The 72,089-nt window shown below is 39.9% G+C and overlaps 2 protein-coding genes and 1 long non-coding RNA gene across 3 annotated transcripts; all 3 read left to right on the top strand.

Moving 5' to 3' along the window:
* The first annotated feature begins 30,606 nt into the window (after positions 1-30,606).
* On the top strand, positions 30,607-32,127 carry LOC134619959 (uncharacterized). Its single transcript, XR_010573576.1, has 3 exons — positions 30,607-31,748; positions 31,841-31,949; positions 32,070-32,127. It is a non-coding gene; the product is annotated as an uncharacterized LOC134619959 (long non-coding RNA).
* An 8,996-nt stretch (positions 32,128-41,123) lies between these two features.
* Positions 41,124-54,146, top strand: LOC134624097 (NXPE family member 3-like). The gene is made up of 6 exons (XM_063469079.1): positions 41,124-41,138; positions 50,733-51,179; positions 51,410-51,702; positions 52,313-52,383; positions 53,306-53,512; positions 53,590-54,146. The coding sequence occupies exons 1-6, from the start codon at positions 41,124-41,126 to the stop codon at positions 54,144-54,146; spliced, it is 1,590 nt and encodes a 529-aa protein (XP_063325149.1).
* A 992-nt stretch (positions 54,147-55,138) lies between these two features.
* LOC134624096 (uncharacterized) lies at positions 55,139-66,923 on the top strand. The gene is made up of 6 exons (XM_063469078.1): positions 55,139-55,187; positions 57,544-57,690; positions 65,825-66,157; positions 66,243-66,353; positions 66,435-66,469; positions 66,804-66,923. The coding sequence occupies exons 1-6, from the start codon at positions 55,139-55,141 to the stop codon at positions 66,921-66,923; spliced, it is 795 nt and encodes a 264-aa protein (XP_063325148.1).
* The last annotated feature ends 5,166 nt before the right edge of the window (positions 66,924-72,089 follow it).

The following is a 72,089-nucleotide window of genomic DNA, read 5'->3' as shown; positions in this document are numbered from 1 at the left end:
GGATTTTGTAGTTATTGGGCTACATGTTTATTTATTATACAGGCTATACAGTACACTGTAAAATGTAATTCTAGATGTTTGTTATTTCAACATATTATTCTATATCAGTTTGACGATAGATGACTGAAGTTGTTGTTATAACATAGAATTACAAGTTAAAAATGTCCCAATTACACCAAAAAAAGCTAACTTGAAAACTCATGTCCAGCTAAATCAGCAACTTATGTGAACTTGACAATGTGGGTAAGTTGAGCACAGCAGGATTCAAAACTGCCTCACGTGACTGCTACCGAGGTGCATCATGGGGAATTGGCGGTTAAGGACATGCTTACTTTACTTGGACGTTTTCTAATCGTCTTCTTTGGAATATGCTTTCAAGGTGAGTAACATTGGTTATAACTATAAGGAAAGAGAGCTACAAAAGTTGGAACATGTTTTGAATTTATGGCATGACGTGTGTTTTTCTCTTTTACCGAAATGTTTGCTTTAGCTAATGTAACTTTAGCCGACAAGGTCCAGCTTGTGTGTCATGACCAAACTTGACCTAATAAACTGACATATGGCCTTTTTTATGGGTTTAATGTGGCGCTGAGCAAATCACAAGTATTGTGCCGCTAGCTTTAAGGTTGTGCACTCAACCACTGTTGCGATATTAGCAAGCTAACTCAGCTAATTAATAAAGCTTATTTCATATTGTCTCTGTACTTGTAAATTCCTTTCAAGTTCACAGGCTGTTGAATTTTGGTGGAAGTTCATTTTGGCAATATTTCCAATAACTGGCTGGGTTCAAAAAGACCTTTTTGGCAGGACTCGGATGCTTGTTGTCATCTGTTTATCCCTATGTAATCACTTAAGGTGTTATTAACTGCTGCATGCTAAGCTGCAAGAGTGCACTGAGGACAGAGACAAAATATGGTCTACAAACCAGCATTATATTAGTTTTTATCAGATAGTCCTCCAGTGTGCTTATTTTTTGCTTTAATTATATTGTGCAGTTATTTGTTACCCTGAAATGCTTTATGCTTAACAACAGCTCACCATTTTAACTTATTTTTGAACTCTTGTGATCAGTATGACTAGATTGTGTGAGTTTCCATACTAAACGAGCTGTAGTGATAAAATAATTGGCATAAGAGACACTGATTTTTGGCATGGTATACTGCAGAAGTTTTTTTTTTTGTTGCATAATTTACCTTTTAATTAAACTGCATTCTCTGTATTGTAACAAAACTAACATTGTTTATATGTCAGAAAATTAGCAAACATGAATAAATGGCGAAAACAATATAATTATAACATATATTTTTATTTTACTTATTTTAGGTCTGTGAAGCCAAACTTGATGCTGGGGATTTATTTTTGTCAGTGGAGTCAAATGGTAAGTTACAATTTGTGCATTTTGTCATACTGGAAACACCTCAGATTATATTGTAATTTAATAGCTCTGTAGAACAAATGATATAAAGATTGTAGTGTCAGGGTACTTCTTAAGAAGTAATATGGCACTATTGATGATCACATGCAGGTGGCATAAACTAAATATTCAGACGTGTTACCAACAAATGATTCATTAACAAAAGCAATGGAGCAGACTGTTTAGGTTCTTGTGGTTGTAATAACATCCATAACTGCAAGTTTGTCATTAATTTATTTTCACAGGTCTAGATGATCACATTTGACTTTGTCATTTAAATGAGGTGGACTTGCAAACTTTGCACTCTTTGGGGTAAATTGCTGTCCACTACATATACACAGAATCTGCACAGTATTTCAGATCTAAAAAGGGAGTATGTAATGGACTTGCTGGCTTTAATGTAAAAAGCCTGTTGTGTAACTTTAATGAGGCAGTTGGACTAAAACAGTATTGCTCATCAAGGTAAACATCTGAGGAATAAGGAAACTGTTACTTGTCCTTTTACTCAGTGTTCTTTTAATCGCACGTTTACTAAAGTTTTACATCACATAAGTCATTTTCACAATCATTCTACTTTAAAAGATTTCAAGACTGAGCTTATTGTTCTCTGAACTTCCTTGTTTGCTGAACGGCAGGTAAAGTGCATCTTTTTGTTTGTTTGCTTTTGTGTGTTTGTGTTTTCTCTAATGGGCCTCAGATGACTGTTTGCTTAAATTTGGGTCTCAAAGAATCTTTTTTTAATTCTGCCTGTACTCTCCACCCCTCTTCTTCTATTGCTCAGGTTGAAGCAGAATTTGCCCGTCTTACATCTGTTGACCTGAAAGGGTTCCTTTTTGCTGTGCTTGACCATTATGGAGAGGTTCGTGGAGCTGTACAAAATCAAGAGCGGCATAGAAAGGCTAACTAGGCTCATAAGATGCTTCGGAGATGATGTAAGTGTTCAACTGCGAAATCTAATCCTTTGTTTAAGTTTTAGGTTATCCAGTTCAACTGATGAACTCATTGAAAGAAAGCTGATAAGTAAAGTCTGTCATCATATTTCACAACTGGACATTTAGTGTGGTAACTTTTACAGAATCTATGTATATTGGTGGTAGGTTGGATATCATATTCTACTTGAATGTCCTGATAAGCCTGATTCAAAATCTCCAATGATAATCATATATTGATGGAATTATGCATCAAAAAGCTGTGAATTTGGAGCTGTCTACATGCTTCATAAACACTGTTTAAAAAGTGTTTTTGTTTTCTTTTTGACTTCTTTGACCAGAGCCCTACACAAAGGAAGAGGACAGAGGACCTCATTTTCTAAAGGAAGATCCCTCACACACTTTCAAGACTGTGAAGGTTAGCATTGTTTCTTTTAGTAAATTTAATAATGACAGCACCACAGTGGATTTTAAATTAAAAAGTACATGTGTACTTTTTCCTCACCAAATGTATTATTACAAGATCTTTGACACTGGATTTGGTCTGGGTTTCAGAGAAACTAACTGGCAAGCTAGCATTGATATTATTAGTGTCTTGTGTTTATTCATGTCTTCACCAGGGTCTTTGACATTTCGCTGCTGTACTGTTCACTTCAGCTTTACGTTTGATTTCTCACATTGTATATTGTAATGGCAGAGATATTAGGATATTTAAGGGGCTGCAGTGGCTGCTACAGCTGTGGGGGGCAATACTTTGGTGAAATGTCCTGGACCCTGGAAAAGAGACTGTGTAGACTGGGTAAGCAATTAAAGGTTACTGGCCGAGAGTCATTGGGCAGCTGGGTAAAGGTGGATGTTGATATTCAGTGCCAATTATGCAACCTGTTCAGCCATGTCTATATGCTCTTTTTTCATGCTGTTAATATAGGGGGAAAAAATAAACTTTAATCAATAAACTGATTAAAGAAGCATTGTCTATGGAGCCATAATCTGATCCTGTAGTGTAGCTGCAGTTTGCACATTTCATGTATTCTCAGCCAGATTTGGTTTAGAGCACAGCCAATATTTAGCATAAGTAGATTTAAATTCACACACTGGTGATGGCAAGCTACATTGTAGCCACAGCCACCCTGGGGCGCACTGACAGAGGCGAGGCTGCCGGACACTGGCACCACCGGGCCCTCTGACCACCACCAGTAGGCAACGGGTGAAGTGTCTTGCCCAAGGACACAACGACTGAAACTGTCGGAGCCAGGGCTCGAACCGGCAACCTTCCAATTATAAGACGAACTGTCAACTCTTGAGTCACGATTCAGTCATCCACCCATGTGTGTGAATAACTGAATGTGTAAAGCACTTTGGAGTCCTTAGGGGACTAGTAAAGCACTATACAAATACAGGCCATTTACCATTTAAATTGAAAATTTTGTTTGAATTCTGCAATTGAAGACATGCTCAGTTATTTATGAACATGGTCTTTGTTTAAAGCAAGAAATGGATTTGTAACATGGGGGTGCATATCTCATTCTGAAAAAACTTTAACAACTAATAAGTGTTACCCAAAGCCAATCACCATCATCCAAAGCATCAGTATGGCTCTTCTTTGGAAAGACATGAATTGTTAAGCACACGGGATATTGTGTAATTGTAATTGTGTAATTTTTTTTTTGTCTTTGAACCCTTTTATAGCCGACAGGTATTGAAGACACGTTTTCTAAGAGGATGAAAGTTGGCATTGCGATGGTGAAAGAAGAAGACATCGATGTGTTGGTTGTCCTTGAGGCAGCAGTAATCCTGTCTAATCTGAGGGATGTCTCAAGTGCCATTTCCATGCTGATGGGCCTTCTTTTTGCCCTCAACATACACTATCCAAAGGAACTTAAGGACATCTTTGAAGTCATTCAGAACATCCTAATGAACATTGGTGGAAGGCAGTGCATCTCACTAGTGCATGGTCTAAGAAACAGACTCTTGTAGAAAGCCATGCAGAACTGTAATTGTATGCTCACAGCATACAATTGCCTTAGTGTTAAAGACAGTTTTTATTTTACTTTTTTTTTTTTTTTTCTTGCAAGTTCTCATTCTCACTTTTGTATGTCACTAAATGACTACACTTTACATTCCAGATTAGACAATTACTCATTTGTTCATGGTTTAAGAAACTTATGTGAACAACAATATAATGGTGGACTCTGCAGATGCTTATCTCATGCAAGTCAGTAGTTTTTCCTTTGTTTTGCAATTGAGCAGACTCAAACTAATGTTTCTGAAATATCCATATTATCAAATGTTTCAGAAGCATGCAGTCATTTTCAGAGATATTGGTTCTGTGGAATTTGTTGCAATTGTAAACGAAGACAAATACAAGAGTTTGATGTCTTAGTTGTTATAAACTGATCTTTACTGTCACTTATCAAAGGTTTTGTACTATTTTAATATTTCACGTTTTATGCTAACAGGTGTGACTGAGCACAATGAAGTTTAAAAATTTTGCAAATGTAAAGAATAACTTTTCTAAAATAGCAAGTGTCCCGTTGATACATTACATTAATGCAGACTTTATGTTGTTACTTCACAAGAATCACTACTGCTCCTAGAGTATTGGTCAGAATTTAATCTTCACCCAAACTGAGCTCAAGACCAAGTTCAAATTTATTGTTTCACAGGGAGCAGCCTTTGAGTTTTGATGGATTGTGAGCCTGATGAGCTACGTCACTGATTTTTCTGTTTCTCAGATGACTAAGATGGCACAATAAATGGTGAATGTTGGGTGCTCATTAGTAATTGTCTTGTCATGTTCTTAAAACAAACTTTCTGTATGAAATGATCAGGGACTTTAATGGAATCTGTGGGGTTTTATTTTTTTTCTGTAAACAACAGAAAATTTATTTAAAGGAATGTAGATATTTAAACCTGAGATCTAAGATAAACCTAACAGGTAGTTTTGCTGAAATGGATGTTAGAAAGCTAAAAAACAAAAAACAAAACTTAAGATGTTTAATACACATTTTTCTTTACATCCAATCAACTCTGATAATTAAAATGAAACTGATTTACAAGTTCACTCAGCTACCTTAAGGAGCTCAGTTAATTAATAAACTTAAATCAACTTAGCTAACAGATTATGTTAGTTAAGCTAAAATAGATTCCTAAGTTAAAAGAACTACTAAAGTATTTGAATTAACTAAAAAACCCAAGTCAACTGAACTAGGACAAGAGTTTAAACAATAGATTATTTTAATTTAGCTGAAAGGGTTTTCCCAAGTAAAAATGACAATTAAAGGAGTTGAACTGACTAACAAATCTCAGTCAACTAAACTAAGACAAAAGTTTAGACAACATGTGATTTTTCATTAAGATAACAATTGGTTGTGTTATAAGAACAAACTCTATTTCTTGACTTAACTTAAAATTTTAAGGCAGCCCTGTACCTGATATTTTTAAGTTGAAACAACAAGTTGTATTTTACAGTGTACATAGAATCAAAACTCACATGTTTTATGTAACTAAAGTGTTTAATTATGTGGGCTACAGAGAACAATTAAGTTATAGAAAATATTTATATGAAAAACGTGTATACTTACTGCATTTGAATCATTTTAACCATATGTAACCACCTGCATATGTGTTTGGGGGGGAAAAAAAGGCTTTGATTTTGCCACCCCATTTGATTTCTTTGCCACCCTCATGCCACCCTAAGAAAATTTCTCTAGATCCACCCCTGTTGACTGGTCAAGCATGTCTCCAGACTTAACCCTGTAAAGCATCTGTGGGGCATCCTCAAATGGAAGGTGGAGGAGCCCAAGGTCTCTAACATCCACCAGCTCCATGATGTCATCACGGAGGAGTGGAAGAAGATCCCCAACAGAGTTAAGCCAGTGTTGGAAAATAATGTTTGCCACATAAAATATTGACACTTTGGCCACAGTTTGGACAATTTCACTTAGGGGTGTACTCACTTTTGTTGCCAGCAGTTTAGATATAATAATGGTAATAATGGCTGTATGTTGAATTATTTTGAGGCAAATTTACACTGTTATACAAGCTGTACACTGGCTACTTTACATTGTATCAAAGTGTCATATCTTTAATGTTGTCCAATGAAAATATACAATAAAATATTTACAAAAATGTGAGGGGTGTACTCACTTTTCTGAGATACTGTATATCCTGTTATTTGGGTAGGAGTACCTGTCTCCTGTTAGGCTTAGCAAGTTTCTCCAAGAGTTTCTCCATGAGTAGATCGTCTAGCTCTTCTAGCTTCTAGCACATCTGTGGCTGTTCAGGATGCCAGTGTTTTTGGTTGTTTTTTTACCCCACACTGGTTGTTAGTGTGTAAATACCCCCACTAGTTATCTTAGGCTGCAGTTAACTTCGGAGGAAGGGGTGGATCTCCCATGACAAGATGAAAAACAACTATTGAGGATACATAAATTTCATAATGCATGCATATATCTCTACCAATTAAATCTGGCCTGAGGTCTGGCATTTTTTAATTCAGTTATTTCTCTCAGGAATTCTCTCAGAAAATGATGAACGTGTTACCAGTGGCGGTCCTAGCCTGTTTGGCGCCCTGGGCGAACACTCCCTCTGGCGCCCCCCCCCCCCCCCCCCCCCCACACACACACACACACACACAAAAAAAACATATTAAGGATTGTACATTAACAAAAAACTGTTGTAGGAACCATACTGAATTTCGCTAGAGAAAAACACACACACACACACACGAAGAGAGAGAGAGAGAGTATGCATCGTATGCAAACGACTACCAAACAGCCATCATAATTCGTCATACAATGAGAACAGGACAAATCAACAATTGACAATGACTAATTAATATTAAAATCTGTAACATAATGTATTGTTTGGAGTTTAGTCTGTTACTGTTACTATTTTTACCATTTCTTCTTGGAGCAACTGTAACCCACATTATTTCCTTAGGGATTAATAAAGTATTCTGATTCTGATTGTTTCAGGATGATCTGCCATTATCCAATGACACATCTGCTTACCTGTATCTTTTGCTCGTTTCCCCTCCTCTTCTTTTCTAATTTTTCTAAACTGAGCACCTGATGGCTTTGAACTTTTCTTGTCCATCTTCCATTGGTTTTAATTTTGCATTCCAGTATGAACACACATCCCCCAACTTGAGGATCACCACAACATAACCTAATAGACCTACACCTTAGTTCACAGATTCAGTTTGTCAAGGGTTTATTTCTGGGATTTCGCACAACCCAGGATTCAAATCATGGACACATAATGGGCTTGGATTTACAACATTATGAATGAAATGTGCTCTATTTGGAAGCAGCCGGCCCCCCTCCCCTTTCGACGGGTTGTGTGTGAGACTTTAAATCATCAAACTGTAAATTATAAATTTTAAATTGTTATTGATCCCTTTACTCCTGGTCCCAAAGTGGGTATTTATTTTCTTACTCTTCTTATATTTATTGTTTGTTTACTTGCACTGCTGTAACTGGAGCCTCGTCGTCTCGTCTCTCTATATACTGGACTGTATGTAGCGGAGATGACAATAAAGTTTACTTTGACTTCAGCAGCAAGCAGGCGCACCGAGGGCTCTCGCGCTCACTTTTCGCGTATAGAATTTCAAAAAATCATCGGTGCAAATTATAAGTCTGTATCATGATGTCTGGTGTTTTCGTGTTTGTTGGTTTGTTTTTATTTTGTTTTATTTTGCGACTTGGTTATTAGACGCTGCTCCAGCCAGCCAGAGACTTCCCCGCCGCCCCGCCCTCTCCTCCCTGTGCCGCAAGCAGCAGGCGCACCTCGCAAACGGAGGGCGCCCTTACTCCCAGCAAATGGGCGATAGAAAACCGATCGGTGCCTATGCCATCCCTAATATGCGCTGGCATGATGTCGGGGCAGCATGAGTACGAGCAATTTTTTTTTTTTTTGCCGATGCCCGTGATGCCGCCCCCCACCACGATGCCGCCCCGGGCTACCGCCCGTATCTGAAACCTCTACTGCGTGTTACACTTAAACTGTCACTAGTCAATGCAAATGGCTCATTGGGACACAGGAACCTTTAAATTAAACCCCATAACCTGATATCTAGAGTCAAATAATGTCAAAGCTGTAAAAGCTGTTTACAGTCAGAATTTTAAATAACTGGAATTCTAAATAAATTGTTGTGTTTTCTCCTTTGCTCCTCACCGTCAGGGTGGAGTCTGGCCCTGGTCCCCGCCTCAATATTCACCTGTGCAGCCTTCTTACCTGTCACCTGTCACCTGTCATGGATAATTACTCACCTGCCATACATCATCGTTGAAATGTATACTTAAGTATGCTTAAGGCCGCTGAGGCCTTAAGTATACTTGGAAGGCGGCTTAGAAGACGCTTTCAACATCCACGTGGGGCATTTTGAATACCTTGTTATGCCGTTTGGCCTAACTAATGCCCCAGCTGTCTTCCAGGCGCTCATAAACGATGTCTGCCAAGACTTCGTAAATCATTTTGTGTTCGTCTACTTAGATGACATGCTAATCTTTTCCAGGTCAGTGGCCGACCATGGACCATGGAGGTTACTTGAAAAATGTGAGTTCCAGGTTAACCCTGCTCTGTTCTAGGGTTCATCATTGAGCGGGGGAACCTCAAATCCAGATCCTGTTAAGGTCCAGGCCATCCTGGAATGGCGACACCATCCGAAGCAGCCCCTGCGGTTTTTGGGCTTTGCGAACTTTTATCGACGCTTCATCCCAGATTGTAGAAGGCAGTATGCCAAAGCCTGTCCCGTCTGCACCCAAAACAAACCACTAACCTTTCCTCCTGCAGATATGCTCTGTTCCCTACTGGTTCCAGGATGGCCATGGTTGCATGTCGCACTGGACTTCGTAAAGGGCCTCCCTCCCTTGGCTGGAAACACGATAATCCTTTCAATAGTTGATCGTTTCTCTAAAGCTGCACACTTTGTGGCTCTTCCAAAATTGTCTCTTAACACAGTCTCTGCAGCCTGTGTACATGCTGACTTATTTTATATATTTAACCTAGTTTTAATTAAGACCTAATGTAATTAATTAATTAATTTCAATTGTATGGCATTTTCTTGTTTAAGAACACATTTGATTTGTTTCACCCTAGATCTCCATCAGTGGGCCTCAGACTGTGGAGGTCCACCCAGAAGAATTCATGCTGCAGCGCTCCAGCATCCAGTTCTATAACATTCTGGTTCACTGGTCCAGCTGGATCAGAGTCATGTTTACAGCTGATAAAAGTGTTGCATGCTGCAAAGGATATCAAAGTGGACCACCTGAAATGACTTACATGTATCTCAACCGTCTTTTGCCTAATCAAACATGTGGATGTATCTGACTCTGGAATGTATTTCTATGGATTTTATGCAGATGTCCAGGATGTCCGGCATCAACGTGTTAGCGTGGTAAGCTCATTAACGTGTTAGCACCGTCCAACCCAACGGACGGCTAACTCGCTAATGGAGATTTGCCACATTAATGCGGTTATGCTGACAGCACTAATGAAAAGGACTAATAAATAATGAAGCCGTAACATTAATGTTTCTGATAAAGTTATGTGATCTGGTTGTAATTTAAAGCAAATCATCAGAATATATATCTCTTAATTTCACCAGATACTGTGAGATATAATTTTTTAAATTGTCTCTATTGTATCCTGACACATTTGTTGTTTATATGAAAAATACAAAAGATGCAGCTTTCTTCTCTGTCCATGTTCTTATACACATTTCAGCCAGCACCTAGGGAGGGATTTTAATTTATTTCGATTCAATTCAATTTTATTTATATGCGCCAAATTACCAAAAAGTCACCTCAAGGTAATTTATATTGTAAGATAGATCCTGAAATAATACAGAGAAAAAAACAACAATCATATGACCTCCGATGAGCAAGCACTTTGGCGATAGTGGGAAGGAAAAACTCCCTTTTAACTGGAAGAAACCTCTGGCAGAAACAGGCTCAGGGCAGGGCAGCAATCTGAACCATTTGGATGCAGGAATTACAGTCGAGGATGCGTTGCCTCATCACAAAAAGTGTGGCTGATTGGTAGGCCAGATCTCTGCTAACACATTGTGTGAATACTGAAAGTGATTATCGTAATCCTTGATCACACTTGATACAGCATAATTAACTGCTTTGTAACCCCCCCCCCCCCCCCCGCGCATGACTAAAGTCAGAAATGTGCATAGCTAAAATGAAAGAGAAAGTAGTTCATAAAATGTGTCTATATCTGTGCAAATGATCTGGGGAAGAAAAAGAAGTGCACAAACTAAGAAGGCAACAAATAGTAATGGAATAGTCCAAACCACAGGAAGACTGGTTTGTACCTGTAACCACACACATCAAGGGCCTGGCAGATGATGCTTAAAAAGTTACTTTACCTTTAACACTCTCTGTAACAGTCAACCACTGTGTTTAACTTAATTTATACCACCTGACTGGTCTTCACATTGGAATCTGCTCTGCTGAAACAAGAGGCCCATTACCAAACACTTGCACACGTACTTAGTATGAGGCTCACATATCATAGGTGAGTGTGAAGAATAGCCATTAATCATTATTGTGTCTGTCTGAGAAATTACTGGTGTGCTTTGCTGTAACTTGCTGCATGTCTATACAAATGATCCCATCCACACATTCAGGAAACACTAAAAATCACAAGACCACACATGAGAAAGACTTGAGGTCTGTTTCATGCATCAAAAAGAATAATCCATTTTATATTTGTGATATGTTTCAGAGTTTAAATGTACTGGTTTCCAGGTTGTATAATTATGCCACCTCAGTTGTATAATATGTGGGCTTCAAAGGTGGAGGCCTGTAGGTGGAGCAAAAGTTTAGACATTTTTTGAACGATGGCAACTGATCCACCTCATCTGCTGTTGTGCTTTTTCTTAATGATGTTCTGTTCTTATTTTTGCATTTTACATGATGAGCAAGGAAGTCATAAAAGCAAGTTGTAAGTCAAAAGTAAGAGTTTGATGTGAGTTTGCAGCAGTGGTGAAGTGAGTGTCTAACAGGAAGAAACCCTGTGTGGTTTGAACACAAATGGAGTGAAGAGAATGAGGCCTGTAAGAGCAAAAGCCAAACCTACAAGGAAGCAGTAAAAACCAGCTGAAAAAACATAGCAACAAAGTGCTTTAGCTAGCCATGGCTACCCAGTTAATGGAACAAACCAAAGTAAATATGAGCCAGTGTTTGATAAAAGTGAGAGCACAATAATATTCATCAGACCCTCCCTCTCTAAAGTCTAACTGAATAGTTTTTAAACTTTAAAAAGCTAAAATTTAAATCAGTCAACTTTCAATTAATTAATTAATTACACCTGCTGATTCCTAAAACTGCAGTGTTAAGTGAAAAGGCTCCATACATGTGCTTTTTACAGATGACAGCAGGTTCACCCTGACAACATGTGACAGACATGAAAGGGTCTGGAGAACCCCTGGAGAACATTACCCTGGTTTGGTGGTGGGTCAGTGACAGTCTGGAAAGGCATATTCATGGATACACACATACACAGATGTCTACAGGCCAGGCAGCAGCATCCTGAGTGCCATTAGGTATCAGGATGAAATGCTTGGATCCTCTGACTCTACGCTGGTGCAGTGGGTCCTGGGTTCCGCTTGGTGCACGACAATGTGAGTATGCAGGCAGTTCATGGAGGATAAAAGACTTCATACAATTACCCAGTCCATATCAGTATAGAAATCCAACACGATTTTTTTTCCTGCACTTTCTCTGTCAAACTATACCATCTAAAAATAATTTACAGAATCTGTGCTTTGATGACATGAACTATGCCACAGTGACTTTTTTTTTTTTTTTTAAAACAATGATTTATTGATTTTTTGGAACAACACAAACAGCAACAAATCAGCACAGCCAAATACAAATAAGAAAAAGAGAAGAAAAAAAACAAAACAAATACAGGTACATGAGTTACAGATATACATGTCTGGGTCAAAATATGTACAGCGTTTCACATTTGAAGTCAAGGGAAATAAAAAAGAAAAAAAAGGGGAGAGAAAAAAAAAGGGATTACAGACATTAATTGTTGTGTTTAAAAACAAAATGTGATCCCCCTTTATGTAACAGCACAGCAAGGTCACGAGGTAGGTGATCAAGCAAAGGCTGCCATATCCTACAGAATGCATTACAATTGCCCTTTATGACGGCACTGAGGCGCTCCATTGGCAGCACCTTGAACATTTCTCTGTACCATTGTGTAACAGTGGGGGGCTGTCTCTGAATCCATTGAAACAGTACACATCGCCTCGCTAAATGTAAAAGTTTACCTAACAAAAGCATCTCTACAGAAGACAGAGAGAGCCCTTCTATAGATAGACCCAGAACAAACAGCACAGGGTTCAGTGGGATCGTTTGGTGAAAGATGGAGCGAAGCTCTATAGCAATATTTTTCCAAAATCTAGTAATTAAAGGACATTGCCATATGCAATGGTAGTAGGTCCCCACATCCGTATTGCACTTTACACAAAGAGGAGAAATCTGAGGATGAATTTTATTTAGAAACTCTGGCGTACGCTGGAGTCTATGTAAAATTCTGTAATGGCTTTCCTGGAGTCTGTTACAGGAAAACAATTTCTTGGCAGATCTAAAAGTTTTGGACCATGCTTCTGCACTAAGCTGAACTTCGAGGTCGGTTTCCCACCGAACCCTGGCCTTATCAGTGGTTACAAAATTCAAAGACAATAATTTCCCATAACAAAGAGAGATAAATTTCTTTTTTGTGATTATTTCCTCATTAAATTTAAGAAGAAAGCTTTGAATGGGATTCAAAACTGGTTGATTGGCTGGAAATTTAAGGGAATTTACAAAATGTCTTACTTGTAGGAACCCAAAGAAGTGTTTCTGTGGTAAATTATATTTAATTTGAACTTGATTAAAGGCCATAAAACTACCCCTTTCAAACAGATCGCAAATAAATCTTATATTTTTAGAATGCCAATCATCAAATATACTAATGCCAATACCTGGGGGGAAAGCTTTATTCCTAATTAGAGGCTGCAGTGCACTAGAAAAACCTCTTCTTCCAACGTGGGCAGCAATATTATGCCAAACCTTAAGTGTAGGCATCAAAATAAAATTATTTCTGACACCAAGAGGAAGGTCAGCCAGATCAATAGATAAAAGACTAAGAGGCGAAAGAGGGGCACAGCACCAAGTATCTACAGATGGCTCGCCTTGGTATAGAAAGGAATGTAACCACCCTGATATAATTTGTGCATGGCAAGCCCAGTAATAATATAAAAGGTTAGGAAGTGCCTGCCCCCCCTCATCTGTAGGTAGTTGTAAAATCTGTATCTTTAGTCTAGATTTCTTCCCATGCCATATAAATTTAGAAAGATATCCCTCAATCTCTGAGAATGTTTTTCTGTTGATCCTGAGAGGCAACATTTGTATGGGATATAATATTCTGGGTAAAACATTCATTTTGATTAAACTCATTCTACCCATCCAAGACAGGGGGCGGTCAAACCACCTATTGAGGTCATTCTTGATTGAGGCCACAATTGGTTTAAAGTTCAACTTGTACAACTCTGTTGTGTCTGCGGACACCCTAATACCTAAATATGTAAAACCAGTGGTCGACCACCTGAAAGGAAAATTAGGAGGAGTGTCCCACCTCCCCCCATCACCCAGTGGCAAAGCTTCAGATTTATCATAATTTATTTTATACCCTGAAAAAAGGCCAAATTGATTAATGATATGTGTCAGTGCAGGAATAGATGTTTCTGGCTTAGTGAGAAAGAGCAACACGTCATCCGCGTAAAGGGAAATTCTGTATTCAGTATTCAACAAGGTTACCCCACAGATCTCAGGGTCAGTTCTTACAGCCTCTGCCAGTGGCTCCAATGCAAGTGCAAACAGTAGGGGAGAAAGGGGGCATCCCTGACGCATTCCTCTACCCAGTGGGAAAACATCTGAGACCGAGCCGTTAACCAATACCCTTGCAGCTGGGGCCCCATACAACAGTTTGACCCACTTGACAAATTCAGATCCCAAACCAAATCTTTCCAAAACATCAAATAGATACTCCCACTCCACCCGATCAAATGCTTTCTCAGCATCCAATGAAATTGCAAGAGCCCCATAATTGGTGTTCTGAGAGAACTGCACAACATTTATGAGTCGGCGTACATTGGAGTGGGAGTATCTATTCTTGACAAAACCCGTTTGGTCAGGCTTTATCAGAACTAGCAGAACCTTCTCCAATCGTCTAGATAAAATTTTGGACAGAATCTTGCAATCTACACCGAGTAAACTTATAGGTCTGTAAGATGTACACAGATCTGCAGGTTTATCCTTCTTTAAGATCAGGGATATATGGGCAAGGTTTAAGGTGGGTGGAAGTGTGCCCCTCTCAAGAGATTCTATATACATTTTTAATAAAGGACCCACCATGTGTTTGGCCATTTTTTTTATAAAACTCTGGCCCAAACCCATCGGGGCCTGGAGCTTTTCCACTCTGTAAGGATTTGATTGCATCTAAGACCTCCTGCGCCCTAATAGGACTGCAAAGATCTAATCGACTTTCCTCTGATAGTATAGGGAGATTAACATTATCAAGAAACAATTTCCTAGCGTCTACAGTATTTTGACACTCAGGATTATATATATATAAGCCCTGATAGAACTCTTTCATTATTTTGCTGATAAGTTTAGCCTCAAATTGTACAACACCTTTCTTATCTTTTAGAGAGGGTATTGCATAAGAGCCCTTTTTCCCCTGGGCAAGTCGGGCAAGTAAGCGTCCAGGTTTGTTGCCCGATTCAAATAATCTATGCTTTGCATAGAATATTGCAGTTTCCGCTTTCTGAGTTAGTAGTTGGTCCAGGGCTGATCTGGCTGCATCCAGTTTCTTAAGCACAGAAACAGACGAGGATTTCTTAAACTCCCTCTCCAAGTTAGTAATGTCGCGTTCAAGTACTAATTGTTTGGCTAAGTTGCTCTTCTTTTTCGCTGAGGTGAAAGAGATAATAGAGCCCCTGAGAAATGCCTTACCCGCCTCCCATAGAGTAGAAGCACTAACCCCCGGTAAGTCATTTGTAGAAAGAAAAAGTTCCCACTGATCTTCTAAATATTTTACAAATTCAGGGTCACTAAGGAGAGCTGGGTTTAGCCGCCAGTGTCTAGACAAGGGGTCATAATAAGGTGGCAATAACTCCATTGAGACTGATGAGTGGTCTGAGAGAGCGCATGTGTTGATCAAACAACCCCGAGTTCTGTCAAGGACAGATCTAGAAACAAACATGTAATCAATTCTGGAAAAAGAAAAATGGGGGCGTGAGAAAAATGTAAAGTCTTTCACATGTGGATTACAAACTCTCCAGGCATCAAAAAGACCAAGATCTGAGCAGAAGTCCATTGTAGCCTTTGCCATTTTTGAAGGTGGTTGAGATTTTGGTGGATTATAATCAGTTTCAGGACTCAAACCACAGTTAAAATCCCCATCAATTATTACGTGATTCGGACATACAGAGGAGGTTTTTGCCAGAAGGTTTGAATAAAACGATCTATCAAAAGTATTTGGTGCATAAACACTTCCCAATAGAATTTGTTCCCCATATAAAAGCCCAGTAATCAGAATAAATCGTCCATCCGTATCCCTTACAATAGTATTTAGAGTGAATGGTAGATTTTTATGGATCAATATTGCAACGCCTCTACTTTTAGAGTTAAAAGAGGAATAGTAAATTTGTCCCACCCAATCACGCTTGAGTTTTAAGTGTTCAGAATCTGTGAGGTGAGTCTCTTGCAGTAATGGAATCTGCACTCTATCTTTTTTGAGTGAGGAAACTATTTTGCGTTTCTTAATAACGTGATTAATTCCCTTGACATTGAGAGTTATAATTTTAATGTTACTCATTGTAAAAGTTGTCAGTCATTGGACAAAAATCGTCAACCCAAAGCAAACAAAAAGAGCCATCATAATAAACACACTGTAAAAGATTTAACCCATGGCCTGGACTGGCCGTGCTGACATGAACAAAACCATCGTAAACGAATGGCAAAGGAACCTTTACACACACAACAAACTGCATAAGAATATAAGAATTAGGATAAACGTCAAAATATCACAAACTAGAAACAAACACAACAAAACAAAAACAAACAAAAAAAAAGAAAACAAAAACGAAAAATCCACCCACTGGGTGGTATTACAAGACCAGTGTAGCCAAAAGAAGTTTCACTCCACGGGAGAAAAGAAGAAAAAAACAAAACAAAACCCCACCCCGCTTCCCAAACCTGAATAAAATCCGGTTACTGTCAGTTGTGAAACAAAATTAAAGACTGAGTAAACAATTAGTACTGTATACTAGATATTGGCCCCAAAGCCACTTTAGGTACAAAAAATGAACAAATCTCTATTTTCCCTTTAAACTGTCTCTTTTCCCTCAAGCTGCATTAAACACAGTGGACTTACGCGTCCTATGGCGTGCTGAACCAATGTCATGTTCTGAGTTAAATCCAACAGTGCCACAGTTTGTACGGGACAAGTATCAGTTGTCATTTAATCCAGCGCATTGATGAAACTTTGTGCATCTTTAGGCGAATCAAACTTGTGCTCAGTGCCATTGTGATTCAACACGAGCGTCGCTGGGTAGCGCATTCTGAAGCGGATGCCCTTGTCAATTAAGGCACGACAAGAAGCATTAAATCCCCGTCGTTTCTCACGGATCGCGTAGGAAAAATCCTGGTGTATAAAGATCCGCTGTCCGTCGTAGTGGAGTTCCGGGGCCGCTCTCACTGCTGCCATGATCCGCTGTTTGTCTCTGGAGTTGTGGAGCTTAATAATCACCGGCCTGGGGTGAGCACCCCGCGGGCCGAGGCCCCGGTGTGCACGGTCAATTTTAATGCGGGCTTTACCCGTGGAGCTGTTTCCCAGCCCGAGCGTAGCAGGCAGCCAGGCTTCAAAAAACTGAATAGGACTCTCACCCTCCGCGCCTTCTTTCAGATTAATAATGCGGATGTTGTCGCGCCTGTTGCGGTTCTCTAAATCATCCAAGCTTTTTGCCATGATCTTAATCTTCCCCTCAGCTTCAGCCAGTCTTCCCGCGAGGTCAATCACCCCATCTTCCACATCTGAGATTCTCTGCTCTGCCTCCGTGACGCGTTTGGAGACGTTTTCCAGCGAGGACGAAATTTTCTCCAGTGTCCCAGACAGTGTAGACAGTTTTTGGTCAATTACCTCACTGATGCTATTAGTCACCTCACGGATGAGAGCTGCGGTGTCCACCGGGGGCGAGGGCTGGTCGCCCACTGCTACTAGCATGTCAGTTTGGCTAGCACTGTTCGTCATGGCGGCTGTCGTCTTTCGAGTCTGTATCTTCATCTGTTTCGACATTACTTGTCATCGAAAAAGCGTATTTAGGGCTGTTGCGTATTCCCAAAACTCTCAGTCAATAGTTTAGATAAAGATATAGACAGTAGCGTGCATTACACTGTAATAAATACAGGTGGGAGCGGGAGCACAGTGAAAGCACGTCTTCTAGCCAACCATCTTCACCGGAAGCCCCCCCGCCACAGTGACTTTTGAACTAAAACTCTGGAGACCCTGAGCCAAATGTTTGGTACCCTGCCACCAGTTCAGGAAGCAGCTGAACCTCAGCTCAGAGTGGAGCTGTGCCTTTACTCTGCTCTTTTTCAGAAAGCTGTTGTGGTAGTTGTTACCCTGGCTTTTTATTTTGGGTTTTGAGGCCTTGAATTGTTTGAAAAATAAAACTTTTATTTGAAGAAAGAAGAATATGGGGCTGAAGTCTCCTTAGGGTGAAATGTGCGAACACAATTGTCACAGCTGCATAATCTGCAGCTGTGAATATGCACAGAATTTTAAAAAGATCAAATGAATGACACAAGCTTGCTGTTGCATTTTGACAGTTGTAACACTCGACACTGTCTGCATTAGTCAGATGTATATGTGTTAAAGTCTAACAGGTTTACAGTAACTTTACTCAACATGTATAAGCGTCCATAAAACTTGTGAACTTGTGAAGTGCTTAAAGCAGCGTGAAACGTTTTCAGCCTCATCTGAAACCACTCACTCTGGTCCACACTGTGAATGTTCCAGCAGTAACAGATCAAAGGAAAGCTGCAGCGGGTGCAGCTGCAGTCCATCTCCCCTGTGACATGCACTCCCCTCACAGTACATTCAATTATTCCAACAATATATATTAGATTATAGTTATATGAATTTCTTTGGGTCAGTCCAATTACATCCATGAGGTTTTCCAACAACTCTACACTCATGCATGAAATCCATTTTTATGTGCTCATTCTTAGAAGATTAAATACCTTGTTAACACAACAACTTGTGCTTGAGACGGTTTATACCTTCAGGTATTTTTCTAGTATTACTGACCACTGTTGTCAATTATTACTAACCTCATAACATCCACCAGTTATTCACTGAGAAAGAAATAGGTGTAAGGTTGACCGTACCTCTCTTTCTGTGTTTTTATGTGTGGAATTTTCATGTGTTTGACACTCAGACACAGTAAACACATCCAAAACATAACCAAACCTTAAATGGATACCTGAAGATCTGGCTGATGCTAAGAAGTTAAAACTTTATTTATTTATTGACACCTGCATCCAGTTTAGAATGTGTAGTTAACTGTGCATGTCTTTGGGCTGTGAGAGAGACTGGTCCTTATACAGTCTCTGCTTTTCTATTCTCTGTGAACACTCAAAGAACTTTACTCACCTTCATTCACCCACTCATACAAGCACTTTTTTCTATGCTTAAGTGCTTTCTGTGTAGATGACCTTCTATAGCTGCTGAGCTCCTGAAGTGGAAGAAGCTAAAGTACTTGGAGAGAACTCAGTAAGCACAGGAGATAGAAAAGTCTGACAAAGCTTTGAATATAGAACCTTTCTGTCAGTCACAATGGGGTGGCTGTAGCTCATTTGGTAGAGCAGGTCACCTAATAATTACAAGGCTGGCGTTTCAATCCCTGTCTACTTCAGTCTGCATGACAAATATGGATGGATTGGAGATAAATATGGAGTGTGAATGCATGTTAATGCTAGAAAGCACTGAAAAGAGGCATAGAAATAACATAATAACATGTTCAGTGCTCAGATATAGTAGAAAAACACTATATAAGAACCAACCCATTTACCACAAGTGCTAATATCTGAACCACCTTGCCGCTGAGATACATAACATATATCGGGATACTGTGGAGGTAAACAGACGACACGGAGCTATTAGTTCTCACTCTTGCTTTATTCCTCTTCTCACACCAACTGAACACATCGCGCCACAAAACACAGCAACACACTTCCTCAACACTGGGTGTGAGTGGAGCCCTCTAGTGGTCCGCCACAATACAATAAATAAGGAAGCTGTAGTCACATCCAGAGTGTACTTAAAAGAAAAATGGACTTTTACTATTCAATCTCAAACACATTTAATGAACTAAATTATATTAAAAAAAAATAGATGTGTTGCATGGAGTACCAGCAGTGTTAGAAAATGTATGAACGTGATGGCATGATGAACTTGTTCTGAATGCAAAACAAAACCAAAAGCACAAACAAATGTACAATTTGACATATGGGCAACTTCTTCAAGATATACACCATGAACATTACAAAGTAGTCATGGATAACTTGCTGAACATTGGAAGAAACATCCATCTTCTTTCTGCCTCGGTCTGTTTGTTTCTCCTTATATCTGATACAGACTTAAAGGATGCATCTGATGACATTTTGGAAGTTTTATGGAAGTCAGCAGCAGTGAGAGGGTGGGTGAAGTGCAGATTACATAACTGTTGTTACTTGAAGTAGCTGTAATCATGATGATGCAGTACATTTCAAGGCAAACAATTGTTTCACTTTTTGGGCTCAGCAGTGAACAGAAATTTGAATAGTTATCTACTTAAACCAGAATGTTGCAACATTCAGACAAGAAACACATGACCGACTGGGGAGACACTGAACACAGAGAGAGACACATGAAAACAGATAAGGGACATGCAAGCAAGGGCATAACAAAACATTAAACAAAAAGGACAAGACAGACTAACACAGAAGACAGGAAAAGTCTCACAAACAAGGGGACATAGATGAAACATAAACTAGACTAAAACTCAACTAAACCCTAACTAAATAATAGAACGAGAACTTGACATTATTGCAATAACATACGAAAATCAAAAATAAGTCAAGTCAGGTGGCTTTATTGTCATTCCAACCATGTTCAGTGGTACAGTACACAGTGAAACGAGACAACGTTCCGAAGAGTGTGTATGAGGGGAGTGCTGGGTCTTCCACAATGCTGGTGGCTTTGTGAATGCAGCAGGTGCAATAAGAGTCTGTGATGGAGGGAGGAGAGGCTCCAATGATCTTCTCAGCTGTTCTCACTATCCGTTGTAGGGTATTGCAATCCAATGTGGGGCAGTTACTAGTGGTGCAACGGATCACGGTTGATCCGAAATCCGAACCGATCCCACTCCACGGTTCGGTACGCACGTGATCCGAAGATTCGAAAAAGAAAAAAAAAGTATGTGTATGGTGCGCATGGTCAGTCTGTCAAGCGGTAGTTATGGCCAGCGCTAGCGGTCCAAGTGGCGGAGCAGAGGAGTTTGCGGCATTTAAGCAGCCTTTTGCTGGCCGATCTGACCGGGCTAAAGCTATTACAAGAGCTATTGGGGAGTTTAGCTGCAGACAGGAGGCCGTATTCCGTTATGCAAAACAAGGGGTTTAAACTGTGATGAACGTGCTTGAGCCACGCTATGATATCTCGTTGCGCGTCCACTTCAGTGTGACAAGATCGTTCCAAGCATGTATGAGCAGGAAAAGTTTAAAGTTATGGCTGAACTGTCCCAGGCATCTCCTGTTGCCCTAACTACTACAAATGGGTGGACCTCCAGGGCAACGGAAAGCTACGTGACCATGACCGCTCGTTACATCACAGCGGAGTGGTAGATACAAAGCCCTGTGCTGCCCTATAGATTACATTAGATTAGATGAAACTTTATTTATCCCTCGGATGGGTTCCTCCGGGAAATTCAGTTTCCAGTAGCACAGCACCAACAGAAGTTGCAGAATGTGAGCAGAAATATACCATATATACACATATATAAATACAGAGAATACAAAAGGGATAAATAGAATAAATAGGAATAAGAATACAAGGGAATGGCACATTTCAAGTATTGTGAGTCTATTACACCGCTGGATATTAACAAAAACTATTGCACAGTGAAAAGGCACTGCAGCTTACTTGTTCCCCCCTCCTTTGTCCCCGTTTCCCCTCCCTCTCCCCTCCAGCGAGGAGTTAAACAGTTTGATGGCATGTGGGACAAAGGAGTTTTTAAGTCTGCTGGTCCTTGACTTTGGGAGAAGCAACCTCTCACTGAACAGACTCCTCTGGTTGTTTATGGCCGTGTGCAGAGGATGCAGAGGATGCCCAGCATGGTCCATAATGTCCATATTGCACCTTAATTTGTTTTTATATAAGTGCGTGGAATGAGTCTTCAGTTGAATGTTTTTTAATAGGCAAAAAATTCTTAAATAAGTAAATGGCGAGTTGAATTTTTGTCTTTTTTTTCTATTTTTGCTGATCCGAAAATTGATCTGATCAGTGACTTAAAACCGTGGTCCGATCCGAACCGTGAGATTTTTGATCCGTTGCACCACTAGCAGTTACCATACCAGACTGCTACCATCCACCATCCAGCTGCTCAGGATGCTCTCGATAGTCCCTCTGTAGAAGGTGGTGAGAATGGATGAGGGAGATGGAATTTCCTCAGCTTCTGCAAGAAGTAGAGACACTGTTGGGCCTTCTTAATTTTGGAGGTGGTGTTGAGGAAGGTTCCCCGCCAGGTGGACACCAAGGAATTTGGTGCTCTTGATGACCTCCACAGAGGATCCATCAATGTTAAGTGGACAGTAATCTCTCCGTGCCCTCGTGAAGTCAACAATCATCTCTTTCGTTTTGTCCACATTTAGAGACATTTTATTGACTCTACACCAGTCTGTTAAACTTTAGATGCCCTTGACAGAAATTATGTTTACTTGGTACTCATTGGTACTCCTTCTTAATGTGTCCGCATTCGGGTCCTCATCACACACACTCTAACAGGTTCCGGTTCTCTGTTCAAACAAAATCACTCACCTTGCAACATGAGTGATTGGAGCCAGGTGGGGTGCCCATGAGAAGGTCAGATATCGCCCATTGTCACTGCGAATTTTGCACATTGCCACTGTTGCAGTAGATTGTTTTGTTTGCTTGCTTGTTTGTTTTGAATTGTCAGTGCTGAGTCAGTTTTATATACCATAAGATTCATACATTAATCTAAGACACTTCTGATTAATTTATCATTCTGACATTATGTTGTATATTACTGTCATGGCACAGTGGCCCGTGGAAATGGGATGGACTCAAGTGCAGTTTCAAAACCGGAGGCTAGAGGTGCGGTGTAACAAAAGAGTCTTTTATTTACAATGCTTGGGAGTTAACAGAAAACTCAGACTAGTATTAAGGAATGTAAACTAGATGTCTGAGGCAAGAGAAACTATGACCATAACGGAACTATGACTAGATTGCAGGGACGACTGGGTGCAGGGACAGGGCAGGGGAAACTGTGGCTTGCCAGGGCACTGAAACAGAGGAGAGAGCAGTCAGGGGAATCCAACAGAGAACTGCGAGTGCATCTGAGAATAATTGCACTGAGCTGCCTTACGTGCTTGCAGGTGGAGGTTGCTTGGAAGAGGGGGGCAGGAGACAAAGGTCCAGATGGGTACAGCGTGCAATGCAGGGAGGCAGGCAGGAGAGACTGGCAGTTTGAAAAGGGAGAGGTTACCGGCAGCTGCAAACTTGAATCCAGGAGAGCTTGGTAGGTGGGTTCTAGATGTAAAGTTGGCAGATAATCTGGCGAAGACTAGTTGTGTGCGCAGGTCATAAATACTGCCGGTATGATTGCCATCAGGTGAGGAACAACAAAGACTCCACCCAGAGGGGAGGAGCCGATGCTGTGGAAAACTACTCAGACCATGACAATTACAGGTCTAAGAGAAGAAGAAAAACAAACTACAGGGTGGGCCATTTATATGGATACACAGTAATAAAATGGGAATGGTTGGTGATATTAAAGTCCTGTTTGTGGCACATTAGTATATGTGAGGGGGCAAACTCCTCAAGATGGGTGGTGACCATGGTGGCCATTTAGAAGTCGGCCATCTTGGATACAACTTTTGTTTTTTCAATAGGAAGAGGGCCATGTGACACATCAAACTTATTGGTAATGTCACAAGAAAAACAATGGTGTGCTTGGTTTCAACGTAACTTTATTCTTACCTACCTCACTTACCTTTCATACCTCCAAAAGCTGTAACAAGTTTTGTCTAAAATGAAAGAACAGAAAATCATCAGAAGGTCGGTGAGCGAGTATATCTTGAAGAAGTTGCCCATTTTGGGCCACATTATAGATGGCAACAGAGTAGCCCTGGACCCAGCAAAGATTGGGGTCATAGCAAAGATGACGAAGGCTGAATTAACCCTTTAAAACCGGTCCGTTTTGCGTAACTATTTTTAAATCCCTGTAGAACCGGAACCACATAAGCTAGCGCAATAATTTTTTTTGCACATGAAACCGGAGGAGTTGTACTTACATCTTATGCCATCAGCTTGTCCTAAGTCACGGTTTCCTTCCACATATGGATTTGCAAAAACAGCATAAAAAGCACTTGCAGGAACAAAAACATAATATTCCAGAAACATGCTTTGCCGATATGATTAGCTGTTCATAACATTTCCTATGTTGGAATAGACGTCAGCGCAAACTGTCGCATGTCTTGGCCGAAACCGGAAGTGACGTCATTTTTGTGAAAAATGTAGTTTTTTACCTTCGGGGCCTTATAAGCCTATACTGGTGTTTTTAAAAGTCATGTTTGACTTCATGCTTTTCTGAATAGTTTCTGGGATGTTTAGAACTCAAATTGCACTGCTGGAAATAGTTTATTTTGATGCACATGCTGAGTTTTTTTTTTTTTTGCAAATTTGCATTATAATATTTATTTTCGTTTTTCCAGCAGTATATAAAAATTGGTGTATTTGAAAAATAAAACTATGAAGACACTCAAAATAAATTTCCTGTTGTTAGAAACTATTTTGTGCAACTTTTTCGTATTTACAGTTTTGAGGGATAAACCTCTTAAATTTCTCTAACTAGAAATATATGGGAAAAAATCAAAAACGATTTTCAATTTTTTTGTAGTTTATTGCACTTTTTTGCAATTTATGTCGTTTCTATGGACTTAATGCATACAACATATTATTAAAATTTGGGCTATAACGGTTGTATTGATGTATAGCATAGAAATGCTCCCAAAAATGGCACTACAGCATGTAAAAATATAAAGATAACTCTAGCGGACTTGGTTCTATGGTAGGTCTTAAAGGGTTAACCTCTTTGAGTTCGAGTCCTGCATTTGGGTCTGCAGCAGGTGCACAGGTGTGCACAAGTGTTTAATTCAAGTGCCACTGCAGTCAGCTGTTGAGTGCGCCAACCAAATGTCATCGATCCAGTTTGCCCTGCTTAACGTTTATTTTAAACAATCTCTTTAACTGAGACGTGGCAGCATTGTATGGATTATATTCACTTGAAGGAAATTTGCTTGGCTGGCTGCTCCGTCATTGGAACTCCACATCTTTTGGGACGTGGCGGAGGACTCGCTGTTGTCTACCAGGGCAGATTTACATGCAGGCTGATGAACTCTGACTGCTTTTCTTCATTTGAGTTGCAGATGATTAAGGTCAGTTCTTTGCAAAGTTTTTATTGTAGTTTAATTTACCAGCATCCTGGACCTGCCGGAGTCTTTCTAACTGAATTTAACGACATTCTGACATCCATTATTAAATTGAACAAGGTTGTAATGTTGGGAGATCTAAATCTTCATATTGACAATGCATTCTGTAACATGGCTACTGACTTCATCAATATCACAGAGTCTTTTAACTTTAGGCAGCATTTTTCTGGCCCTACAAATATAAAGGGCCACACAATGGATCTATGTTTTCTCCCTGGGTTTAAATGTAAATGATGTTCGTGTGGAGGATGTCCCTGTGAGTGACCATAGCTGCATATTCTTTAATTTGTCATTTTATTTGGATCCTCCGGCTCCTAAACTGATGATTCAAAGGCGAATTATAAACCAGGAGGCTGCTGAAAGGTTCTCTGCCATGTTTGATGCCGACATGACTTGCAGTGATGTGGACTCATTTGTTTCATCCTTTAATAATCAGTGTAACTCTATTTTAGACATAGTGGCACCTCTGAAAAAAAGTTTTCAGATACTATGTATGCATGTACTATGTTTGAAATCTCGTCCTTAGATAAATGAAAATATTCGTAATTTGAGGAGATACTGTAGCAAGCTAGAATTTTTGTGGAAGGCTTCCAAGCTTGAGGTTCATAGGTTACATCTTAAAGAATCTATTTTCTTACTGAATGACATGTAGAAAAATGCCAGAACAGAGTATTTTGCACACCTTATAGCTTAATAAAGAAAATTCCTACATTCTTGTTGAATGCAATTAAGACTATTGTTTTTCCTGATGCTCCTCATGCACCAGTTTACTCAATGTCTGATTGTAGTGAGTTTTTGAATTATTTCACAACTAAGGTCACTGCAATCAGGTCAAATATCTCTACATCTTCTTCTCAGTATCAAGCTTACAATTTGCTTACCTCTGATACTTGGTCCTGCTTTACTCCTGTTACATTACAGGACATCAGCGCTTTGCTTGGACTCAGGAGAGTACACAGTTCTGGTTCTGCTGGATCTCACCTCTGCCTTTGATACTGTAGATCACAGTATCATGATAAACAGGCTCAAGACCTTGTCTGGGATTACTGGTGTTATTGTAAAATGGTTCATGTCATATTTATCGGAAAGATCTTTTACTGTTCGCATAAACCAAGTGATGTCCGAATCAACAGTTTTGCCCTGTGGGGTACCTCAGGGATCTGTCTTCAGTCCAATTCTCTTTTTGGTTTACATTTTCCCACTAGGCCAAATTATTAGGCGCTACAATAATATCTCCTATCATCTCTATGCTGATGACATTCAGTTATACTGTTCTTTTAAAGACTGAGTTTTATAAATTGTCTACTTTAAAAAATTGCCTGAAAAAAACTTCAGCTGAACTCAGAAAAAACAGAAACTTTAAGTATTGCTCCCGACCCTACACTCTAAAAAATATTCGTTGTGTTTGTCGGTAGAACTTAACAAAAAACCACTTTTCTGCTAAAAAAAGTAAGTTGTCTACATGTACACGTTTCAGTGAGTTGACTAATCAATGTTAAAAGTCAGTGCAACACAAAAATTAAAAAACAGCTCCTTAACTTAAATGTTTGAGTATATTGAATAAAATACTTTTGTCATCAATCAACAACAGAAAATATTAAGTTTGTGTAACATGTAAAAATGAGTTTCAACATCCTTCCTGTTTGAATTGAGACCGTTCAGACCGCAGAGGGCAACCCCGTAGCATATGTTCGTATCGTGCACAACAGTTTCTGGATTCTTGTGGCCTCGTGGGAGAAGAGGTGTGTTTGCCCTTGACTGTGTTCGGTGAGTTAAGTAAGTACTGAATTTTAAATGGATGAATTACAAGTTATATTTGTACACTTTAAAATGTCATCTTTAAAAAACTGAAATTTGATGGTTTTAATCGTAATTTAGCAGAGTAGAGTTGTTGTTGTTGTTGTTTTTTAAGTTTAGCTAGCCGTTTCTTTTAGCTAGCAAACGTTCCTCACAAATAAAAGAGTACAGATACAATTAAAATATGTGACTTGTCAGGGTACATTTGGTTAGCTGATAGACCATGCCGACAGCAGAGCATGTTCAATTTGAACCCGTATATGTTCAAATTAACCAGTCAGCAGCTGTCTGCATTTTTATCATGGTGTCAGAGTAAATTCGTGTTTCCACAAGATGGTCTCGGGTGAGGTAACTAATTACTGACAGAGTAAAATGTGGTGAATTTATCCTTGACTAAAAGTATTTATATCAATTGTGCTGATGTTCTAAGCTCGACTGGGAACTCTGCCTGAGGTTAAAGTTGGTTGACCTAGCAAAAAAAAACCCAAAATAATATTTTGTGTTTGTGTGCATACGACTTGCATTTGCTTTCTGTAATTGTAAGCATAATGTAAAGTGTGGGATTGTGGCATGTCCACAGTGGTATTTAAATAGTTTAAAAGAAATTTCTCTTACACATTTGGATTTGACACCTTATTACAAGTTTAAACTGAAGTCTGTAGATGTACATTTTAAAATTCAATTTTGTTCAGTCTTTATGATTAATTTTTTTTCAGTGTTGCATTGTAGTGTTTTAGAGAAGGTTTATACTTAAAATAGCTTGTTAACTCAAAAGCTTCAATAATTCTTTGCATTACAAAAGCTTGCAGTAAATTTCAAAATGCATTGGACTTGCAAAATTTGCAAATTTGAAACATCAAGAAGGAGTGAGCTCTTAAAGCATTACAGGCTTAGACATAGCCATGGTGGACTGTTTATGCCTTGCCTATACTGGGATTGTTACTGCTCATTTAAAACATGGAGTAGCCTCCGAAGCCATTTATCAAGAAGCCATTCATCCTCTGATATAGTGACATTTTCAGAGGTCTTATCTTTCAAATGTCCATGTTGCTCTTTAAGGACATTTTCGACTGAAAGGGAATATTTTAAGCATATTGGGCACCATTTAAAAAAACTGGAAACTGTTGCTTGTGTTTTTGAAAACTGTAACTTCAGAACAAATGTTCATGGAACATATGCTTCTCATAGGAACCGAAAACACACTCCTCACTCATTGGATGACTTCAAGCCTGAGCTGATACAGAGGTGTGTCAATCGTTTGAATACAGGAGATGATCCTCTTGAGGAACATATTGAAAATCCATTGAGTGAAGATGAAGCAAATGCAGAGGATGAAGAAATTGGTGAATTGCCTAATTTAATTGAGAAACATTTAGCCCACCTACTACTAAAATTGGAAAGTATATACAATGTACCTCGCAGGTGTATTGATGAATTAGTTGAACAGTTACAATTCATTTCTTCCTCTGCTTCAGGTCCTATTCTAAAACAGATTTTACAGTTAAGCCTAAAAAAGCATAATTGTGCTGTTGATGATTTAGTGATTTCAGATATGGTGGCAGACCTCTGTCAGTGCAACCCAATCACATTGGCTTTTGGAAATAAAGGTCCTCTTTCTACCTCTTACAAAAGAAGCAAATATTTCAAGGAGCATTTTTGTTTGGTGGAACCCACTGAGTATTTGCTTAGTGTTGGGGACCGGAGAAGTTTCCAGTATGTACCTGTTTTAAAGTCCCTGAATGAAGTCTTGAAAAAAAAGGAGATCCAAGATTTCCTCACACAGGCCTCTGAAACAGATACTAGCTCTGAAACACAATACACGTCATTTCGTCATGGCACTAATTTTAAAAACAATAAATTGTTATCAGAAGAGAGTCCAGCCATTTCCCTCATTTTGTATGTGGATGAGTTTGAAGTGTGTAATCCACTTGGCACCTCAAGAAAAAAGCACAAAATTACAGCAGTATATTGGGTTTTAGCTAATGTACCACCATTGCTCAGGTCCTCACTGACATCAATCTACCTAGCCATTCTATGCAAATCTGATGATATAAAACAATTTGGTTACAGTGCTGTCTTTGAGCCACTGTTGAAAGATCTTGCATGCCTAGAAGAAGAAGGACTTTACATTCCCTCATTAGGCATATGTGTCAAAGGAACTGTGTTTTGTGTTGTTGCAGACAACCTTGGTGCACACTCTCTTGGAGGATTTGTGGAGAGTTTCTCAAGTGCGTATGTCTGCAGGTTTTGTCTTGGAGAACGGTCCCAAATCCAAGTAAGTGATGTTCGAAGTGGAGCATTTAGTCAAAGAACAGTACAAGAACACAGGGTACATGTTGACACTGTAAAAGGAGATAAAAATGAGTCTCACTGTTATGGAGTAAAAAAACTGTGCCCACTGACCGAAAACCTAAAACATTTTGATGTTTTATCTGGCTATCCACCGGATTTGCTACATGATCTCTTTGAAGGTATTGTACCTTTGGAATTAGCACTTTGCCTTAGTACCTTAATCAAGGGAAAGTGTTTTACTCTAGACGAGCTCAACAAATCAATTAAACAGTTTCCATACAGATGGGCTGATAAAACTGATGCACCACAACCAGTTCCATTGAATTTTGCAACAAAAAAAACAGTTGGAGGGAATGCGCATGAAAACTGGGCTTTGCTTCGCCTCCTTCCCCTTATAGTTGGGGAAAGAATACCAGAGAGTGAGCCAGCATGGCTGCTGCTTCTCAACCTTAAGGATATAGTTGAACTTGTCCTTTCATCTGTTCATACAGATTCAACAATTTGTTTTCTTGACAGCAAGATTTTTGAGCATCGGCAAAGATTTCAGGAAGTTTTCCCACAGGAAAGACTGATACCAAAACATCATTTCCTAGAGCACTATCCACAACTCATAAAAGCTTTTGGTCCACTTGTTTTTCTGTGGACTATGCGTTTTGAAGCCAAGCACAGCTTTTTTAAGCGTGTGGTGAGGCATACCCACTGTTTTCGAAACATTCTGTTGTCTTTATCAGTGAAGCATCAGTTAATGATTGCCTACCATCTACATGGAAATCAAACAGCCCAGCCCTCTTTACAGGCAACAAAACTATTAACTGTGAATTTGACTGTGCTAAGAGAAGACATTAGGAAAGCAGTGGAAAATAAGTTCCCTGGGGAGTCAAATGTCCAGATGGCAAATACTGTGTCTTACAGTGGCACCAGTTACACCACTGGAATGATCCTGGCACATGGATCAACAGGTGGTCTGCCAGATTTTGTGGAACTGACTCAGATGGTTGTAGTTAATGGAAATGTTGGCTTCATTGTGAAATGCTTAAATGCATGGTATTCTGAACATTTCAGGAGCTTTGAGCTTGAAAACACAAGAAGTGTTAAAGTTATTGAGCCCAGTGATCTGTCTGATATCATCCCGCTGGCAGCATACACTGTAGCAGGGAAGCGTATGGTGACCCTAAAGCACCACATCTATGTGCCGTAGAAGGCACATAGCCATTTCAATACAGTATTGTCAAAGCTGCTTTGTCTTCCTTATTTTAGTTTTTCACTATAGCTCAAATGGTATAATTTTGTGGATAGTAATGTTCAATCAATAATTAGACATTTAGTAGTACAACTACCTTGCTCTGCCTCAAGTCTGTTGCTCTGCCTGAAGTCTCAAATTCTGTTTCGTTTTTTGTTTTCCTTTTTTATGTAGGTATCTCAATGTCTCATCCTGCTAAACTTCGGATCATACTCAAAGACCATAACATTCGAAAATTGGACTTACCACATGGAATCCCTGGAACAGTGGAGGAACTTGAATCTATTGTGAAAGACACTTTTGAGGTTGATGGAAAGTTTACTTTGCACTATAAGGATGCTGACTTTGGAGAAGAATATTTTTCTCTGACATCAACAGGTGATATCAAGGACAAGGACACACTCAAGGTGGTTCAGATTATTGAACCCCCCACAGTTACTCTGACATTTAGTGATGTAGACAGTTCCTTTATATCTGCATCAGAGACCTTGGTCAATGCTTCAGCAATGTCAGAGACTTCCAGTGTGTCCTGTGGCACCAGTTGCTCATCTGGATCTCAGGATACAGTAATTCTTTCCTCACCTGAACATCTGAGTCAGCGTTTACAGCGCTGGCCTACCAGTTTTTCTGTTCCTCGCTTTGCTTATGACACTGAGCTTTTACTTGCTTCAGGAAATGAAGCTTTCAAAAAGGATGGAACTAAACTCAACTTTATTCCAGTTCTTCCAGATATCCTTGAGAAATTGGCTGAAACGATCTTTCAGTATGTTGCCTACCCAACATCTGCACAGTTAGCAGATGTAGCTGAAGCACTTGTTCGACAGCATCCATGCCTTAAAGAACCAGGATCCTATAATGGATGCTATGGATGGCAACAAAGACTAAAATATAAAATGGGCAATTACAGAAGTAAACTCAGAGGGCTTGGGTGCCCTGAGCTGGATGTGAACTCTCTCAAAAGAAAGCAAGCACATGAGAAGACACCTTCAAAGAATCTTAAAAAGCCAAGAAAGGCTGAGGTGAACTATTTGCCACCTAACCCACAAGGAGAAACAGAGGAAAGTTTGGAAAAGGAAAGATTGCAACTTCTTGATGAAGTGAAGAAGAGGAACAACTATCGGATCATCAGTGAAAAAATGGCCAAAACATTCTCGAGTCGCAGACAGGAAGTTGTTAATCTGGCACCACCTGTCAGTGACTTCAAAAGTAGATGGCCTGCACTTTTTGATGCAACACAGGTGATTTTATTAAATAATTTAGAGTATAACTTGTAATTGGGAAATTGTGTATTACATTATCATGTTGTACTGATTGTCTTTTTTTTTTTTAGATAAATGACGAGTTCCAAAGGATCACCACTGTTAACTTGGAAACAACATTCATGGCAAAACTGGACCAGTATTCCGCAAGAATAATGTCCCTGGCCTCTTCAAAAGCAGGTGCTGCAAAAATTAAGATCGAGCGCATCAGGAACATGCTGCAAGAGGTAAGAATCAAAAAAGTGAATATAACTGATAATCTTACACAACAAAAGTTAATTATCTAATTCATTATCTTAGGAGCATTGTTGGCTATCTTTTATTGAAGAGTGAATAAGTGAAAATCGGAGGTGGACAGAGTAAAAATTTGCTAAAATGCACATCACTCAAAACATGCTTTTTATTTTTTATTTTTGTTGTTTTTTGGGTTGTCCAAGTCAAGATTACAGTGATGTACTTGTAACTTAATGGTTAACTGAGCTTTGAGAGAAAAAATAAAACTTGCACCTCATAAGTGTGTTAAAAGGCCTTTAATATAACTTTTGGTCACATTATTGCAAACTGAGGTTGGTAAATTTAAATAGGTACTTTTCATGTAAGGTGACTTGGTAACTTGAGAATACATTAATGTAAGTATTGGTCATGTTGCAGATAACCTGAGGAGACTAACCTGAGTTAATAATTTGGAGTGTTACAAGTATCTTCATCAGCTGCACAATGAATGTTTATGAGGAAGACAAGTTACACAAACACATTAAAGAGGGTGGATAGGAGCTTTTATTGGTTTATCACATCATTGCAAGACTCGTCCACAGGTACTTTTGCACATATTTTACATCTAACAATTATAGTTTAATCCTTAGAACACAACTCAACAAAAACAGTTTAAAATAGTCTCTACATTTAGGTTACATTTACTTTACTCACCTTATCCTACTGTTAGCAAAGGGTGCATTTAAAGCAGCATTTAAAACAGTTTAAATTGTAGTTACAAAGATGAAATCTTTAATTCTTTTAAAAACATATTTAAAATCAATATTTGGCACAATGCAAGTCACATAAATGTAACAGTTTTGACTTTTCACCTAATAAACTGTAAGTTTAAGTTTTGTTTTGCTTTTTTTATTCTCCAGAGTTCGGTGGAAATAAAGAGAGAGGTCGCAATCCGTTGCCTGATGGTGTATCTGAAAGAGAAAGAAGAGGATCTCTTCAGAGAACAGCTGGTAGGTGAATCTCGCATTCTTTTGTGTTTTATTTTTAAATGGCACATAAAATACTGACATGTTTCCATTTAACCTACTTACTTGCCAGGATGGTGAAGAACAGTTCCCAGAAGAAGTGGTAAAGATTGTAGTCACCAGACGTGCAGCAGTGTCTCTCCCAGCCATCGCTAAAATTGTGATTGAAGGAACAGCAGTCCTGGACGACCTTGATGTGCCCAGAGCGTGTGCCTTAATGATGGGGCTTATATACGCTCTCAATCTGAGCTACCCAAAACAAGTAAAGAACACTCTAGAGGTATTCCAGAAGGTATTTCTGGAACTTGATGGGCTTAAAGCCAGTCCACGGGTAATGTCTCTTAAGTGCAAACTTCTGTTGTGAAACGAATGTGAATTGGAGTGTAGCATTCCGATGTGCCTCTTACGTTTTTGTATGCAGTCCTACATGAATGTAGTTTTGAGAGAAGTTCGTATTACATAAAACCTTAGCTTTGGATTGTTCCATTGTTGAACATTAAAATCTTTTTTCATTTCCTTGATTCTGTGACAAGTTGACTAAGTTGATACCAATTTAAGTTAATGTTAATGTACATGGAGTACTTTTTTTTTGCTTAGTCATTTATAATTAAAGGGCTGCGTAATGTTTCATTTATGTTGTATTGACACAGAAGTGTATTACTTTGAAAAAGTTTTGTAATAAAATAATAAATTGGAATAAGTGAAATGGCTTTGTGTGATTTTAGAAAAGTTACTATAGAAACCTAAACTAATTGGCATGGATAATTGTGAGTATGATATTTGTAAAAAAGTTAGTTGGTGTAACTCAACTAATGTAATTTCTCAACTTAATATTACCAGAAATTTTAAGGTTGTATAAACGTAAAATATTAGGTTGTATAAACTTAATTATGCTTTTGGAGGTCAAAGTAAATCATGTTGGTTTGTTAAACAAATTGAGTTAGCCAAACCTAAAAATTACTTGCTGGATTTACTTAATAATATGCAAAATTTGTAACTTAAAAAGCTGAGTGGAAATTGCTGCCTCAATTTTTTAAGTTGAGGCAACAAAATATTTTTTAGAGTGTATGATTTCAGAAATTAGGCAGCTTATAAGCTTCTTAGACCCTTCTGTTAAACCTTAGAAACTGCTGTGTCATATTTGACAGCTCAATGTTGCTTGAGCAACATTCCAAACAGCTGATCCAGAACAGTTTTTATCATCTAACAAATATTTCAAAACTCAGACTAATAGTGTCAAAGGCTGAATTTAAGATAATTATTCATGCTTTTATTTCTTCATGTTTGGATTATTGCAATGGTCTTTTTACTTGTATTAACAAATTAGCTTTAAATTGTCTTCAGACTGTGCAGGATGCTGCAGCAAGACTATTATCAGGCACCAACAGAAGATCTCATATGACTCCAGTTTTGCCCTCCCTTCATTAGTTGCCTGTATGTTTTAGGTTTTATTTTAAAATTTTAGTTCTAACCTTTAGGCCCTACATGGTCAAGTTCCCCAGTATATATCGGACCTGCTGAAACCGCATTCATCTTCCCGAGCTCTAATGTCATCAGGTCAGAGACTGCTGGTGGCCCCACGTGTTCAATTTGAAACTCGTGGTGATCGGGCCTTTCAGGCAGTAGCACCACAGTTGTGGAATTTTCTTACACTGTTTTTACGATGTTCAGACTACACTGATTCTTTTAAAAAGCAGCTGAAGACAGTTTTATATAAACAAGCTTTCAACTAATTTGTTTTTTTATGTTGTATTTTATTGTTTTACATTGTTATATGTTTTTTTTTTTTATTCTTTGTATTGTGAATCCCTTTGTGTGTCACGGTTCTGGGTCGGTGTGACCCAGTATTTTGAGTTATGTTTTGGTTTTGAATGATGGATTTTTCACTGTTATACTGGTGGTGGTGGTGATGATTATTATGATGATAGATTATTATTAGAGTTCCATGTTTTGTTTATTTGTGTCTCGGGTTTTGTGTCTCATGTTAGCATTTAGGTTCCATGTGTTATTTTCTGTCTGTCTCTCAGTGTTGAGTCTGCGTCTTGGTGTAGTGTTCTCGTTTCCTGTTTTATTGTGAAGGTCTGCGTCTCATGTGAGTGTGTTCAGTTTTACCTCTGTCTCGTCTTGTTGATTATTCCCAGCTGTGTCTCCCTTCTGTTGCCCATTCCCTCATTACTACCCAGCGTATTTAAGTCGCGTCTTCTGTGTTTGTAGTTGCTGGTCCGTCTGTGAATCTACCCTGCTTCATCTGTGTGTCTCCCTGCTGTCCGTCGTCTGCTACCTCCTCTCATCCTCCTTCATGTTCAGGTCCTGGTTTTTGTCAGTAGTTTAGTTGTTCTCAGTTTAGATAGTTTTCGGTCCCGTTTGCTGTTTCGTCCTTTTCATTTTGTGTTTAATAAACCACCCTCACACCTGTACTACTGCCTGCGTTTGGATCCTCCTTCATTTTCCACACGGCTCACCTCACTCGCCGTGACAGTGTGATTTTTATCTGTGAAAAGCACTGTATAAATAAATTTTACTTACTTACTTACTAATCAGTGTCCATGAGTACCATTCACAGAGAGTTGGGAAATGGCCGCAACCACAGCATTGTAAGTTGTCAAAAGATGTGCTTTTAGGCCTATTACACTATAATAAATCCGGTTTATAAATATAGTGAAAATGTCCATAAATGTTAACAGCACAGTTAACCTTCAGTCAGGGTGAAGGTAGGGCATGTTTGCCAGCCTGTAGATAAAAACATTTATTGAGTCTGTTTGTCTTTGACCTGATTAACCTGTAGCATTTACCAGAGGGAAGTGGGGGAAAAGGTGAGTTTCCAGGGTGTGAGAGGTCCTTGATGATGATACTGGCTCTCCGCTGAAGTCTGCCAGTATAAATGTCTCTGAGAGGGGTTAGTGAAGTGTCAGTTGCCCACTCTGCCAAAGTTAATTAGCAGTTTTTGGGGTAATTGGGCGTGACGCAACTTCCTGAGAAAGTATAGTCTTTGTTGTGCGTTTCCTACCCGGTGGGAAATGTTTGTGGACCAGGTAAAGTCGCTGAGATATGGACCCCGAGGAATTTAAAGCTTTCTACCCTTTCTACCTCCTCCCCATCAATGTAGAGGCTGGAGTGCTCAGATTGCTTTGTTCTTCTGAAGTCGATTACCATCTCCTTGGTCTTGGCTGTGTTCAGATGCAGGTTGTTGTTGTCACACCATCGCTTCAGGTGCTGAACCTCCTCTCTGTAGGCTGAATCATTGCTGTACCCGATCAGTCCTATGATGGTGGTATCATCAGTAAATTTTATAATGGTGTTACTGGTGTGAATTGGAGAACAGTCATGGGTGAAAAGTAAGTATAAGAGGGGACTGAGGACACACCCCAGTGGGACGCATACATTCAGAATAAGGGGGGGTGTGCCCTCCCATCCTGATGTTCTTGGGGTCTATCACATAGGTTTTACTTTTGTCCAGATGTGTGAGGGTTGTTTGAAGAGCTGTTATTATGGAATCCTCAGTCAACCTGTTTGCCTTGCATGCAAACTGGTATGGATCAAGGTCTGCAGGAATGACAGCCTTAATGTGTGACATGATAATTTTCTCAAAACATTTGGGGATTATGGGCTTTAAAGCAACTGGACGATAATCATTTAAGCAGCTCACTGTGTTTTTCTTGGGCACTGGAATGATGGTGGCTGACTTAGTCCCTCTTTGAAACAGCAGGATAGGTGTTGGTGTCACTGTTTTGTTGGTCAAAGCAAGCAAAGAACTGGTTATGGGTACGCCGTTCATGGGTGTCAGGTAAGGTGATGTCCAGAGAGTTTGTTTGTGTGGGATTGTCTTTGTAGCCAGTGAATGTCTTGATCCCATGCCACTTGTTTCTGGAGTTGTTTGTGCTGAAACGTTCCTCAATGTCCTGTTTGTATTTGCACTGGCTTTTTTATGCCCTTTAGCAGAGATTGGCGTGCCTCTTTGTAGGCTTGTTGGTCTCCTGATTTGAAGACATTGTCTCACATGCTCTTAGTAGAGCTCGCACCTTGCTGTTGAGCCATGGCTTCTGGTCTATTGTTACCCTTTTAGTACAGAAGTTGATGTACGAGAGTACGGCAGATGTGTGGCCCTCCAAGTCTGATCCTTCTGCAGATATACCCCAAACTGTGTTGTCAAAACCATCCTGTTGGCCTGTGGTGGCTTCTGCTGTCCACACTCATACAGTTTTTACCGATAGTCTTTGTCTTTGAATTAGAGGTTTATAAGCAGACATCAGGGACAAAGAGAGATGATCAGAGAGTCCGAGATGAGGCTTTGTAAGCATCTGGAATGTTGGTATAGACCTTGTCCAGTGTGTTATTTTCCCTCGTCGGAAAGCTCACGTTTTTAAAGAATCCAGGCAGGATAGATTTCAGGTTTGCATGGTTAAAATCTCCTGCAACAATCACAGCACAGTCCAGGTGCGTTGTTTGCTGTTTATTAGTGAAGCGCTGGAGCAGCTCCATGGTTAACTTAGCATGACCTGACACATAAATGTGGCGGCACATAAACCGCTTTTATTGTGACCGCTGTGAGCTCTCTCGGCAAATACAAAGGTCTACACTGTACCATCATATACTCTACCTTTCTTCTCTTTTATAGATAGATAGATAGATAGATAGATAGATAGATATTGTGATTGTGCTTAATAGTTACATTTTATTATTGAGGGGCACAGGCAGGACTCCACATGCACACACACACTGAAACAAAACCAAACAAAAAAAAGCCTAGACGAAAGGGCTGGTGCTCAAGACCCCCCATCCCACCCCCACCCCCGCTGCACATCTGCACATGCTGCACAAGTTATTTTGTTATGTGCCAGTGGTGTGATGGTGACAAGGGTTAGGGTTAGGCCAAAATTGTTTTATTACTGTGATCATATCAACTTGTAGTCAAAACAGAAAGGCAAAGTCCATTTTTTTTTTATTGCCAACATCCCTAATTAAAAAAAAACCTGACTATTGCATTACTTGGTTGAGTTTCTTCCTTGCACCGAAATGTTTTGAGGCTGTCGACTACATATGAAAAACTGATGTAGTTTCCTGGTTTGAAAAAGATGAAAATGTGAGGATATGCACACTAGATCATTTCTAGTGGATACTGCAGAATAGCATAAATAGAAACAACTTGCAAAGAGTTGGTTGTCAGTATGTGGCAGACTGCTGCCTACTGAGCCCTCGAGCCCCTCAGGCCTGTGTGCTGAGCCCACTGCTGTTCACTCTGCTGACTCACGACCGTGCAGCAATGCACAGTTACTGCGCGAACCACATCATCAAGTTCGCCAATGACACAACTGTGGTGAGTCTTATCAGCAAGAACAACGAGTCAGCATACAGAGAGGAGGTGAAACAGCTAACAGACTGGTGTAGAGTCAACAACCTGTCTCTAAACATGGACAAAACAAAGGAGATAAATTGCTGACTTCAGGAGAGCACAGAGAGATCACTGTCCACTCAACATCGATGGATACTCTGTGGAGGTCTTACTTTGTTTGTCTTTTCAGTCTTCATGAGAGTCAGGTGTGGGGAAACGCCCGCCTGGCATTTCCTCATTTTAAAATGTAAAAATGTAAGAGGTTTTGTGTCTTTTAGATCATCTGTGTAGAGTTTTACATCCCTCAGTTTGAGTGAGTGGTACTGGCTGGGCAATTTGAGGGAAATTGATGGCCCTATTTAAAGCCAGTCTCTACAAGATGCAGCAGAGAGGAAAGGTGAGCTGTGTTACCAGATCCATGTTCCATTGAGTTTTGTTAATAGAGTTGATTTGGGGGGAAGTTTTGTTAAGTTATACATTAAATTAAGTTCACTGTAAATAAATTGCTCACCTTGGAAACCTGAAATGTCTGCGTAGTCTGCTTCCCTACCACCTTCCTTGATGTTCGAGTCTGACTACCTCACAGTCAAGAGCACCAAATTCCTTGGTGTCCACCTGGCGGAGAACCTCTCCTGGTCCCTCAACACCATCTCCATAACTAAGAAGGTCCAACAGCGTCGCTACTTCCTGCGGAAGCTGAGGAAAGCCCATCTCCCACCATCCATTCTCACCACCTTCTACAGAGTTACTACCGAGAGCATCCTGAGCATCTGCACCACTGTTTGGTATGGTAACTGCACCGCATCGGATCGGAATACCCGACAACAGATAGTGAGAACAGCTGAGAAGATCATTGGAGCCTCTCTTCCCTCCATCACAGACACTTATTGCACCCACTGCATTTGCAAAGCCACCAGGATGGTGGAGGACCCCACACAACCCTCGTACACACTCCTCAACCTGCTGCCTTCTGGCAAGAGATTCCGGAGCATTTGGGCCCTTACTGCCAAACTGTGAAACCGTTTCTTCCCCCAGGCCGACTGGACTGACACACACACACACGGATACCTTTATACACGTCACTACCAAGCACTTATCTGCAGAATCTAATACATACACACACACCTTCATTCTCCAAGTGACTTTTTGCACAATATTCAGTCTTTTGCACATTTCTATTGCACTGTTGTGTCTGCACAGTCTTGTGTCTGTATCATTCTGTTCTGTCTGGTGTTGTACTTTGTCTTTCGTCTTTGTTTTGTTTTTTAGCAATTTTTGCACAAAGAATAGCTACCTTCACAGATGGTGGACTGAACCAATTTTTTTGTTTTGATTGTTTTTCAAATATTATGAATTATATTACATTTTTCATTAAGGTGGTAGCACTTTCTATTACAGCTTGATATAAAGTGGTAATTAGTAAGGTAACAAGGCAGAAACAAGAATGTATTAATATGGTAAAATTATTACCACCCAACTGCCAAAGAAATAACCAGTTAATATCACGGCAATATTATGGTAGCAACAGTGGGTTGTAGTGAGTAATATTACACTAAAATTTATGTAATTAGATAATAAGGCCCAAAAACTGGAAATAATAATGTGGAAATAAAAACATGCCCATGAGACAAAACCAACTGGTAATGGTAGAGTAATATCTGGGTAAAGTTATGATAACTTGCTAGCCATAAGATGGTAATGTCTGTGAGTTTGAATTTTCACATTTTTATATGCATTTAATGTATAATTATTAATACAAATCTCATAATAATAAGATAATGGTTATATATTAGACATCAACATGTCTAATATATAATAAAACAGAAGACTCTTATACCATCTTTCCTACAATCTATAATCATAAATGAAAGTGTTCATGAAAAGCAAACAGTGCCAGTGACAAATATTTGACCATGTTTGTATACTGTTCTTGTCCTCTTCAAAGCTAAGTATAAATGATATAAGATATTTAAACATAATTAGTGGTAGGATGATTTCTATTTCCCTAAAAGGGATACCTATTACAACATGTTAGAATAAAACCTTACTAATTAGTCTGTGCATATACTTTTTCCCCTCTTTGTATGGGTGTACTATAGGTTTTTACTTAGTGCAGCTTAGCGTTTTGCTTAGTGTTACAGAAATAGCTTGTCAAAACACTGTTTCATATACTTATAAATGTATTTTATATATTCATACAAATATATAACATATCTCTTTAGCCATAGGCTGTTGTTTTAATATGACATCATCAGTTTTTCTTTCATTCGCTCCACCTATTCTAACTCCACCCACATAACGACATCGGTAATAAAAGGACAAAAGTACACTGTTACATTGTTGCGTAACGATTAGATATTACATGTATTTTATCTCATGTGACCACCCTTTTGCAATAACCACCTGGAAGCCAAGAAGTCAAAACAAAGAGAACTAATAATTACCTGTAAAGCAGCACGAAAACCTTCGTCACTGGGTCTAAAAGAATCTCCTCCATTGAGGTAAAAAAGAATTTTGAAAAACAAATGTCAGATTTTCATTTATTTAGCATTGTTAATGTACTTGCCTTTGTTTAATATTATGTATTATTTTTGAGCATATATTAGTTAATATTCTTATTCTCAAATCCAGTACCAGGTGAACTGGTCATCGTACAACACTGAACCCAGAGATGATGAGTGTTTTCCAATCATGAAGTTTCACCTTTGTAACGAGAAACTTCGCACTTGCCTTGGATACATCTTCCTTTTCTTGGTTGTGTTTATCTTTATGTTAATGCTATACATCATGGACATCCTGGAGGTGAGGACTTTTGCTTCATTCATTAATTACTAATTACTGTGTATATGCATTGTTCCATTCAGTTTGCAAAATGGTATATGAAAAGTAGGGACAAGAAATTATATATCTATATATATATCTATAGATATATATAGTTCAGTTGTTGATTGTTTGTAGGCCTTTCTGCCTTTAGTTTTGTATTTAATAACTGGAAAGCATATTCGGTTAAGTTGAGATGAGGTAACTGACGTGGCCATTGTGTAATATCCCATTTCTTTGCCTTGAGATTTTTGAGGGGGGGGTGTTGCACTAAGCTGTATGTTTTTGTGAGCAACGTATACCACTGTAAACTTGCTAAATTTGCTACTGTTGACTGCTACTTCTGTCAGCCGTCAGATCATCTCTGAACCCTAGTGACAGCCATATTCTGTGCAACGTCTCCACGATGGTATGCTTCGGACCACAAGCTGTTTCTCTACTTCTCCATGCTCCTCTCCTTCTGTCATCCTGTTACAAAATTACAGTAAATAAAAACTTATTTTTTAAAATTAAAGTGAAAAGCTATCCACTCATCCATCCATTTTCTGCTACAAGTCCCGTTTAAGGAAGCAGCATTCTAAACAGAGAAGCCATGGTATCGTAAACTATAAATAACCACTTGTTGATCTTTTAGTGCTGCCTTTTATTGTCTGGTACAAGAACAAAATGGTCAGCCTGTTTGTTTCAGTAGGGTTGGCTCAAACACAGGATATTGAGGCTTGTCACTTATAATCTGGTTATAGTTTAACACTGCCAAATGCGAGTACACTAATATGAAAATTGTGTTTCTGGATAAATACCTAATACATAATGGCACTACAAAAGAATAGTATGCACTGTCACAAGCACAGACACTTGCTAGTTAGCCTAGCCAGTGTATAATGCTATTACATAATTATTTTTGCACTTCACAATTTCAACAATCCATTTAAACTCTTCTTACTAATGGTTGAATGATTTAGAGTGGTAATATGCTCCATATAGTGGCCACAGATGTCAGTACCTTATAAACAAATACAGTGCTGTGCAGACATAAATACATTGTAACTAGTGGACTAGTAAGTGGAATCACAAAATAAACACTGTTACTGTACACTCCTTCTGTCACGGATGGGTGCTGTGGTGGGCAGGATGAGGACCCTCAACTCAAAAAGGCAGCTTTATTGGGGTGTTGATACTCAAAACACAAACTCATGAAGAATGAGCCAAACTAGAAACTAATAACTTAAACAATAGGGAAACCAGAAATACTAGGAAACTAGGAGCAAAGTAACTTGGAAACACAGAGGAAACACACAGCACATGGAAGACAAACGGGAAGACCTAGGCCTAAAATACACAGGGAGGATAACGAGAGGATGGGGAACAGGTGGAAACACAGCTCGGACTAATCAGACATAATGAGACAGGGGGAAAGCGAAACTCAAAACACTGAACACAGGACACGAGACTACCAAAGTAAAACAGGAAACACAAGACAGGCACAGAGACGCAGACTTGACCAGGAGGCACACCTGACAAGGAAGACACAGGAGATGCACGAACATAGAGACTGGGAGACTAGACGAGAAATTTGTAACACAGGAGAGGCAAAGAAGCAAAATCCAAGATCCAAAATTCACTAAAATACAACAAGACACTAACAGCAACAACCAATATTAATAATCAAAAAACAAAAACTGAGTCAGTAGACTCAGGACCATGACACCTCCCTGCTGAATTCCACTTTTCTAAAAAAAAACAAAAGAAAGAGAGAGAGAGAGAGAGAGAGAGAGAGAGAGAGAGAGAGAGAGAGAGAGAGAGAGAGAGAGAGAAGAAGAAGAAGAAAAAAATGTAACCAGTAAAACACACCAGTCACAGAACATACAACTGTGAACCAGGTTTTTTTTTTTTTTTTTTTTAATTAAAAAAGCAAAGATACACTCCCCGTGGGGCAATTTTTTTAAGGTGAGCTGTGCAGCAGGCGAAGGTAGGACCCAGACGCAGGAATCCAAGACCAGGAATTAACTTAAAGTAGCAACTTGTTTGGAATATTTCACCCAAATGTAAAACAGTCCAAAACCTAAACCCTGGGTCACTCCAAACATCCCCAACACAACGAGATAGCAGAGACGAAAACAGCAGTCCAGGTGCTGACCAGGTGGCAGGTGGCAACAACAAAACTGTCAAAACATACCCTCTTAGATGAGCTCTAGCTAGACGTAGATTAGGCATCCCCCCTGCTCTTTGCTTTGGCTATGGAGTCTCTGGCCATTGCAGTTAGGAACAGCTCTCATATTGTAGGTATATCCAGTGGTCCTGACAAATCCATGATAACTTTATATGCAGATGATCAAATCAAATCAAATCAAATCACTTTTATTGTCACATCACATGTGCAGGTACACTGGTACAGTACATGTGAGTGAAATTCTTGTGTGCGAGCTTCACAAGCAACAGAGTTGTGCAAAATACAATAATGTAAAACAAGCAAAATATAAAAATGGCTAATCTAAAAAGTAATAAATATATGTACAATATGTAAAGGTATATACATTACTGAATGAAAGGGGAGCTCGCGACGAGGCTGCCATACTCGGCGTCATCTTGGTTGATGTGGCCATGACACTGTCAGATGCCAGGCTCTCTTTGCCTTCCCTGCGTCACGTCATCAACAAATTTAGGCAACTCTCTGGTGCCACTGGCAGATGTTCTTGATTCCGGCTTTATCTCTGGCTTGCCTTTTAAAATCACCACCAGTTACTTCAAATACCTCTGTATTAATATTCCCAGAAACCCTAAGCTACTATTTAAATTGAACACTTGCCCCACTTTCTTTGACTGGATGTGTCAATATAATTAAAATAGTGGTACTTCCTAAATTTATTCATCTCTTCCAAAACATAATCATCTTTCTCATGTCATAATTTTTTAAAACTATTGACTCTATCATTATGCCTTTCATCTGGACAAATAAACCCCAAAGAATTGCAAAGGCACACTTGCAGAAACCTACCATTGACGGCGGATTAGACCTCCCAGTTTTTGGGCACTATTATTGGGCTTGCAACGCCAGAACGTAGGTTTTCTGGAATAATGTTTCAGCTGTTCCTGGTGTTCAGAAAGGAAGCTGTCCTTCCTGGCCTTTTATAGAGGTGCACAACGGTAAATCCATTTTTGGTACATCGCTTGATGTTATTTTGTTTTCTAAGCCAAACATATCTACCAAATTTCTTAGTAAAGATTTTGTCCTAGGTCATTCTCTTCGAATCTTAAAGCAAGTTAGTGGTGCTTTGTGCCTTCCAGACCTATCCATTTTTGCCCCCATAACTCAAAACCTTTCTTTTTTACCTGGCTTGATGGACCCTGTGTATAAGCATTGGTCAGAATTACGTCTTCACACTATTAAGGCCCTCTACATTGTCAACTGTTTTGATTCATTTGCTCAGCTGCAATCAAAATTTATGCTTCCCTCTGCTCATTTATTTCAGTACTTACAAATCAGGAATTTCGTTAAACAGTCTTTCTGCCATCTGGATCAACCCCCTGCTCATAGTGACTTCTATGATTATTTGATTAAAAATCCCACTTCCAAACACCTAATCAGCCAGTTTACTAAACTTTTTACCCTTACAGCACCTACACACCACATCAGGGATGCTTGGGTTAAGGACATGGAAGTAGAGATATCAGACGCTTTATGGGCCAGTGGGTTGAAGAAGATTAAAGAATGCTCTGTTAATGGCAGATTACAACTTTCAACAGTTCAAAGTCGTTCGTTGCTTGCAGTTCTCTAAAACAAAGCTAGGCAGTATTTTTCTGTCTATTTTGTAATTGTGTGATAAATCAGCATAATAAAGCAATGGAAGGAACCCTTGGCCACCTGTTCTGGTTCTGCCCCACACTCAGGAGTTTCTAGGAAGAGATATTTAATATATATAACCAGATTTATGACTTAAAATTAAAGCCAGATGGTATACTTGCAGTGCTAGGCTGCGCCCTAACCTCATTGGCTCTTCGATGTCGTCTTCAGAAAGCCTTAAAATTTGGCATGATTGCAGATAAAAGACTTATTCTTAGAGCCTGGAAATCACCATCTCCTCCCTTGTTTAGGGTTTGGCTACGTGAGATGAAGAGGTTTGTTATCATCTGGCTAACACTCACTTTAAATTTGTCAAAATCTGGGGCCCTTTTCTCAATCATATTAACAGAGATTCAACATAATCTTTAATCTTTAACGTTGTTCCCCACATCTTTTGGACTTGGTGAACTCTCTGTTGCCCTGTCTAACTTTACACAGAAGATCATCTTCTTCGGAATCTAGCATTTCTCTTGAACTTTTGATTTGGAGTGACTAACCGGTGTTTTTTTTTCTTTCTTCTGTTAAATTGACATCCCTGAGTCTACGCTTGTTTATAACATACACAATTATTCTGTATTGTATTATTCACAGATGAGATCCTCTCTTAAGTTAACTAGAGTGGCACATATCCTCAGAATCTTGTATGTTTTAGGAGCATTGCTTTTAGGAACAATTTGTGATAGTATTTTGTGGTCTGATTGGTCTTTCAACATGGATTCTTACATTTGCAGTCCAACATGTGTATGTTACCTATTTCTCAGTTAGCTATCCACGTTTTCTTTTTGAAAGGTACTAATCTAACTTTTATCTCAAAGACCAAGTCTTTTATTTGGTAAAACCTCTATCTGCCATGACTTCATCACCAGGATTCAGGTATTTTAATATTCCAAAGTCCATTGTGATAAATTTGTCACTACATGACAAAATTTATCACAATGGACTAGTCCACATGGTGCAACAGGTACCAAATATTTGACTGTGTTGTGTGAATAATAATGGCTGTATGATTCCCCTCGTGAGATCAGATTTCTGGATTTCTGTAAAAGCACCTCACTGCAGTCTATAATGCATGTAGTATTCAGAAAGTTCTTCATTTAAGGCTGCAGGCATAGTTGCTTGAATAGTGTCTCTTTGCAGTCAAGGAATTAATGGTCAAAAAAACTTCCTCCAGTTTGTTTAACTAGTGTGAGTCGATCTTGCTAGCCATGCTCTGTGATATATGAAACTGGCGGCTTAGGTCACCTATTGCACGGTTACTCTTTAATTTCACAAGTGTCATAAGGACTTGATCTTGTACAGCCATTGTAAATCCATTGTTGTCATATCTATATCTATATTCAACACAAGGGTCCATGACCCACAAGAGGGTCATGGACCCCCTATTGATCCTCTATCTAATCACACAAGCCAAGGTTTGAAAGCGGGTATAGGTCACAATCAGCCATGGTTTCGGGTGAACCCATAGTGAAACCTAGCCCAACCCTATCATGTGAAATATTGAGGTAAAATGGCCCAGGATGTGAGTGGTCGTTAAGGCGCCTGGGGAACGATCTCGAAACTGGATTGCAGATGGCAGACAGTTGGTGTCGTAAGCCACCGCCTCTGTTCAAAGAGGGTCGTTCACAGTGGACATAGATGGCTTCTTTCACTCCGCTTTCAAACCATCTCTATTCTCTGTTCAAAATGTGAACATTGGCATCCTCGAAAGAGTGACCTTTGTCCTTTAGATGCAGATGGACTGCTGAGTCTTGTCCTGTCGAGGTGGCTCTTCTGTGTTGTGCCATGCATTTATGAAGTGGCTGTTTGGTCTCTCCAATGTAAAGGTCTGAGCATTCCTCGCTGCACTGTACAGCATACACTACATTATTAAGTTTGTGTTTAGGAGTTTTGTCTTTGGGATGAACCAGTTTTTGTCTGAGTGTGTTGCTGGGTCTGAAGTAAACTGTGATGTCGTGCTTGGAGAAGATTCTCCTGAGTTTTATCAATACACGGTATTGTAGGGTCCTGACTACTGTGACACCTGTGTTCCAGAGGGTGGTTGGGAGCCAAAGAGGAGGTACTGGTCCTCATGTGTGGGCTTCCGGTAAACCTCAGTGTTGAGGTTTCCATTCTCTTTAGTGCACATGGCACAGACCAGGAATGGCAAACTGATCCTTTGTGTCTTCCCTGGTGAACTTTATGTTTTTATCCACTTGGTTTTGATTTTGACCCAGGTGTCATCAACAAATCTGTAACGCTAGCTAACATCACCACATGTAGCCCCGCTCTTTTAAAGTAATCTTACCTTGTAAAAATATTACGCCCCAACAGTACAAGCTAGCTACCGCTCGTTTTTAGTAAGCTGATGTACTCGTCACAAATAATACTTTGATAGTCCTTGTCTTATGTCTGTGTATTCGGCTTTGCCTCCTCCCTGTCTCGTGATGTCTGACTAGTCCCAGCTGTGTCTCCCTCCTCTTCATCCCTCTGTGTATTTTAGCCCTGTGTCTTCTTCTGTTTGTTGTTGGTTCTTCTGCGTGTTCTCTTGTACTTCTCAAGTATATCACCTGCTGAGTTCTTTATGTTCCCAGTCCTGTGTCTCTCGCTGTTGGTCTGCATGTTCTGTGTTTCCACGTTTCAGGTTTTTATGTTTCATGCTGCTTCCAGTTTAGGTTTTTGTGTTAGTTTAGTCGCTTGCATGCTCAACTGTCATTTGTCTTTCATTTGGCTACTGTAAAAAATAAATAAATAAAAAAAGGTCACTCCTAGTCAGTGCCTGCGCTTGGGTCCTTCTCTCAACGTTCCACACGTCTGCCACCAAAGCCATAACAGAAATCAAATGCCCTGCTTGAGACAGTGCAATTCAGCGGAGGCACATAGTCTAGGATTCCCCAAAACTCCAGCCATACTGGAATGACATTCAATGAATACATTCACTGTATTCAAACACAAATTCCTTTAGACTTACCTTTAGTCTAATCTTCTAGACCAGGGGTGTCCAACTCTAGGCCTCAAGGGCAGAGAAACCCGCAGGTTTTAGATCTCACCCTGGGTCAACACACCTGAATCAAATGATTGGTTCATTACCTGGCCTCTGGAGAACTTCAGGACATGTTGAGGAGGTAATTTAGCCATTTAAATCAGCTGTGTTGGATCAAGGGCACATCTAAAACCTGCAGGACGTCGACCCTTGAGGCCTGGAGTTGGACAACCCTGCTTTAGACTATACGCACTATTGGTGGGCAGTAAAAAGACTGTTCCTAGAAAATGGCTAAGCCCAAGGCCACCAACAATAGAAAACCTCTTCGCTAAACAAACACCACAAACCAACAAAAGAAAAACCCAGTTCAATAGTCCAACCCCCGGTCCAGTGGCAGCAAACACAGTTCTGGTGGCCGACCCGGAGGGCAGCAAAACAAGTGGGACCTGCTGTGGGTTAGGCAGCAGTGGAAAAACACCGCTGTCCAGAAAGCTCATAGAGATGGTAGTGGAGGAGAGGTAATTGTCAAAAAACGCTACCTGTATGTGTCTTTTGTGTGGATCAAAAGACTGGGTTACGCTCCGGCAGTAACCCCATAGCTGTGCGAGCGATCCTTCCTCCGTGGCAACTCCTGAGTCTGCTGGGTCCATGGTGGTTGGCGGGATCATTCTGTCACGGTTTGGCAGGGCAAACTGTGGGGATGTGGGGAAAGGAGGACCCAGGCGCGGAGCTCTGTGTATAAGCAGTGCGTTTATTTACAGTGTATTGAACCAAACAATAAATCCCCATGCTCTTCCCTGACTCCCGTGTCTTTGTGCTCTCCGCTCCCGTGTCTCAGCACTCCCCGTGCTGGCTGCTGTCTGGAACTCCACACCTCTCCTGGGGACACAATAGAAGCAGCCGTCAGGACACATACAACCGCGGGCATACACACGCTAACTAAGCTCAACTGGATGACTAACGTGGAGTCTCACGCAGTGGCGGTCCTAGCCTGTTTGGCGCCCCGGGCGAACACGCCCTCTGGCGCCCCCCCCCCCCCCCCACACACACACACACACACACACGCACGCACACACACACATATGAAGAGAGAGAGAGAGAGAGTATGCAAACGGCTACCAAACAGCCATCATAATTCGTCATACAGTGAGAACAGGACAAATCAACAATTGACACTGACTAATTAATATTATATTATTGTATATATTGTTTGGAGTTTAGTCTGTTACTGTTACTATTTTTACCATTTCTTCTTGGAGAAACTGTAACCCACATAATTTCCTTAGGGATTAAGAAAGTATTCTGATTCTTAATGTTTTAGGATACATGACCTGCCATTATCCAATGACACATCTGCTTACCTGTATCTTTTGCTCGTTTCTCCTTGTAGGAGCCATAATTAAATGTATTGAATTTTAATGATCACTGGGTTTTCATTTGTTTGGTTGCTATGGTGATGTGTAACGGAAGTCACGTGGGTGCTAGCGGTGACATTAAGAGGGCGTTGTCAGTCTGTCTTTCACTGGTCCGAACTGTGATGTTTGAATCGCGAGCCGATCACGTTGCTCTGTAAACTTTTCAAGCACTTTAATAAACAAGCAAGCAATTCCACCTCTCGCATTATTGCGTACAGTTGACAGCGCGTCAGGCAAATAGGCAAGCTCAGTCCCCAGCATCTAGCGACTGTGGAAGTCGCTACACTCCTCTTCTTTCTCTTTTTTTTAAACTTTAAAAACGGGTTGTGTGTGAGACTTTAAATCAACAAAATATAAAATATACATTTTAAATTGTTATTGATCCCTTTACCCCGAGTCCTGAAGTGTATATTTATGTTCTTACTCTTCTTATATTTGTTGTTTGTTTACTTGCACTGCTGTAACTGGAGCCTCGTCGTCTCGTCTCTCTATATACTGGACTGTATGTAGTGGAGATGACAATAAAGTTTACTTTGACTTCAGCAGCGAGCAGGCGCACCGAGGGCTCTCGCGCTCACTTTTTGTATATAGAAAAACATCGGTGCAAATTATAAGTCTGTATCATAATGTCTGCAGTTTTCGTGTTGTTGGTTTGTTTTTATTTTGTTTTATTTTGCGAGTTGGTTATTAGATGCTGCTCCAGCCAGCCAGAGAATCCCCCGCCGCCCCGCCCTCTCCTCCCTGTGCCGCAAGCAGCAAGCGCACCTCGCAAACGGAGGGCGCCCTTACTCCCAGCAAATGGGCGATAGAAAACCGATCGGTGCCTATGCCATCCCCAGTATGCGCTGGCTGATGTCGGGGCAGCATGAGTACGAGCAATTTTTTTATTTTGCCGATGCCCGTGATGCCGCCCCCCACCACGATGCCGCCCTGGGCAACCGCCCGTGTCGCCCGTATCTAAAACCGCTACTGGTCTCACGCAATGATCCCGCGTCGGTGGGAGCTCCACGACTCTCCTAAGTAGCTCCCCCGACGAGCCCTGATCCACAGCAGGTGTGTGGCTTCGGGCGTGGCCAGTCCGCCAGCAGGGCCACTCCCACCAGGCCTGAAGGCGCCTGCAAACCGGCGCTCGCAGAAACACATACACACATCCACAAACAGGGAGAAGAGGGACAGCAACACCAAATATACATACAATACAAGACAAGTCCATAACTGCTCAGGGACCCTGGGTCGCTCAGACCCAGAACCCTGACACTTTCATTATACTGTGCTAGGAACTAAAGATGAATACCTGTATGATGTATACCTGGTTGAATGTCCTTTGTCAATGTCATACTCTCTCCTTTTTCCATTTTCAGATTAAAGTGAACACCACCTTCATCATTCCAAGACCTGCCACTGTCACTCCACCTGTTGACATGCATTACGACTTCTGCAAGTTAAAACCACTGTCCACCAAGGAAGCTCTTGAAGAACAACGCCTATTAGAGTCCATCACTTGGCCTGAAACTCCATCTTTACCATCACCTCTTTCCCTGAGCAGTACCAGTCACCCAGCCCACAGTGCCTTCACCATTCTCCCAAGGTGGGGAGGGGAACAGTGGCACATAGGAGATAAACTTGAGGTTATGATTCAAATGCACGATTTCCAGGGACACTTGAAGAGGTCTGGGGGAGATGTCTTACTTGCCCGGCTGCATAACATAACCCTTGGTGCTGGTGTGGCAGGGCAAGTGTTAGATCATCTTAATGGCTCCTACTCTGCTATATTTACTTTACTTTGGGAAGGAAATGCACAGGTTCAGGTGACGTTCATTACGTTAACTATTATTGCTTGTTTGCTTTTGAAGCTAACATCAAGTGGTCACATCACAAGATTCATTTTGTGGCACTTCACATTAGCTTCTTTTTCATCTCCAGACCATTTGCCAGTCTATGATAAATCTTGATTTCACTTGATTGTTCTATTGGTGACAAGTGCAGTCTATAAAACAATCAGAGCAGGTTATAAAATTCAAATTATTTGTCCTACCAGGTGATACTGGTTCACCCCAGTGAGGCAGTCACAGAGCTGCGAAGGCTGAACACAGAACATCCTGACAGGATTTTCTTCAAGAGCCAGTTCCGCTTAGGCTCAGTCACTGAAACTACCACTTGTAATGTGTGTCTACGTCCAACCCAGCAGCCTGTGTGCAACTACACTGACCTCCATACAAATGAGCCATGGTTCTGCTACAAGCCAAAAAATCTAAGCTGTGATACCAGGATCAGCAACTTCAATGGAGGATATAAACAAAAAATTAGCACCATGGAGAAGCTCTTTCAGAGGTAAGCATTTCCTATATGTCAAAGGTGGTAAATCTCTGGAGTTTTATGTATGAAGAGGCAGAACTAAAAGTAATCAGTTAAAATCAAAGTAAAACAATTTTATTACAGCCCTACTGATGTATTAGCAGGCAGCTGTCAAGTATTTTGCTATCTGATATTATCAGTAGTATTGGCATTTCTGATGGCTGATAGGTGAAATTTTAAAAAGTGAAGAAAAGATGGGAGAAGCAACTGTCAACCATGTTATGAGTATTGATGTGGCATAGTTCAGTGGCACCAGAGAGACTGCAACTTCACTATTGACAACATGCATTTGCAATGCAGCAAACTACAGCCAAAGGATGTGAGCAGAGTTGGACAAAGCATAAATGAGTAACTCACGATTTGTTGTGACAGTGAAAGAAGTTTACTTTTAAACTGTATTGTGATGTTCTTTTTATGTTAATGTGCCTGAAAGGGGGGAAAAAGTCACCAGCTTGTCTGACAGCTGATGTGTCAAACCCAAGCTGTTTTTGCTGACAGCTGTGTTTGATTCAATTCTAGTTTAGAAAACATTAAATTTCTCTCCCATTTTTTGTTAAAATATTTTATTTTGTGTTCTTTCCCTAAGTGGTGTCAATCTGAAAGTCGCTATTCCTGCTTCAGGGGCGGCCAGTGTCAACGTTTTGCCCAAACAGAACGGTAAAGCCTGATTCTTTACTATTGGTGTCTCTAACTAAAAAAAAAACTGAAAGGAGATGGCTACAAATTTTGACCTGTTGACAGGGAATAAAAACATTTCTAGAACATTTATACCTTCTTTTAGATAGTGGAGAATGATGTAGATGAAACCTGTTGAAAGACTTGTTAAGAGTAAGAGTTTAAGAGTAAGTGGAGTACTTACAGTAATTCACTAAAACACTGTGGATGTTGCACTGATTGCAAGCAGTTTATTATTCATTTTACTATTCTATTATCTCCTAAAATAAGGAGGTCTATTATGAGAATACAAGATATGGAATTGGCCAGTAAAAATTAAACCCCTTCCCAGATTTGAATTAGGCTGATCTTCCTTTGTATTTTGTAAGATTACCTTCAGCTTGCTTTCAGTAATATTGTTTGGCATAGATAGCTCCCTTTAAGTCTCATTCAGTTCTCTTGGATTTGTCTTTGAAGTGACTTCCGGATTTCCCTCGCTTAGTCAAACAGTGGTTGTTCAACTTGAGTTTTGTTTTAAGTAACTTGACATAAGTCATAATTTAAAAAATTGCAGAGATCATAGTGATAAAGCTTCCAGAAAGTTACCCACACTTAGCAGCAGTAGTGGTAAAAGTGCATAGAAAATCTTCAACAGATGATGGACCACATTAAAATCTAGTTAGGTTTAGGACCACTGTGGGCTGGTCCCTATAACGTCTTAATCACACATCAGATATAAAATCTGAATTGAATGAGTACAGAAGTATGTTTAACTTTAGCTGTGTAAAAATGTGTTCTCTCTTTAGTGATTGTATCATAGCTGCTTTCAGTTTTGATATTTTCTACATCGTCTGATGTTTACTATGTGTATATAATAAATACACAAATATACAATTGTGTGTTTGTTTTATTGACCTCCTCTCAGGTCAGTCAGAGGTGTCCAGCGGCACCGTGGGGTCTGGACCCTCTGGCTATTACTTTCAGGGTGTGTGGAGAGGACTAGGTGTGACCCCAGTTCATCAGTTCAACTCTTCCTCAGCCATCACTCAGTGTCTAAAAGGAAAAATCGTTCATATGTATGGAGATTCCACCATGAGGCAGTGGTTTGAGTACCTTGATGCAGCACTACCAGGTAGCAGATCTACTAAACCTTTCTGGCATAGACTGATTTACTGCAGCTTAACTTATTCCCTCTGTAATCCTTTTTAGATCTAAAGGCATTTAACATGCATAGCCAGAAAACAATTGGACCTTTGATGTCCCTGGACTACAAAAACAACATTTTGGTAACATACCGCACCCACGGTCCTCCTCTACGGTCCGTCAGTGTCCCAGCCATTGAGCTGCATTATATTGCCAATGAGCTCGACAAGGTGCCTGGAGGCAGGGACACAGTCATAGTACTTGGTATCTGGGCACACTTTGGCACTTTCCCTATTGAGTTCTTTATCCGCCGGCTGCAGACTATCCGCAGAGCGATGGTCCGGCTGCTGTCCAGGGCTCCAGACACACTGATTGTCATTCGGACCGGAAACCCCAAAGGTTTGAAGGCCTTCCTTCATGCATCTACTAACAGTGATTGGTACTCATTACAGCAGGACAAGGTGCTCAGGGATATGTTCAAAGAACTGAATGTCCATCTAGTGGATGCCTGGGAGATGGTCGTGGCCCACCATCTGCCACATGAGCTCCACCCACAACCTCCAATTATCAAGAACATGATTAATGTTCTTTTGTCCTACATATGTCCTCGAAAGGGTGGATAGATGGTAAATGGTAAATGGCCTATATTTGTATAGCGCTTTTCTAGTCCCTAAGGACCCCAAAGCGCTTTACACAACCAGTCATCCACCCATTCACACACACATTCACACGCTGATGAAGATGTGCATATTAAGTATATCTTTGAACTATCCAGTTTCGAGATACTGTATATTAATATGCCGAAACTGATATCTAAAACATTACTCACGATCCACAACAAATAATGAAAAATTTTAAAGACTTTTATAAAGCTTTATACTCATGATAGATTAATCACTCTGACACTTACATTGCAGAAGCTTTGGATTCAATTAGATTCAATTTCAATTCAATTTTATTTATACAGCACCAAATCACAACAGTTGCCTCAGGGTGCCTTATATTGTATTGTAGATCCTACAGTAATACAGTATCTTTAACATTTGTCATGCAGGTGACTCTGGGAGCAGCTCCTTCTCCAGCTACTCCACTCATACTGCTCTCTCTTCCATCTCCGCCGTTACTATATTTATAGAGAAGAGAGAGTCATTAGTTTCAGCACACCTGTCTCCTTAGCCACCTCGACGCCACCCTGAGAGCTCACTTTACGGCCCCTCTACTGCAACAGACCGGAGACCACACCCCTGCCACAGTACTATACGGTCATTAAGATAAGATGGGCCCTGATTAGTCATGTATATGAGGAGCAGGGTTTTGAATTTGATTCTGAATTTAACAGGGAGCCAATAAAGAGAAGCCAATATAAGAGAAATATGCTCTCTCATTTTAGCCAAAATTGCTGGAGCATTTTGGATCAACTGAAGGCTTTTCGGGGAATTTTTAGGACACCCTGATAATAAAAAAATTACAGTTGTCCAGCCTAGAAGTAATAAATCCCAGAACTAGTTTTTCAGCATCACTCTGAGACAGGCTGTTTCTAATTTTAGAGATTATTGAGCAAATAGAAGAAGACAGTACTACAACTTAGCTTAACATGTGCATTGAAGGATATAGCATGGTCAAAAATGACTCCAAGATTCCTCACAGTGTTCCTGGAGGCAAAGGTAATGCCATTCAGTGTAAGTGATAGGTTTATATTGTTGGATTGTCATTTATGCTTAGAAACATATACTCATTTATACTTAGAAGTATATAATCATTTGTAGATTGAAAGAATGTCTCATCCTAGGAGTTCTGCAACAACCCTGTGTACCGTGAAGAGGGGAGTACGTTCACTCCTCTTCCAGAGTGTTCTGGCATAGATCACACACCTCCTAGGGTCATGAGAGAGGGTCTACCTTCTCTTTTGATATATGGTATAGCAAACACACCTATATCTGTTTTAATATAAGAGCCCTTTGTTTAGGTGGACCGCTGGGCTCCTAGCACCAGCTTTGGGGAGTCGTTCACAGGGTCACATCTTGACACACACACACACACACACACACACACACACACACACACACACACACACACACACACACACACACACACACACACACACACACACATGCACGCATACCTACACATACAGACTGGTACTCTTTGTTTATATGCATGCCTGTGTAAGATGTCATCTGTTAATGAACCTATACATATTCATGTAACCACAATAAAGAGCAGTGCTACGGGGGAGCTAACTGAGAGTGACTGGGGTTCGAGCAGAAGGAACAGCGCTCGTCACAGTTCTATCCCTCGTGCACGAGATTACCCAAAAGGTTCAGCCTGGTGTCTAATGCTTTTGCTGTTGTAGTAGAATTGTCTTGGTCGTTCCAGCAATAGGTCTGTGCTAGCAAACTTATCAGTAAGTATCTGATTAGGGCCAAGTACAATAGCCTCCATTTTATCTGAATTTAGCAGCAGAAAATTAGAGGTCATCCATGTCTTTATATCTTTAAGACAATTTATCTCTTTTAGTGTATCAGTTCCATGAAGCCCTACAGCATCTCCTAAACAATAAAGCCCCAGGTCCAGATGGTTTTCCACTAGAGTTTTACAAAGAATTTTGGCCTATTTCTGAGCTGAAACCAGTCAGGTGAATTAATTAAGATAGAAACAATAATTCAGTGCAATGTCTCAGCTTACTCTGTTACAACTGTTTATGCAAGCTAAGTACAATTAACACTCAGTGTCAGGAAAGTCCAGTGTGGGAACTAGTGGCTTTTAAGATTTTATGTTTGTTGTCATTTAGCATCCATCCATCCATTCATCCATCCATTCATTTACCTCAGTAGGAAGAAATGTCAGGCTGGTGCAGGGTGGTGAGGTGATTTGGTCCCATGCTGTCTTTAACTAAATTACTTTGTTCACTTTATGGCTGGGCTGTAAGTGGGATTACAGTATGTCACAAAAGTGAGTGCTTTTGTGAGACAGCTGGTGGCATTGGGGAGCTACAGTTAATTGAGGGAACCATGAATGCCAACATGTACTTTGATATACTCAAGAAGAGCATGATCTCCTCCCTTCAGAAACTGGGCCATAGGACAGTATTCCAACATGAAACAACCCCAAACACACCTCCAAAAAGACCAGTGCCTTGCTAAATAAACTGAGGGTAAAGGTAGTTGACTGGCCAAGCATGTCTCCAGACTTAACCCTGTAAAGCATCTGTGGGGCATCCTCAAATGGAAGGTGGAGGAGCCCAAGGTCTCTAACATCCACCAGCTCCATGATGTCATCACGGAGGAGTGGAAGAAGATCCCCAACAGAGTTAAGCCAGTGTTGGAAAATAATGTTTGCCACATAAAATATTGACACTTTGGCCACAGTTTGGACAATTTCACTTAGGGGTGTACTCACTTTTGTTTCCAGCAGTTTAGACGTTAATGGCTGTATGTTGAGTTATGCAATGCAAATGGCTCATTGGGACACAGGAACCCATAAATTAAACCCCATAACCTGATATTTAGAGTCAAATAATGTCAAAGCTGTAAAAGCTGTTTACAGTCAGAATTTTAAATAACTGGAATTCTAAATAAATTGTTGTGTTTTCTCCTTTGCTCCTCACCGTCAGGGTGGAGTCTGGCCCTGGTCCCCGCCTCAATATTCACCTGTGCAGCCTTCTCACCTGTCACCTGTCACCTGTCATGGATAATTACTCACCTGCCATACATCATCGTTGAAATGTATACTTAAGTATGCTTTAGGCCGCTGAGGCCTTAAGTATACTTGGAAGGCGGCTTAGAAGACTCTTTCAACATCCACGTGGGGCATTTTGAATACCTTGTTATGCCGTTTGGCCTAACTAATGCCCCAGCTGTCTTCCAGGCGCTCATAAACGATGTCCCCCAAGACTTCGTAAATCATTTTGTGTTCGTCTACTTAGATGACATGCTAATCTTTTCCAGGTCAGTGGCCGACCATGGACCATGGAGGTTACTTGAAAAATGTGAATTCCAGGTTAACCCTGCTCTGTTCTAGGGTTCATCATTGAGCGGGGGAACCTCAAATCCAGATCCTGTTTAGGTCCAGGCCATCCTGGAATGGCCGACACCATCCGAAGCAGCCCCTGCGGTTTTTGGGCTTTGCGAACTTTTATCGACGCTTCATCCCAGATTGTAGAAGGCAGTATGCCAAAGCCTGTCCCGTCTGCACCCAAAACAAACCACTAACCTTTCCTCCTGCAGATATGCTCTGTTCCCTACTGGTTCCAGGATGGCCATGGTTGCATGTCGCACTGGACTTCGTAAAGGGCCTCCCTCCCTTGGCTGGAAACATGGTAATCCTTTCAATAGTTGATCGTTTCTCTAAAGCTGCACACTTTGTGGCTCTTCCAAAATTGTCTCTTAACACAGTCTCTGCAGCCTGTGTACATGCTGACTTATTTTATATATTTAACCTAGTTTTAATTAAGACCTAATGTAATTAATTAATTAATTTCAATTGTATGGCATTTTCTTGTTTAAGAACACATTTGATTTGTTTCACCCTGGATCTCCATCAGTGGGCCTCAGACTGTGGAGGTCCACCCAGAAGAATTCATGCTGCAGCGCTCCAGCATCCAGTTCTATAACATTCTGGTTCACTGGTCCAGCTGGATCAGAGTCATGTTTACAGCTGATAAAAGTGTTGCATGCTGCAAAGGATATCAAAGTGGACCACCTGAAATGACTTACATGTATCTCAACCGTCTTTTGCCTAATCAAACATGTGGATGTATCTGACTCTGGAATGTATTTCTATGGATTTTATGCAGATGTCCAGGATGTCCGGCATCAACGTGTTAGCGTGGTAAGCTCATTAACGTGTTAGCACCGTCCAACCCAACGGACGGCTAACTCGCTAATGGAGATTTGCCACATTAATGCGGTTATGCTGACAGCACTAATGAAAAGGACTAATAAATAATGAAGCCGTAACATTAATGTTTCTAATAAAGTTATGTAGTCTGGTTGTAATTTAAAGCAAATCATCAGAATATATATCTCTTAATTTCACCAGATACTGTGAGATATAATTTTTTAAATTGTCTCTATTGTATCCTGACACATTTGTTGAAAAATACAAAAGATGCAGCTTTCTTCTCTGTCCATGTTCTTATACGCATTTCAGCCAGCACCTGGGGAGGGATCTTAATTTATTTCGATTCAATTCAATTTTATTTATATGCGCCAAATTACCAAAAAGTCGCCTCAAGGTACTTTATATTGTAAGATAGATCCTGAAATAATACACACAGAGAAAAAAACAACAATCATATGACCTCCGATGAGCAAGCACTTTGGCGATAGTGGGAAGGAAAAACTCCCTTTTAACTGGAAGAAACCTCCGGCAGAAACAGGCTCAGGGCAGGGCAGCAATCTGAACCATTTGGATGCAGGAATTACAGTCGAGGATGCGTTGCCTCATCACAAAAAGTGTGGCTGATTGGTAGGCCAGATCTCTGCTAACACATTGTGTGAATACTGAAAGTGATTATCGTAACCCTTGATCACACTTGATACAGCATAATTAACTGCTTTGTAACCCCCCCCCCCCCCCCCCCCCCCCGCGCATGACTAAAGTCAGAAATGTGCATAGCTAAAATGAAAGAGAAAGTATTTCATAAAATGTGTCTATATCTGTGCAAATGATCTGGGGAAGAAAAAGAAGTGCACAAACTAAGAAGGCAACAAATAGTAATGGAATAGTCCAAACCACAGGAAGACTGGTTTGTACCTGTAACCACACACATCAAGGGCCTGGCAGATGATGCTTAAAAAGTTACTTTACCTTTAACACTCTCTGTAACAGTCAACCACTGTGTTTAACTTAATTTATACCACCTGACTGGTCTTCACATTGAAATCTGCTCTGTTGAAACAAGAGGCCCATTACCAAACACTTGCACACGTACTTACTATGAGGCTCACATATCATAGGTGAGTGTGAAGAATAGCCATTAATCATTATTGTGTCTGTCTGAGAAATTACTGGTGTGCTTTGCAGTAACTTGCTCGATGTCTATACAAATGATCCCATCCACACATTCAGGAAACACTAAAAATCACGTCCACACAAGAGAAAGACTTGAGGTCTGTTTCATGAATCAAAAAGAATAATCCATTTTATACTTTGTGATATGTTTCAGAGTTTGAATGTACTGGTTTCCAGGTTGCCTAATTATGCCACCTCAGTTGTATAATGTGTGGGCTTTTGTTGACAAAAACTGGACTTCAAAGGTGGAGGCCTGTAGGTGGAGCAAAAGTTTAGACATTTCTTGAAGGATGGCAGCTGATCCACCTCATCTGCTGTTGTGCCTTTTCTTAATGATGTTCTGTTCTTATTTTTGCATTTTACATGATGAGCAAGGAAGTCATAAAAGCAAGTTGTAAGTCAAAAGTAAGAGTTTGATGTGAGTTTGCAGCAGTGGCGAAGTGAGTGTCTAACATGAAGAGGCAACCCTGTGTGGTTTGAACACAAATGGAGTGAAGAGAATGAGGCCTGTAAGAGCAAAAGCCAAACCTACAAGGAAGCAGTAAAAACCAGCTGAAAAAAACATGTTCTCAAGAATAGCAACAAACAGCTTTATCTGACTTAATCCACTGCCACCCCTCAGAACTCCAGTGTGGACTGTGCTGCTGTTTAAAAGAGGACTGATATGATTTCTTTCTGTCCTATAGCTAGCCATGGCTACCCAGTTAATGGAACAATCCAAAGTAAATCTAAGCCAGTGTTTGATAAAAGTGAGAGCATATAATTATTAATCAGACCCTCCCACAGATGTCTACAGGCTGGGCAGCAGCACCCTGAGTGCCATTAGGTATCAGGACTACACTGGCGCAGTGGGTCCTCGGTTCCTCCTGGTGTACAACAATGGCCGGCCTCGTGTAGCGAGAGGCCGGCCCCCCCAATTGTCACAGCTGCATAATCTGCAGCTGTGAATATGCACAGAATTTTAAAAAGATCAAATGAATGACACAAGCTTGCTGTTGCATTTTGACAGTTGTAACACTCGGCACTGTCTGCATTAGTCAGATGTATATGTGTTAAAGTCTAACAGGTTTACAGTAACTTGATTCAATGTGTATAAGCGTCCATAAAACTTGTGAACTTGTGAAGTGCTTCAAGCAGCGTGAAACGTTTTCAGCCTCATCTGAAACCACTCACTCTGGTCCACACTGTGAATGTTCCAGCAGTAACAGATCAAAGGAAAGCTGCAGCGGGTGCAGCTGCAGTCCATCTCCCCTGTGACATGCACTCCCCTCACAGTACATTCAGTTAATCCAACAATATATATTAGATTATAGTTATATGAATTTCTTTGGGTCAGTCCAATTACATCCATGAGGTTTTCCAACAACTCTACACTCATGCATGAAATCCATTTTTATGTGCTCATTCTTAGATCAAATACCTTGTTAACACAACAACTTGTGCTTCAGATGTTTTATACTTTCAGGTATTTGTCTAGTGTTACTGACCACTATTCTCAAATATTGCCAACTTCATAACATCCACCAATTATTCACTGAGAAAGAAATAGGTGTAAGTTTGACCGTACCTCTTTTTATGTGTTTTTATGTGTGGAATTTTCATGTGTTTGACACTCAGATACAGTAAACACATCCAAAACATAACCAAACCTTAAATGGATACCTGAAGATCTGGCTGATGCTAAGAAGTTAAAACTTTATTTATTTATTGACACCTGCATCCAGTTTAGAATGTGTAGTTAACTGTGCATGTCTTTGGGCTGTGAGAGAGACTGGTCCTTGTACAGTCTCTGCTTTTCTATTCTCTGTGAACACTCAAAGAACTTTACTCACCTTCAGTCACCCACTCATACAAGCACTTTTTTCAATGCTTAAGTGCTTTCTGTTTAAACATTCACACACATTCATAATCTAATGGATGCATTAGAGGTCAATCTGGGGTTAGTATCTTGCCTACGGATATTTATAGCAGCCAGGGATTGAACCACCAACCTTCCAGTTGGTAGATGACCTTTATAGCTGCTGAGCTCCTGAAAGTAGAGATGGAAGAAGCTAAAGTACTTGGAGAAAACTCAGTAAGCACAGCAGGTAGAAAAGTCCCACAAAGCTTTAAATATAGAACCTTCCTGTCAGTCACAATGGGGTGGCTGTAGCTCATTTGGTAGAGCAGGTCACCTAATAATTACAAGGCTGGTGTTTCAATCCTTGTCTGCTCCAGTCTGCATGACAAATATCCTTGGCAGTTGCTCTCCAATCCATCAGTTGGAGTGTGAATGCATGTTAATGCTAGAAAGCACTGAAAAAGAGCATAGAAATAACATAATAGCACATTTAGTGCTCAGATATAGTAGAAAAACGCTATATAAGAACCAACCCATTTACCACAAGTGCTTATATCTGAACCACCTTGCCGCTGAGATACATAACATATATCGGGAGACATTAAATAAGGAGACTGTAGTCACATCCAGAGTGTGCTTAAAAGAAAAATGGACTCTTACTATTCAATCTTAAACACATTTAATGACATAAATGATAAAAAATGACATGTGTTGCATGGAGTGCCAGCAGTGTTAGAAAATGTATGAATGTGATGGCATGATGAATGTGTTGTGAATGCACAACAGAACCAAAAGCACAAACAAATGCACAATTTGACATATGGGCAACTTCTTCAAGATATACACCATGAACATTACGAAGTAGTCATGGATAACTTGCTGAACATTGAAAGAAACATCCATCTTCTTTCTACCTGGGTCTGTTTGTTTTTCTTTATATCTGATACAGACTTAAAGGATGCATCTGATGACATTTTGGAAGTTTTATGGAAGTCAGCAGCAGTGAGAGGGTGAGTGAAATGCACATTACATAACTGTTGTTACTTGAAGTGGCTGTAATCATGATGATGCAGTACATTTCAAGGCAAACAATTGTTTCACTTTTTGGGCTCAGCAGAGAACAGAAATTTGAATAGTTATCTACTTAAACCAGAATGTTGCGACATTTCAGCAGCAGTCCAACGGATAAACCAGCTTTTGTCACAGTTGGCGGAAGCTGGCTGTGTGGTGTGAGAATGAGGACCCAAGTGCTGACAGGCGAAAAACAAAACAGATCTAAAACTTATCAGAAGGCGAGCCGCACATTTAAGGCTGATTAACAGTACAAAACAAAAGGGCAAAAGTGAAACTGAACAATAACCTAAACAGGGAGAACTAAGGCAAAACATAAAAACAGCCTGGAACATAAACATGGACATGGAAACCTGGAACAGAAAAACATGAAATGTGAAGACTTGGGATGAGTACATAAAGATCTTGAAAACATGGCATGAGCATGGCAGAATAGCAGACGATCGGACGACAAAAATGAATGAAAACTCAGAGGCTAAATACACACAGCAGGTGATCAAGGGGAAGTGGAAACACATGGGGAAACAGCTGATATGAATGAACATAATGATGCCACAAGAAACACATGACCGATGGGGAGACAGGTTGTTGACTCTACACCAGTGTGTTAAGCTCGAGACACCCCAGACAGAAATTGTGTTTGCTTGGTACTCATTGGTACTCCTTCTTAATGTGTCCGCATCTGGGTCCCCATCACACACACTCCGACAGGTTCCGGTTCTCTGTTCAAACAGAATCACTCACCTTGCAACATGAGTGATTGGAGCCAGGTGGGGTGGGTTAGATATAGCCCATTGTCACTGCGAATTTTGCACATTGCCACTGTTGCAGTAGATTGTTTTGTTTGCTTGCTTGTTTGTTTTTAATTGTCTATGCTGAGTATTTTTTTAAAGTCAGTATTATATACCATGAGATTCATACATTAATCTAAGACACTTCTGATTAATTTATCATTCTGACAAAAATGTTATGTTGTGTATTACAGATCTGAGAGAAGAAGAAAAACAAACTACATGAAAGTGGTTTTTGTGCTGCAGACATATGTCTGACTAAAAGTCTCAGTAGCACTTTATAATACCAATTATACAGGGTGGGCCATTATATGGATACACTGTAATAAAATGGGAATGGTTGGTGATATTAAAGTCCTGTTTGTGGCACATTAGTATATGTGAGGGAGCAAACTCCTCAAGATGGGTGGTGACCATGGTGGCCATTTAGAAGTCGACCATCTTGGATACAACTTTTGTTTTTTCAATAGGAAGAGGGCCATGTGACACATCAAACTTATTGGTAATGTCACAAGAAAAACAATGGTGTGATTGTCATCTTATCTTTGGCTGAGGAAAAATAAAGAATAGCCCTGTGGTAGAAGTGCATAAGAAAAGGTTTATACTGTTTTTTCATGCATAAGCTATTAGCTTTGCACAACAAAATACTACATCTGTGCCAGTATTCCTTCTTATTGGAATGAAAAAATGTAGTGATAATAAGCTGCCCTCTGGCCACTGTAAGTTTGTACCACTGCTGTAACAATCAGCACTGTCTATATCAGTGCGGGATCTACATTTCTATAATTAGTTAAGAAAGCTCAGCCTGCAGCTCTCTGTAACCACAAACTACCAAGGGCTTAATGTTCACACAGTCTGAAAATGCCACATATGTACGCGTTAAAGTTCTAAGCAGCCATGGGAAGTCATTATTTCCTTATTACTGGGCAAGCATCACCATGACGTCACTGGAAAAAATGAACTCATTCCACAGAAATATGTAATAACCTGCAATATAACAATTCTGAATGATTTTGACATACTTCAATATAAGGACAGGATTTTTAGAAAGTGGACAGATACAAGCAGTACTATTTGAAAAATCTGTTTTAATCTGAAAGGACATGTTTAAACAAAAAAAATACATAAACTTGGTTACTTGCTCCACTGCCATCCTTCTGATATTGACTTAGTAATTACTGAAAAGAGAATTGTTATCTTTAAGTGTCAGATATTACCATAGTTGGTGCATTAAGGCATCAGTCACAAAGGTCACCTTGTGCCCATCTACAGGATGTCAGCAGATGACTGACAAAGCTGTTGCTTAGTTTATGTTTTTTGTTGGTCACGTCATCCTGAGTTAACTTTCATGACTGCTTTGCAGATGTTTACAATGATCAACGGTTTCATAACTGGAAAGTAGTTGTATTAATGCAAAAACAGGAAGGTCTACATTTGTTTCTGATAAGTATTGTGGGTGTGCTGTCAGTACAAGTTGACCAGACAGTGAAGCCTGTATTGTGTACGGAGCTCCACTGGTAAAAGCGTCTTTTTTGTGTCTTTTATTGCTTCTGTGTGCTAGACGGACATATATCCAGTCAAATCCTTGTTTTAAATCAAGTTTATGCTTTTGGTTACACTTTACTGTCTTACTATCAATAACTCACATCACTGTTCACCACGGTAACCAGTGCAGCAAGGTGACAAACAGCCAAAAGCATGTATTCCTTAAAAGGTTGCACATTTCAAGCTATGACACTACCACATCAGCTGACGTTTCCATGCTAACACACATTTGAATCTACTAAGCCTTGTGGACATTATTCTCGTAGCTGTCATTGACCAGGTTAGACTTCTGCTGGTTTTCGTGAACATGTCATCAATTTGAATGACACGCATTCATACCAGTGTTCATTCCATGGAGCTAATAACTTCTATAATTAACATAGGCATCACTGCACAAGTAGTTGTTCTAAATTACAAAGGAAAATGCAGACTCGCAGGCTGTCTGGTGCAAAAGATAAATTGCAACCCGATCAAGCATATATAATATAGTACAATTATGAGATCAGTATTTTGCTTCATGCCATGTTAGTAGTTACACAATAAAGACAGAACCTCACTAAACATAGTGTTTATATCAGGTGAAGACAAAATGTATAAAAATATGTAGAGTGACATATCTTTTGTAGACATGTAAGCTTCAGCAAAAATATTATCTACATTATATAAAATCTGTCATACAATAACGATATTCTGCTTTCTGTTTTCAGCTGTCAGTTTTCACCATTTGCTAAAAAAGCGTTACCACTGAGCAGCCGCCCATATGAAAGAGCACCCCGCCTCTTTACATAGAGATAACTTTTACTGGAGCACAGTTCACTTACAGACATTGTAGTGGTGGTACGCACAATGATGAACTTTACCTTGATGCCACTTTTGCTCTTTAGTAAGTACACTTTTCACTTTTTTCTCAGTACAGTTTCAACCCTTGATTCTGTACGATAATCGAGCCAAAAAGAATCGTGCAGACACTTCATGGATGGTGTAATTCGATGTTTGGTTCCTCTTGAATTTCAAGTTTAGGATTCCTGGTTTGTTTTAGGTTGGATTTGGTCCTCGGCCGCACAGTTTTACACTGTGGAGGTTCAGCCTGGTGAAGAAGTCACAGTGAAGTGCTCCAATTTCAGCAGATTTCACTCCCGCATATTTTGGTTTAAAATGACCAGCAGTCCCAACATCAGTTGCATCTCGTCTTTGTTGACCTCTGAAAATGTTTTTTCCTGTGATGGAAAAAAAATTTACACGTCATCCAACACCTCTGTGGTATTTCTCAAGATCAAACAAGTAAATTCATCTGACTCTGGGCTGTATTTCTGTGGAGAGAAACTCAATGAGAAGCTAGTGATTGTAACCGGAACATATTTAAAGGTTCAAGGTAAATAACGCTGTTTCTGTCTTTTTATATGTGTGTTTAGTTAAAATAGGTAGTATACTATAATTTTCTATTTTCTATTTTTTAGAATTATCTGATGGATTAACAAATCCGTTAAGTATTATCCTGAGTGGGCTAATTGTTTTCCTTCTGCTGGTCATCATTGTTCTGGTTGTCAAAATCAGGAAATTTCCTACAGGTATACATATGATTTAATTTAAATAGCAGATGCAAAGGTATTCACCTCATAACTTAAGGATGTACTGTTTCTCTCTTTTAGCTCAAGATGATGAAAAAAATCCACAACACAGTGAGGTAATTTTATTATTTTCAGGTATTTTCATATCAAATTATAACTTTGAATTAAGATTTGTAAACAGATAATAAAGTTATCCAGGCTTAGGATAATATTACCTTTCAAATTAAGTCACATACTGTATATTTATTTTGAAATTACAGTTTTTCCGTCACCAGTTTTTCTTTTTTCCCATTTGCTCAAAAACAGGTGAAAATTCAATTCAAATCGCAAGCGGTGGACATTTATCTAACTCAAACCCTGCCTCTACCCTTAGATGGCTTTGTCCCATCCTGGTGAATGTTAACACGTTAACATGTAATGCTTTGTTATTAGTGACATTTTCTTTAACAGAATGTGACCTCTGATGCCATGAATTATGCAGCTCTGAGTTTCCATCGAAAAGCAAACTACAGAAGGCCTGTACCACCGAGAGAGCTGGAGATGAATGTAGTGTATGCTGCTACACGATAGACTGACAGAGCAGAGAAACAGTAGCTCTGAAATTGAATTGTTTATTGAGTTTGTGGGGTATCTGCATTTGGTGTGTTTGTTAGGTTTTGTGTTTTGTGTGTGTGTGTGTGTGGGGGGGGGGGGGGGGGGGATAAATACTAGTGCAAAATGTGCGCTGTTATTATTTTTTATATATCAACTATTAATATTATCAAATTGTCTCTTACATTCACAGTTTGTATTACAGTTTTATCTGAGTAGATGTGCATGAATCATAATTGAAAATAAGCTTTTTCTCCTTGTTGAATCTTGGAGCAGCCCGCTTAAAATGTTGGCCATGTTTAGTATGAACATCCACCACTACAACATTACTACATTATAAATTAAAAACAAATTATTAATTCATTCATTCTGGTTTATTCAAACAAGTTCAAAAAGTTGAATGACAGAGTAAAGACAAAGAAAAAAAAGGGTTTTGTTTTTCTTTTGTTTTCTTTTGTTTTTCTTTTTCTAGTACTCAGTAATTGCAGAGGCACTGTTCCACAAACCATGATGATCTCCATTGACATTCACATAGCACTGATTGTTTTAATTACTTTTTATGAAGGTAAATATTTTGATGTGATGTGAGAGCTTGTAGAATAAAAAGTGAGAATGTGTAGAAATAATTTGAACTTGTATTTTTCACGTGTAAACTTTTTTATACGCTTGTTTTATATTTACAGTTATGCAGGACCTTCTTCATCAGGGCGTTGGTGTTGTGGGTCCAGGTGAGATAAGCAGAGATCTGGGTGCCCAGTAACCTGAAGGTGGAGACAGATTACACTCTTTCTCCATTTGAGAGGGGAGTGGACCTCTCTGTGTCTCCTCCAGTCCATGATAGGTTCTTTCGTTTTAAGGATGTTCAGTTTCAGGTTGTTTTCTGAGCACCGGTTGGACAAATTCTCTACCTCGGCCCTGTACGCTGTCTCATCTCCATTGGACATCAGCCCAACCACGGTGGTGTCATCAGCATTCTTAAAGATGATGTTGGTTGGATGGATTTGTGTACAGTCATATTGTACGGGGTGTCGGGGGTCGAGAACGCAGACCTGTGGGGATCAGTTGCTGAGTGACAATGGGGGGGGGGGGGGGGGGGGGGGGGGGGGGCTGGGGCCAGTTAGTCTGGAAATCTTTGATCCAGGAGCAGGTGGAATCTTAAGGTGGTCCAGTTTGGTGGTGAGGATGTCTGGGATTATGGTGTTGAACACTGAAATATAGTCCACGAAGTGCATCCTCACGTAGCTCTTCCTCTTCTCCAGATGGCTCAGTGCTTTGCAAAGCGTGAAGGTTATGACACCCTCCATGGACCGATTTGCTTTGTAAGCAACCTGGTAGGTGTCGAGAGAGAATGGTAGGCAGTCTCTGATTTGCTGGGACACCATCCACTCAAAAACGTCAAGACTACAAACGTAAGGGCTATAGCTCCATAGCCGTTAAGGCTGTCTATTCCAGGCTTTTTTAGCACTTTGTTTAATGAGGGAATTAACACAGACACAGAAATCCCTCATTCCTCATTAGGACCAGCAGCAAAAACCAGAGTGAACAATCACTCTAGCTAATGGTAATGGTGCTAGCTAACTACCTATCCAACATAAATTTACTGATCAGTGTGCTGAGCTGACATTAGCATTAGCTAGATAGTTGACAGACATTCTGTCCACATTCCAGAAGTGTCTTCTCACTCGGTTTGTCCTACGGTTGGCAGTAAAATGGGACTGTTAGTTCACGCCTGAACCCTCGCTCTGAACCACAGGACAGTAACTCAGCAACATCAGTACATCACACTGTAAATCTAAACCAGTATTCCTTGGTACTTTCATGGTGATTTAACCATGTTTATTATGCTAAAAGGAAACTGTACTAAGTCCATGTGAAAACATGCGTAATAAATCCCCGAAACCAACAAATAAAGGCTTTAAGAACATAACTAATAGATATTAACTTGTAATTTAAAAAAAATGAAAAGCATGTTGACTTCTAAAGCAAACTCTGATTACCACCAGTGGTTTACTGTTTTTGTTATATTGTTTATTGATTATATTGTGTTACAGTAGACAATAGTTTGTGTCCAAGAGTGATCCATTTTGTTCAGTCACAGGATATAAATCCAGAAACCAGAGGAGTGCTTCTGATAGGTCCAACTCCAGTGTCGGAGCCTGAGGACTTGAAATACACTGTTAAAGAATATGGTAACACATTTAACCCCTAAAAACCGAGGGGATGAGCTGAGATCACATTTGCGTAACTATTTTTAAATCTTGGTAAAATGGCAACCAAATAAGCTGGAGCACAAATGTTTTGCATATAAAAGCAGAGAAGTTTTATTTGCATATCATGCATTTAACTTGTCCGAGGCAGCAGTTTCCTTCCACTAATGGGTTTGCAGTGCCTCTTTTCCCACTGTATTACATCCACACAGAGAGTGTGTTGTAGTCAAGGCATCTTCATTCTCTTCTCCAACTTCTCTGCTCCCAAATACCATCAGTCCAAAATGTGAAAGTCCAAAATGTGAAAATCAGTGAAAAGTTCATATTACCCACATTTTTTCTAGATATTCTTCAAAGTTCTCACCAAAATACTAGGCCTTAGGGGACATGAGTACCTAGGTTGGCTTATGCACTTGACCTTGAGTTTCACTGTTAGCGTAGCAGGTCAAAGTTTACCTTGGAAAAAAAATGTCATGAAACTTTATCAAGTAATCCGGTCTTTAAGTCTGACGTCATTAGCCATGTCTGGGCCCAAACTCCGCAGCAGATCCCTAAGTCACATGATCACTGAGAGTTAAAAACTGTCTAAATTCTTGCATCTGTAATAAAATGATCAGTGTGGCTGCTCTACCTGGTGTAACAGTTAAGTTTAACATCCAGGCATCCATGAAATGGAATTCATGAAATTTAATGGAGTTAGAAGTTAGCAGGAAGTTAGCTCGCTAGTTTTCATCTAAATATAATATACCATGTTCTGACTGAGAGATTTCTGAAAAAATTAAGACGTACAGCTCTGCTATCACTTCCGACATAAATGAAGACAGGAAAGTAAACAGCAGTGACGTTTGTAGGGTTACTGAAGTTTGGCTAGCTGGCATATAATAATGTGCTACGTGACCGCAAAACAGCTATGTTAGCATAATATAAACAGTGAAGCTGCAGGATGAATGCTAACCTTTTTCCACTCCAAAAGTTAATGTGGGGGTTCCCGAGGGTTAGGGACAATAATCCATCCACAATACGAGGTTAGTCATTAATGCTGGGGTGTAGTTACATCGTACGGTTTTACATAATGAGATTTAAAATGAATGGCGGTAATAAAAACCGAGAGAGGCCAACAGTGATCACTGACTGTTTTTAGGGGCTTGTTGAGATTAAATAGAACAAGATACAAAGCATTAAAACATGTAAAAAACACAAAAGCCTTATTAAACACGGAGTAGTTTGGGCCCAGAAGCAGGATTCATCACGTCATCACTTAAAGACCGGATATATCATGAAAGGCATGGAAAGTGCTGTACTGCGCACTTTCAGTCACCATCATGGTGATTTAAAATTCACCAACAGAGCATGTTTAAGTTCAGGTATTTCTGTAAATTATTCAATTTTCAAGGTGCACAAGAAGAATAGGAGTCTATTTTTATAACAAAACTATCTGTGAGTGTGCATATTGTAATTAGTGTGTGTGTATCAAGATGCTGTGCACTGAGATCCATTTGTGCATGTCATGCATCACATGCATGTTTGTAGATTTGTAAATGTATAAATACATCTGTAAACCTGTAAAAGATTTGTGAACATCTGCTACAATCTACAATATGTATTCAGAATGTGTATGTTTTCAGAGGCGTGAAAGTGTAAATATATCAGAAAACTTGCAATAATGGATAAAAAGTCTTATAGTTATCAGTTGCATGTCATCCAGCGAATGACTGGCAGTGACGCCACCTTAAAAATTGAAAGTTATCTCATTACTGTTCTGCTTATATATATGAGGAATAAAGAACAAGAGTCTCCTTTAAAAAATGAAATTATGGAATCTAAACCAAAAGGGATGTTTTAGTAAAGTAAGTAAAGTTTTAGGACATACACATACAGATGATTTTACTTAGGATGGATGAATGGTGTATACACTGCCGTTTTCATTTTTTTTTTTTTTTTTATTGTAACCTGAAATATTGAATATATATACGAAAGAAAATGGGGGCAGCTTTGTGGGCAAGCAACATTTTTTGCGCCCCCTCCTACTGTCATTTTCCATCGCCGTGACAACACTATGTGTCACCCAACTTGAAACCCACAGAAAGACAAGCATTTAGCTCTGCAATAAAACCCCATGCAACAAATGCTGCAGTGCTTTCCGTGCAGCATTTGCTTCAAAAACAGCAGTTTTGAGCACTTCTACAATGGCCTTCATTTTTAGGAGGTTTCACCTCTTGCTATATTCAGAAGCAGACCCCACAACTTGTTAATTATTAGCAATTAAAAAAAGGTTTAAAATGCATTTTTATGAACAGGAGAACAGCAAAGTTACATTTGTTTATTTTGCCTTCACTTTGTATTTTTCACTCTGTCACCCACACTGTGCCCCTATCAAAGGGGTCCACCCCATAGTCTGAGAACCACTGCAGCATGCAACAATGCAACGTGTCACAAAGCTTATATCATTTCAGAATGCTCTCGTCAACATGTCTTTTTGTTGTCAAATGGTTAGTAAGGTGAGTATATCTCAACCTATCACATCTTTTGGGGATGTGATGGAACTGAAGGTTTGCTAAATGAACGTCCTGTCATCAGTTCTACAGCAATGACAGTCTCTGAGGAATGTTTTCAGCCCCTTGCTGTGTCTAAACTAAAGCATCTGGTCCAGCTCGATACCATCAGGGTATACCTAATCAAACGGCCTTGAAAAAACGGAATTGAATCTCAAACGATTTCCTCCTTTATCAAACTAATGTACAGTTTTTATCTTTTTTATTTCTTTGTTTTTTGCTTCGGAGAAAAAACAACAACAAAAAAAGGAAAATTGTGAAGTGGTGAAAACACTGGTTACTCATAATACCAGACAGGAAAGGTGCACCTCACGACCCCTGGCTCATTTTGGTACTTGTGGCGCGTAACGTGGGAGTGATTTTAGAGCTGCTGTGTGTCTGAGCAG

The sequence above is a fragment of the Pelmatolapia mariae genome, linkage group LG3_W (assembly GCF_036321145.2).
Source record: "Pelmatolapia mariae isolate MD_Pm_ZW linkage group LG3_W, Pm_UMD_F_2, whole genome shotgun sequence".
NCBI lineage: Eukaryota > Metazoa > Chordata > Actinopteri > Cichliformes > Cichlidae > Pelmatolapia > Pelmatolapia mariae.
Note: the sequence above shows the minus strand (reverse complement) of the source record. Positions and strands in the feature narration are given on the sequence as shown.

What these genes read in the sequence shown, in the direction of transcription:
- LOC134624097 (XM_063469079.1), top strand. An exon ending in ATGGAGAAGCTCTTTCAGAG is followed by an intron (nt 51,703 to 52,312) that starts GTAAGCATTTCC and finishes TCTTTCCCTAAG; the next exon opens with TGGTGTCAATCTGAAAGTCG. An exon ending in CCTTGATGCAGCACTACCAG is followed by an intron (nt 53,513 to 53,589) that starts GTAGCAGATCTA and finishes AATCCTTTTTAG; the next exon opens with ATCTAAAGGCATTTAACATG.
- LOC134624096 (XM_063469078.1), top strand. Translation starts at nt 55,139, where the DNA reads ATGGTCAAAAATGACTCCAAGATTCCTCACAGTGTTCCTGGAGGCAAA. An exon ending in AATCAGGAAATTTCCTACAG is followed by an intron (nt 66,354 to 66,434) that starts GTATACATATGA and finishes TCTCTCTTTTAG; the next exon opens with CTCAAGATGATGAAAAAAAT. An exon ending in AAAATCCACAACACAGTGAG is followed by an intron (nt 66,470 to 66,803) that starts GTAATTTTATTA and finishes TTTCTTTAACAG; the next exon opens with AATGTGACCTCTGATGCCAT.